At 40.5% G+C, this 72,089-nt stretch overlaps 1 long non-coding RNA gene and 1 pseudogene across 2 annotated transcripts; one reads left to right on the forward strand and one right to left on the reverse strand.

The window, feature by feature from the left end:
* The first annotated feature begins 484 nt into the window (after positions 1-484).
* Positions 485-9,488, forward strand: LOC143690555 (BAG family molecular chaperone regulator 4-like; annotated as a pseudogene).
* A 4,312-nt stretch (positions 9,489-13,800) lies between these two features.
* Positions 13,801-57,321, reverse strand: LOC143691730 (uncharacterized). 2 transcript variants are annotated; one of them, XR_013179676.1, is made up of 3 exons: positions 56,727-57,321; positions 43,525-43,659; positions 13,801-14,043 (listed from the first exon to the last, which is right to left on the reverse strand). It is a non-coding gene; the product is annotated as an uncharacterized LOC143691730 (long non-coding RNA). The 2 variants fall into 2 exon arrangements; XR_013179675.1 differs by lacking the exon at positions 13,801-14,043 and adding an exon at positions 32,275-32,628.
* Positions 57,322-72,089: the final 14,768 nt, after the last annotated feature.

Consider the following 72,089-nt stretch of genomic DNA (forward strand, 5'->3'; position numbering starts at 1 on the left):
TTTTTTTTTTGCATGGGCAGGCACGGGGAATTGAACCAGGGTCTCCAGCATGGCAGGCGAGAACTCTGCCTGCTGAGTCACTGTGGCCTGCCTGTAATATGATTCTAAGGGAAAAGTTTCTGGACCTAGATTGGCTGTGTTCAAATCCCAGTGCTGACACTTAATAATTGTATTAATCTTGGGGAAATTACTTAATTTCTCTGTGTCTAGACTTTCTCATGTGTAAATGGCAATAATAATAGTTTCTTCTACAGAGGGTTATTGTAGGAATTAGAATAGCTAGTATATAATGCACTTTTAAGAGTGCCTGGCACAAAGTAAGCTCTATTTAAGTATTAGATGTTATTTTAAGCTAAAATGCTTCATTTCTTTCCTCAGAGCACTCCATGAAATAAGTAGCAAAGTATCATTATCTCCATTTACAAATAAAGAAACTCAAGATCTCAGGCATGAAATGACCCTACTAAGGTCATAGAGTCAAGAAATGGCAGAGCCAGACTTCAGCCCAAGTCTTCTGACTTCTGGTCCTGTGTTTACACCACCATGTAAGAACCAAGCTGAGGGTTGGCCTGTGGTGCAAGGTAAGAACAAGTATTCATGCTTAGAGAGAATAAGGTATGGAGTTTGATGGCAGGCAAGAAAGTACAGAATCCCTAGGCCAGCAGGGCAGGGGTCCTGAATAAGACTGAGAAAGGGATGGGTAACAGAGTGGTTGTCAGGCTAAATCTATAGTGTGGTTGAAGAAGCCAGTGAGATTATTGCCAATAAGAAACTTTTACCAAAAAGACATTCCATCAATAATCTCCTGTTCACAGCAGAGTGAAGGGTTTTCCTAAGAGGCCTCCCATCGCACCTCAGGGTAGTTTTTCCACTGAAAGTTCATCAGAGAGTCTAGTTCCAAGAAATCAGAGGATGTGCCTTCTTCCGCTTAGGAAGTCCTCAAATCAGAGTCTCAATGGGCTGCACCCTCCTCAAGTTATTCCCACTGTTGCCACACTCCTTTCTGCTTTCTGTGACTTCTGAGCCAGTTGAAGCCCAGCTTGTGCTCAGAGCCTGAATCGGGTGCCACCAAGCCTCATCCTTTCCGAAACCCTTAGCATTAACCATTTCTACCAGGTGTTTTGTGATGAGTCTACTTCCCAATTAAGCACCATATTATATCAATTTTTATATTTGTTCCTAATTTGTTTCATATGTCCAAGGCCTGTGTTCTAGTTTGCTAGCTGCCGGAATGCAATATACCAGAAACGGAATGGCTTTTAACAAGGGGAATTTAATGAGTTGCTAGTTTACAGTTCTAAGGCCGAGAAAATGTCCCAATTAAAACAAGTCTAAAGAAATGTCCAATCAAAGGCGTCTAGGGAAAGATACCTTGGTTCAAGAAGGCCGATGAAGTTCAGGGTTTCTCTCTCATCTGGAAAGGCACATGGCGAACGCAGTCAGGGCTTCTCTCTCGGCTGGAAGGGCACATGGCAGACACGGCGTCATTTGCTAGCTTACTCTCCTGGCTTCTGGTTTCATAAAGCTCCCCGGGAGGCATTTCCCTTCTTCAAGCTCCAAAGGTCGCTGGCTGGTGGACTCTCTGCTTCGTGGTGCTGCAGCATTCTCTGCTCTCTCCGAGTCTCTCTCAGTCTCCAAAATATTTCCTCTTTTATAGGACTCCAGTAAACCAATCAAGACCCACTCAAATGGGTGGAGACATGTCATCCCCTAATCCAGTTTAACAACCATTCTTAACTAAATCACATCAACCAGGGAGATGATCTCATTACAGTTTCAAATATACAGTACTGAATAAGGATGATTCTACCTTAATAAAATGGGATTTATATTAAAACATGGCTTTCTTAGGGGGCATATATCCTTTCAAACCAGCACAGCCTGTGTTACAGTAAGGCAGATTTTGTGTAGGGCTTCACAGCATTTGACACGGGAACATAGGATTATGTAGGGAGTCAATTAATACTGGTTAACTCTGAAAGAGCTCAGCAGGCAGAGTTCTCGCCTGCTGTGCCAGAGACCCGGGTTCGATTTCCGGTGCCTGCTCATGCATGAAAAAAAAGTAAATCTCTGAAAGAAATGGTCAAGGCTGAGCAGAGCCACCTCTATGTGGGGTATGTGGCATCCCAGGCAAATTCTGTTTTGCAAGGTCCTGTTGAACCAAACACTTCATTAAAAAAATGTTTTGAAAAGTTTCTGTGTCCCTAAGAGGGATACTGATTTATCAATGAAGATTTAAGATAATGGGTGGAAAGGGGAAGAGGTACTGACATATTCATTTACTGTCCAATCAGGGCAAGTGTTTTCCCACACCATCTCTTCTTGTTTAGGTCCAGGAATCACCTTTTCAAGTTCTTTATTGTCAAATGTACCATTTCTGGCTGATTTCAAATTTTCCACCATGAAAAAAAGGTAAAATACTGTTATCATTCACAATGTCATGACACTTTGAAACCTGTTTATATTGAATCCAATACATATCTTATTGTCCTGGCAATTCCACCATTTATTTAATGTTGGTACTTTATGCATGATACTGGACCATCCATCGTCCTGCTTTTGAATACTGGTTTCCAATGACTCCTTCAAAGATTTTTACTATGTTTCATGTTTCATTGATCATGACCACAAATGCAAGTCTCACGCCCAGCAGACAGGAAAGTATGAAAATAATAATATTTCATGTCATATAAAATTTGTAGTTTAGAATTTTATATCATAAGGGTAAAATATCACATCTTTCAACTGTCTTCTCTTGAATGCTTTAAACTGAAATCACTGTTTCCCTAGGTACAATCCCCCCCTTTCTATATTGTGAAAAATAACACATACAAAAAAGCAATAAATTTCAAAGCACACCACAACAATTGCTTGTAGAACAGATTTCAGAGTTTGGTATGGGTTACAATTCTACAATTTTAGGTTTTTACTTCTAGCTGCTCTAAGACACTGGAGAGTGAAAGAAACACCAATATAATGATTCAGCGATCATACTTCTCTGTTCATTTTTAAAGTTTTATTCATACTTTATACAATCCAACCTAAGCAGAAAATTAATGATTCCTGGTATAATCGCATAGCAATGCCTCCCCACCAACACCTATATGAGGACACTTCCATTTCCTCTGCAAAGAATCCCATATCCTTTCCCTATATCCCCTGCTTATTGATAGTTTATTTGAGTATATTGCCTTTTTTACATTCAATATTACAATGTTACTGTTAATTAGATAGACCCTAGCTTGCATTGATTATATTTTTTCCTGTATACCATCCCATGGTCAACACCTTGCAATGCTGACATTCATTTGTTCTTCCTCATGCAAAAACATTCTTATATTTGCATATTTAATCACCATCATTGTCTGCTCTAGGCATTCCTAAATTATATAATCTATGACTTTATCCACTATCTTTCCTTCTGGTTTCATACATTTCCCCAGTCAGATATGATCCCTTTTAATGCTGGCCATGCGCCTACCTTCCACCAGCTGGGAGTATAGGACAGGGGCCTGCGGTCAGCGTGAGAAAGCAGTCACACCTGCAAGAAATGTCCACCCTTTGCCCCAGGAGAGCACAACCATCGTAGGTAAAAGAGTACACTGATCAAAACGGCCCACCAGCTTCTGCAGCAGTGGTCAACTTGGAGGATGACAGCCTGACACATGGCAGGAATTCTACAGAGTGGTCTGTGAACCCCTTCCCCACCCCACCTCCACCGCTAGGTGCCAGAAGTGTAGGGTACACAAATGGCCTGCTACCCCCCAGTGGCCCTTGGGTGCTATCGATGTGGGAGGCTGCAGTTGGAACAGGGACAGGTGAGAGCTGATGCATGAGCTCAAGTCCAAGGGTGGGTTCCATCCAGCTATCCCAGAGCCTTGGACAACAATTGTGTCGAACATGAGGGAGTCACCTCAAATTAGCAGGTCAGCCCCTTTTCGGGGGCCAATCTCCCACAAGCTTATGCACTAGCCAGCAGAACTAGTCAGCAAATAAGGCTGCCCTCCCTCTGTCACCCCATTGTTGAGAGCTCTTGGGGTATCTGGTACCCACATGCAGCTCAAAGATCAAAGAGTGTCCCAAGCGAGAGAAATGGTGATCAGGGCCCACAGGAGTCCCAATCTAGGTTCCAGGTGCCCCTTTCAGATGCACTGCCAGTCCTGATGGATCTAGGCACCAGAGAAAATTTCGAGGAAGACGCTGTGCTCCTGCAGAGCGGCCAGGGTAGCAGCACTGCTTGCCCAGGTCTAAGGGCCTTACTCAACCCCAGCATCTCTGTGCTCCTTGTAAATTGCAAGGCCAGCTGCTCCTAAGTGGCTGGGCATTGCCAGTGTGCTGGGCTGCCAGGTGAGAGCATTAGGTATTTTCAGGAATTAGACTGTACTCCAGTTGTGGGGGTTTTCAGCATGGAATACATTTTCTCAGTTCAATTTCAAGTCTTACCTTGTTTAATTCTTTGAAGGAAATGGTTATTATGCACTGACTCACAGGACCCCTTACCAAAAAAATAGTGTTATTGTTTGTTTGTTTGTTTCATGTTAATAAGTATTAAGCAACAGTGAGTTTTTCTTTTTTTAACCTGTGTGGCAACTTCCCATGACACTCAGCAGTGTGAGTCACACATGCAGATTTTGTAAAAACTGAAGAGGTGGAGAAGATGCTAGATGCTGAAGTGAAACAGACATTTTATAAGTTATAAAATCATGAATTCATTAAAATAACATTAAAATATCCCACTAAATTATATCACTGATAAAATCCATTTAAAATATTCCATTAAAATATCATTGAGAAGATCCATTCGCTTCTTTTTTTTTAAGTTGTTAAATCTCTTTAATCACCAATTATTCTTCTGTTGCCATCTTATTCATTGTTCAGACTAAAACCACCAGTACTGTTTCTTAGTTTCACTCCAACGAATATTCTTGAATATTTAAATTTTGGGCTACCTTGAACTCCAGTACAGCAATTGACATTTTGAAAAATGCAGATAATGGAATTAGTTTTAGCTAAAAAACAATCTCTCAAGGTCTTGAGTATCTAGTACATAGCATTTATTCATATTTGTCTTTGTTTTCCTTTCTAAATGAGCTGTGCTGAGTTTTTTTCCTCCCATTTAGACAGTTTCCAACTTTAATGGCAGTTCAGGCACGATATGCAGACATGACCATTATTGATATAATAGAAATAAATTATTATCAGCAAATGCCTACTCTGAGCCTGATATGAGATATTTCTCTCCTGTTACCTCATTTAATTAACTGAATAATTAATTCTTATTCAAGGTTTGGTATCTCTTTTAAATGCATCCCAGCTCAGTGCTATTGTTCCCAACCTTCAGTGGACATTGGAATCATCGGGAAGGGGCTTGTTACAGTGCAGATGGCTGGACACTCCCCCTCCCGGGAGATTCTGATTCAGTAGGTGCAGGGGTATGATAAGAATTTGCATTTCTTAGAATTTGCATTCTAGGCATCTAACAGATGCTGTGCTGCTGGTCCGAGGTCCACACTTTGAGAACTACTGGCTTAGTAGTTAAAAGCAGTGACTTTGACGGCACACTATGGGCTTCAGTCCTCTTTCTGTAAATTGTATAACCCTTTGCCTTCATCTCCTTATCTGTCATATGTTGTTTGGGGGATTAAATGAGATAATACATGTGCAGGGTTTAGCACAATGTCTAGTGTGAGTTAGAGCTCAGTAAGTATTAACTTTCACTACAGTTGAGTTCCTACAGTACCCATGTTGTTTTTAACAAGTATTAGAGGAGAAGTGCTTCCGGGCAGCAGAGCCCAGACTGGCCCTGGGGAATTGGGGTTACGCCCCCAGTGACTGGCTGTGGCTGTGGCCACTTCTACAGGCCTGGGGATGGAGCTGTGCCTGTGCACCCACCTGCCACCATATATCGTCCTTGCCCTGAACCTCCTCAGCCTCCCCTTTCCTGGCAGGTACGCGGGGGCAGCCCAGCTCAGACCACCTGGCCCAGAGAAGGCAGAGGAGGGATGGCTACTATTCGTGCTGGGGTGGGTGGGTGAGTGGGTGGAAAAGCTTCTGGATGGAGCCGGATGGAGCTGGAGGAAGCCACAGAAGCAGAGGCTACTCCCTAGCTGCAATTCCTAGCTACAATTCCAAGGACTGGCATTCTCCTGTCCTACTTAGGGCTCTTACCCAAGTATATATATTCTGAAAGACCAGAATTGCAAGAGTTTGAATTCATATACAAATGCCCTTAGGGCAAATGCTGCCTCATACCCTGGGGCAAGATGTGCAGCTGGAGATACACAGACCAATTACTCCACAGAACTTCCAAGCACCTGCTGTTCACCTGGCAGCCATCCAACTCCAGTTTTTCCTGGGCTCTATCCCCAGCAGGACTGCCAGAGTGAAGCACCCCCTCTTAGTGGGCAGGTTTCAGGATATCCTGCTTCACAGAACCCTGGAAGGACTCTGTCCCATTATCCTTATAGGGATGGTCATCATAGTATTTCACAATCAGGATTGGCTGTAGAACCACAGAAGGGCACAGGGGCTTCTCCTGGTGCTCATGGAATGAAAACCCACTACCCCTGGCCTTCAGCTACATCCTCAGCACCACTTGGGAATCTCTATATGACTGAAAAGCCCTTCATGACGGCCCAGCAGCAGCTCTCCTCAGTTGCCACCTTCACCGCCACCCCAGCAGTCCAAGGATTCCTCATATCCCTATCGTCAGATCAAGGCATGAACTGGCACGTCTTTCCTCATGCTGTCCATCCTACGATTCCTCGGGAACAATGAACAATGGTAACTCAATGAACAATGATAATTCAGATCTGTTGGATTCCCAAGTCCTATGCAGTGCTGAGCCCCAGCTGTATAGTAATGCCACCAGTGAAAATCCCAGCAATCAAGATCAAAGTAATCTTCCTGGAGAGTGTTTTTCTGCAGATGAAAGCACTCCTCCAAGTAGTAAAAAAAAATCATACATATGCAAGAGAAGGTCCAGCATCTTTTTTTTTCCCATGGGCAGGCACCGGGAATCTAATCTGGGTCCTCTGGCATCGCAGACAAGCAAGCATTCCTGCCTGCTGAGCCACTGTGGCCTGCCCAAGGTCCAGTATCTTGATCAAGAAGTAGAAGAGTCCGTACGAAAAAAGACAGATAAAGCATACTGGCTTCTGGAAGAAATGCTAACCAAGGAAATTTTGGAATTAAATTCTGTTGAAACTGAAGGCCAGGACTTTCCGGCAGGCCAGGAGAGAGGCTGGTTGTAAGATCCAGATCATATTGGAAAAACTGAAGAGAGTGAAAAAAAAATAAAAGGGTTATGAAAAAATTTAGAACAAAGTGGAAGCCTGTTACTAACTTGACCAAAGAACTCTTGATTTGGTTTTATTAGCCTCTTCTTGAAATGGTTGTTGATGACAAGAAGCAACACATTCCAACTTTCATTTGATTTAAAACTTTGAAGACTAACAAAGGACTTGGAAGAACATTTCAGTTATGAATTGTTTTCAGACATTTCAGTGTCTGAGTAAATGTTGTCTCTTCCCTTTGCTTCAAGTTGAATTCCAACATTTAGCATGCTACAGCATTATAATGAGATTAATCACTATGATTCTGAGGAATAATATATTGAATTCTTCGTGTTATCACAGAGGTTCATCATAATTAAGAAAAACTATAAATTAGTGTCATTTTTATTAGAAAAAATCCCTGAAAAAAGTGTCTAGGGAAAAGAGCTTAAATTGAATTAATTTATTAACATCACAAAACACTGTTGAATATCTTATCATTTTCTAGATAGCTGCTACTAGAAAATGATATTTGCAGTCAGTGAGTAAATATGTATACACGTACACAAACACCCACATCTAAACAAACAAAAAAACAGAAACCTTCATGAAAAATTGCTTAGTCTTAAGCAGTATTTTAGAAGAACTAGTATATATATTCTGGCCATAGAAAATTCCAGTAGCTTATTCAAATAAATTAGCCTGCTATTAATCTGAAAATCTCTCGACTCCCAGAGGAGGTAGAATATGTAAGTTGGAAAAATGCTCATTATCTATTAATCAAATACTGATCCACCACTGCAATTAGCTGTGTCATTCTGGGTGCCTGGAGGCTCATCTCGGGCTACTTTAATCACCTACATCTAATTCTTTTCTGATTTTATGCACTCAGAAATGTAATAGATAAGTTAATACCACAGATTTCATCCAAACTACTTAAACAAGTATGATAACATGCCATTCACATTAAAGAAATGTAGTTTTCCATGTTGGTTTTGAATGTTCCTATATTCATGAGATGAAAAATTAATAAATGTCATTTGGTTTCCTTGCTTTGAAAGCCTCTGGGGTATATAACTTGAGGCAACATTTATTACGTGGTGCCTTCTGACACTAGATAAGGGATAGGCAAACAAGGTTTCCTCTGTTTTGTTTTTAAATTTTTTTTAAACTTCTTTACTGTGGTGACAATATCTTCCATTTTAATCACTTTCATGTGTACAATTCAGTGATATTAATTACATGCACAATATTATGGTACCATCACACTATTTGTTAATAAAACTTTTTCATCCTTGCAAACAAATTCTGTGCCAGCTAAGCAATAACTCCCCATTCCTCCTTTCCCAGAGCCCCTCCCTTTTTTCTCTTTGAATTTGCTTACTATAGGTGTTTCATATAAATGAAATCATATCATATTTGTCCTTTTGTGTCTGGCTTATTTCACTTAACATGCTGTCTTCAAGTTTTATCCATAGGCCCATCTGTTTCTGTAAATAATGCCCTATTTGGGACAAGCCACACTCACCCTTTTATGTATTATTTAGGGCTCCTTTGTGCGAAGTTGAGTAGTTGCAACAGAGACTGTATGACTAAAAAACTTAATGTATTTACTGTTTGGCCCTTTACAGAAAGTTTGCCAGCCTCTGAGGTAGAGAGTTGAGATACATTTAAAAGAAATGTGGCAAGAAGAAATGCAATCTCCCTCCTAGGAATATCTCCTCAAAGAGATCATTTGCCTTCAATAAAATAGTTTTCTAGTAGAGTAAAAAGAAATTAGCATTCATTTGGCTTCCTTGCCTTGAAAACCTCTTGGGAAATCAACCTTACAGTTGGTTTCCCATTAACCTCAGACCGCAAATGTCCACCAGCCCTTCCAAATGCCCAGTGCCATTACAGTGACATGTCCACCAGCCCTGGGCAACATCCTACACTGCGCCAGAACTTGTCCTCTGTTTTGCATTGTTCTTTCCTGATTTAAAGAGCCAACCCTGATTTTATTAATGTTAATGAAGCCCAGAACCTCATCAGTGGCTAAATAATCTCTCTGTGAAAAAGATGGCGATCTCAGAAGTGACAAATCACTTGAAGTACCTGTAAGCCAATTTTATTTTATCAGTACATGGCATTGACCTGTTTTTAAAAATTAATTTCTATTTCTTTTGCAAATGTCTTTCCAAGTTCTTGAGGTACAATTTCTATGACTCTTCTAGGAAAAAAATTAACATATATTTGTTGAGTTCATGTTGAATAAACGAAAGGTATACAGCAGAGTGGGTAGAACATGCTTTCAAGGTCAGGGCCGTTTGGGTTCAACTCTTAACTCTTCCCCCAGTCTGCATGTGACAACCCTCTGAACTTCACTTTCCTTAAAATAAGAGAAAATTCTCACATCATAAGATTGTCGTAAGAAGTTTAAATAGTGCATGTTGACCAAGACTTCCTTAGCTTCCCTTTAGCTTGACTAGGCTTTCTCAGATATTCATACCTTAAGATATCTGCTATTTTGTGAATTGCTAAGACTTGGCCCTTGCAGTTATCTGGTTTCCAAAGATACTGAACACAATAAATTAGTAGTCCCAGCTGGCTTCTAGTGGCTATCTCTGCTCTATCGAAATACTCATAAGCCATCACTCAGTCACACATTCTAGAATCTTGCTAGAGGTCGATGTCAATCTCAATGGTTTGTTCTTTACAGAACTCATTTTTATCCACTCTTTGAAAAGTTGGGACAATATTTACAGTCTCTAATGTCTGAGACATTTGCTTAAGTGCTCTTAGCTCAATTCCCTTTCCTCTGTGTTCCACTCTGTCTTTTAAAAGGCTGGGATCCTGCAATTTGCATTTCCTAGGCCATCTTGCCTCCTGGGGCTTCCTTTTGGCTTCAAGCTGTATGAGGCCCTGGTGGGAACCTGGAAGGGGTGGGAGGAGGGGAGGAGTGAACCTTTCCTTCCTTGGACATCGGTTTGGGGTGTAAGCAGCAGCAGCATTGGTGACAGAGCTGCAATGGCAGCAGCTAGAGCAGCAGTGTGAATACAGCTTAGCAGTGCCTAGGGACCAACTCCTGGCTCCCGAGTTCATGCTGAGATTGGTTTGCTGGGGTTACTAATGGGTAACATGAGCAACACTACCCTCCTCCTTCCCCTCTAGGCTTTCCAACACCCTTGTAACCAATTTTTCTAATAAATCCCCTTTTCTGAAATATCTAGAATGCTTCCTTTTTTCCTAAATGGATCCTGACTGACACCATATAATTTTTTAGACCTTGAATCCACAAGCTAACTTAAAGCTGCTATGCTGTTTATTTTGAAACCTGGAGCTTTAAATGTCTCGATATAACCAGCTGCCCATTTCATAGTATCAAAGCAACAGAATGTAGGGGGAACAAATCTTATTATTTTGTCAAACTCTAATAAATTTCAAGAAAGGATTTAAATTATTGAATGTATTGAAAAATGCATTCAATGGTTCATCAGTTGTTGCTTGACAATGTATTCATTATGAAAATATTATTATCACTGTGATGGAATTTATTCTATAAACAACTTTCTTCAAGGTACTTTTTAAAATCTTAAGAATTTGCAAAGCCACCTGATAAAAATAGGCACAATAATTCCTGAAACAGTTTCAAAATCTGTTTCCCATCTGTTATTGCAAGTCTAGGCCCATACAACCAAAGCAAAATGGAAGATTGTGTAATTATCCTTTGACTCAGAGACAAATGGAATATAAGAGTAGAGACGGAACATCTGATTGAACACCAGTTGGATAGATGATTCCTTAGAACTATCTTAAAGAATAGTTACCTAAACTCTGTTTGAATACCTTCAATGATGGCGAAGTCATTACCTTTCCAGGCAGTCCATTCATTTGTTGGGCAGCTTGGATTTTCAGAAATGTATCCCTTTATTGAGCCCAAGAAATGAACTGGCATGACTGTAGCATCTACTCCTGGGTCCTAATTATTCCATTTATGTTGGACAGAATAAATAGAATTCGTATTCTACTTGAAAGCTCTTTAATGTATAGATTATCATGATCTATTTATGGAATACATGTTGGCTGTTTGCAAGAAACAATTCCAGTATCCAAGAGGCAGGCCCAATGTCATGGAAGTTTTCAGTAACCGATGAATTCTCTAACTACAAATGAAGACTCTCCCTTTCCCTGGAAATGACAACACTGAAAACAAAATAGAGTTTCCTTTCACACATCTGCACAGGCTCCTTTGGAAGTCACAGCTCCACCTCTTTTACTAAGAGGCAAACTTTCAGAATGTCTCAGCCAGAACAGAGATTGTCACCTATTCCCCAGAAAAAGGAGGACCTGGCTTTCCCCAGAAAAAAGAAGGACCCTGCACAACAAAGGAAAAGTGCTTTGAGGTTCTCACCCTCAAATATTTATGCAAAATATTTGTTTAAACTATTTCTTGTTTATCAGAGTGCTTTTTTAAATTTCAGTGGTGGGGAAGATGGAGATGAAAAGAAGGAAAAATGGCAAGAAATAAATTTCAAGATTTAGATGAGGACTAAATCTTAAGTGGCTTTGTATGTCATACCTAGAAGATTGGATGCAGCCTACAGCAAAGAGGGGCCACTGGAAAATTTTAAGCATGATTACAATTGTATTGTAAAAAATTTTCCCAGGTGGCAGAGTAGACCAAGACAAGATTGGCAGCGGGGAAAGCAGGATGAACCGACAGAGACTGCTGTAATAATTAAAGAAATGATAGACAAGTGAATAAGATGATATCAGTGGGATGCACAGGATGGGGATAGAACCAATAGGAATTAGCATTTGATTGGATGTGATGGTAAGGGAGAGGAATAATAAAACATGATTCTCAGGCTTCTGACTTCTGCAACAGGGTGTATGTGGGAATCATTCACAAAAAGAATAACATGAGAGCAGTAGAAGTTTAGGTTGAGGGAGGTGATACATTCTGTTGGGACATATTAATTTGAGTGCCTCCAGAACATGCAAGCAAAGATGACCTATAGGTTGGTGGATAACGCAGATCTGGAGTTCAAGAGAAAAGGCAGGAAGTGTAGAATCTGGAGTAGTAGAAAAGGATGAAATTCATTCTATCATTCATCTAATCATTAAATGAATATTTATTAGTTTGTACCAGTAACATTACATGAGTGGTGACTGCATATTTATGCAGTAGTGAAATTAAAGGCATTAACTCATGACCTCAGTGGAATTTATGTTCTAGTGGAAGGAGCCACACAATAAACAATGAAATATAATGCAAGTCCAGATAATATTAGTGTTCTCAAGAAAAATAAAAGCAAGTAAGGGGACAGAGGGTGATAAATGATCAGGGCCAGCTTCTCGGAAGAGGTGATTTTTTAATGTGTGCATTCTGGAGTAGGCGGAATAATGGCCTCTCGAAGTGCTCCTGTCCTAATCTGCAGAGCCTGTGAATATATTACTATAAATGGTAAAAGGGGCTTTGTAGATGTGATTAAGGCAAGGATCATGTGATGGGAAGATTATCCTGGATTATCTGGGTGGGCCTGAAATAATCATAGGGAAACTATGATTCTCAAACCATATTTGAGAAACATCAGGGAACACCTGAGAGAGTACAGGACAGGAATGAAAGCAGGCCAAGCCCAAGGATAGAAGCAAGGGGAGCACCAACTTTAAAGGATGAGCAAAGAAAGGAAACTGAGAAGGACAGGTCAGATGATAGAAGGAAGATCACAGCAGAGTTTCCTCATAGAATACAAAGAAATCAGAAAGGAGTGACTGTTCATGTCAAATATTATAGAAAGATTAATTAATCTAGGTAAGACAGAACTCTAGGTAGAAGGCTAAAAAAATGAGTTAAGGTTTTTTTTCTTGTTATTGGGGATTGAATTATGTCCCCCACAAAAGGCATGTTTAGATCCTAGTCCCTGGTCCTATGGTATGAATTGATTTGTAAATAGGACCTTTGAGGATGTTATTAATTAAGATGTGCCCAAAGTGCATGAGGGTGGGCCTTAATCCAGTATGGCCAAAGTCCTTATAAGCAAAGGAAACTGTACACAGAATGAGAAATCTTGAGAGAAGCCAGAGAAGTGAAAGTCAGTGGAACCCAGCAGAGAATGGCGAAGATACTATGATGTGAATTGTCGTGTAACAGGAAAACCAAGTTCCCAAGGATTGCCAGTTAGCCAGAAGATACCAATCTGGGGAGGAAGCAAGCCTTCTAGCCTCTGAAACTGTGAGCCAATAAATTCCTGTTGTTAAGTCAACCGTGTCTGTGGTATTTGTTTTAGCAGCCAAGAAACTAAAACAGTTGGAATACTAATTGGTGATCCTCCCCTCAAATTTCTTTCCTACAGACTAAATTTAATTTTTTTAGCCCCCTCTTTTTTGTGATGATTTCCAAATGTCATGGCAGGCTGCATAACTGAGGAGAAAGTACTTTCCTCACTGAATTGTATTGTACTGTGGTGTCCCTAATTTTGTATTCTGTGAATTTAACATCATAGTTTGATAGTCCTCTTTCCACTTACCCACCAACCCTGTTCATAATGTGTTTATGACTAAGACATGTCTACAGATTAACCTTTCCTTCACTTATCCTCAAGCCACAGAACCTTCTTCTAGTTTGGCAATCCCTTGCCTCTGGGCTTTTCATATTTTATTATCTCTTTCCAGAAGTTCTGGAGCACAGCAGGCAGAAGACTTGGGAGGAGCATCTGCTCCAATTTCTGCATTCCTTCAGGATTCCATGAAGGTGTGACTTCCCATGGGAAAATTCACCTTGATCCTAGAGACAAAGATTGGTTTTCATGTTATTCATTCCCAAGGCAATTTGTTCTCCTTTATAACTCTTGTCCCACTTGGGATTAAACACGTATTTTTTTATGTTCATCTTCCCCTCCTAGGCAGTGAACTCAATGAGAGCCGAAAACACATCCGGGTTGTTTGCTACAATATCCCTAAAGCTGTTGCAGCATCTGATACAAAGTTGGTGCTTGTTAAATGTCTCTTGAACCAATGAATGGATGGATGCATGGGTGCATGGATGGATTTTGAGTATTTTCTGTGAAATCAAAAATATGATCAGGGACGAAGCAGTCACAAAGTTGGTCAAAATTAAGTGACAGTGACTCTATTAGTATGCTAGCCTGTAGACAGACTGTACGTCTTAAGTTTGACCAGCATTTACCCTCACACTAGGACAGGAAAACCCTGCATCTCTGTGTAAGTGGAAGACACCACTTCAGTCTTTGGGATCCTCAAGGCAAAAATTCAAAACAAATAGACTATCTTTAGTTTAGATTCAGCCCATTTGATATTTGAATGTCTTGCTTTGGTTTTACATCAGTACTTTTAGCAAAAGAAAAATTAAGTTCATAACGGTTTACTAGTTTAAAAAATAAATAAGAAAATATTCGTTCTGGCTGTCACTCTATTAAAAAAAATAGAAAGGCAGTGTTTAGTTTTGGGTTGTAATCATCAAGCTGTTGTGTTTTTGTCCTAATTTTAATACAGCTTTATTTATTTTAAATGCCCTATTTTAAGGAGAAGATAATTATGGACTTCAAATTATAGATAGAGGGACCGGATGATATGTTCTGCGATAACAGTCTTTAATCTTTAATTCCCTTTCACCTTAAATACCTCTGGGATTGATCCTAAACCGCATTAGTTTTATTTAGGTTATATAAACATTATAGACATTACTTACTATCCATAGATATTCTATTAGCCTTAGCTATTCTACTAACCCTAAAACTGACTTTGGTTTTGTAACCGAGAAATCAGGATTTAAGGAATGATTTTGACTAGTGAATCGTAATATACAAATTCCTTTTTGCTTTCTGGAATGCTGGAGTAGACAGGGAAATACCTGAGATCTCTGAATTGTCGTCCAGCTGCCTTGATATCTCACATGAGTGTAAAAAGCCCTTTCCCTGTGCCTTTGTGATTGTAAGAGCTGGTCTTTCTCTCATAGAGCAAAGGCCTTAGTGCTAATGAAGTCAGCCTTTACTTCTTCCTTTTGTTTACCTTTTGGTACTGAGATGATAGCTCTGCCTCCCCTCCTTTCAGTTTATGTTCTCCTATTGAAATGACAATGATAACACTTGTCTCCTTTTCTGCTTTGAATTTACTATCTGAAATGACCTCATCTCCTCTTGCTAAAATCCTTAAAAACCTGTGATGCCCCTAAACTCAGAAGACAGATGATAGGCCATTAGGCTGTCTGCTCTCCAGCTACACGTGTAGTAATAAACTCTCTCTCTTTGAAATCCTAGTGTCTCGGGAATTGGTTATCGAGCGTGTCAGGCAGAAGAATCCATGGCCTTTGTCCAGTAACCTATAAATATATTTTTAATTTGGTGCTGATAAAAAAGAAATCACCAAGAAGATTTGATAAATAAGCCCCCTTATGGGAGCTGTGGGATTCCATCAACTGTTAAGGCTCTAACAACAGAGCTGAATCACGCTTCAGGGCTGCTGGGGACCTTGTTTCTCTCTTGTCATTGAATGCAGCCTCTTGCTTTTGGGGAGGGGTGGACAGTTCCCTGGACCACTGAAAATGAATTCTCATTTCTTGAGTCATTTCCCTGGGTTTGCCTTGCTAAAACTCACTTTTCCCAACAATGCTAAGGCAAAAATGATATCAGCTTCCAACTTTGTCAACTCAACAATTTGCTCACTCATTCGCTCATTTATCCATTTGACAAATATTTTTCAAGCACAAGCTATGTCCCAGACAGTGTTTTAGCTGCTGGCGACCCTGGAGTGAGCAGAAAAGTCTGAGTCCCTGTCCTCGTGATGCTTACATTTTAGTTGAGGACACACTGTAGCAGGCAGGCCTCCCCCTCTTTCTGATTTAGCTGTGCTCTCTGTGGAAAATCCCGAAACCCCCTCCCCTAGTCTTCAGGAACTGGTGAAAATGCACATAGGCAAGATAAGATATTCCTGGGGTGGGGGCCCCTCAACAGTCTATAAGCCCTGGGCCATTCTCAACTTAAATCCGCCAATGAATAAATCATTTGCTTCCCGAAACTGCGGTCCCTTAGTCTCAGCCTGTTCTAGTTTCTCGGAAAGTTCCTGGAGGCCTGCGGCCTCAATCCTGGTTTTCGCTACAACACAAACAAATAGGTAACAATGCCAGGTATTGTTAAGCTCTATGAAAAAATAAACCCAAGTAAGGATATAGACAATGACAAGGGTTTGCTGTTTTAGATAAGGTGTCCAGATATGCTGTTTCTGGAGAGAGGAACTTTGAATGATCTGAGGGAATAAGCCTTGTGAAAATCTGTGAGTTGAGCATTCTAGGCAGAGAGAATAGCAAGTGCAAAGACCCTAAAATGGAAACACATGGGAGGAGCTGCAAGGATGCAGTACAGGTGACCTACAGTAAACAAGGTGAAAGGTGAGACATGATTTGGAGAGATGGCCAGGGGACAGATAGGAGGCCTTGTACAGCCAGGTAAGGATTTATTGTGTGGTTACAAGTTGCTGGAGGATTTTGAGTAAGGAAGTGACCTAATTTATCTAATGGTTATAAAGGGATCCATTCATCTGCTAGTCAGAGAATAGACTGGGGGAGGGAAACAGGGAAGCCAGGACACAGATATGGGTAGGCAAGAACAATCCATGGCTTGGGCCATATGGGGGCAGAGGTGAGAAGTTGTTTAATTTGACTTGTGTTTACCAATAGATTGGATATAGAAAGTGAGAGACAGGGAGTAGTCAAGAAGGATCCCAAGGTTTTTGACCTTAAGCTATTGAGTCAAGTGGAGGAGACTTTTAATGATAAAACTAGGGAGGATCCAATTGAGGGTAGGGAGAAATTCTGGAGTTTCATTTTGGGTCTGTTGAATTTGAGATTCCTATCATAAAATGAAGTGGGCATGCCAGGTAGGTAGCTGGACCTGAAGTCTGGTGATCAGGAGGAAGTTTGGGTCTGAGGATATACATTTAAGGGTTATCAATATCTAGACCAGTAATGTCCAATAGAAATGTAAAACAAGCCAGATTTAAAAAAAAAAAAAGCAAGTCAAATATGTTTCCAATCTTCCAGTTGCCATATTAAAAAGGTAAAAAGAGACAGGAAAAATTAATTTAAATAATCCATTTTATTGACTCAGTATGTCCATATTTTTTCATTTCAATATGTAATCAGTGCAAAAAATAAAGATATTTTACTTTCTTGTTTCCATACTGTCTTTGAAATCCAGTGTGTATTTTTATTTTACCATTATAGCACATCTCAACTCAGACCAACTACATTTCAAGTGTTCAGTAGCCACAGGTGGTTAGTGGGTACCACATTGGACAACCTCAGATCTAGACTGTTCAGTAGCCACAGTTGATTAGTAGGTACCATATTGGACTCCCTTAGGTCTAGACAGTATTTAAGGCCATTGGACTGACTATTGAGAGACATAGAAATGAGGAGACACCCAAGACTCAGGGACTCAGGAACTGAGCGCCATCATTTTAAGGCCAGCAAGAAGAGGATCCCAGGAAAAGGAGAGTCAGTATGGGAATGTTCTATATTTTGGTAGGGGTTACACAGGTGAATGCACTTATCAACTCTAATTGGGCAGTACCCTTATATGTGAATCACAGCTCAATTTTTTTAAAAGTGCATTTTGAAAACAAGAGAGAGGGACAATCAACAGCAGAGGACAGTTAGGATAGTGTGGGGTTCCAGAAGCCAAGTGATCAACTTCGTCAAATACTGGTAAGAGGCCAAGTGAGATGAGGACTGAGAATTGACTATAGAATGGGCAACAGGAAGGTCCTATGTTACTGTGACAAGAACAGATTTGAGAGGATTCAAGAGAGAATGAAGAAGTTTCTGGTTACAGGTGGTAATTTAACATATGCATTACCTTTGTTTTCTCCAGAAAACTCACTCAATGACAGTAATGGGAACTTTTAATTACTATTCCTCTCCCCCAGCACACACAGTCTAGAAGCTGGAAAGCATCTATATAAATGCAGTGAACTGAGAAAATCTATCAAGGCCGCATCCCTAGCCAGTTCTAGGGAAAACCAAGAAATGATCTGAATGACACTATAGAACCCCCAAAAGCCTCAGGAATTTGTGGCACAGGTACCATGGGAACTGAAGGATAAAAGACTTGTTTAAAAAGAAATTCTAAAAAAAAAAGCTGTGCAACACCCAGGTTCTTCCACCATTTCCAACAGTTAGGCATCTATGTTTCCCAGCTGCTGAAGCAAATCCCATATAATGGGTTGGTTTAATTAATGGGAATTTATTGGCTCATGGTTTTGAGGCTAAGAGTAGTCCAAAATTGAGGCGTGAGCAAGGCACTGCTTTCTCACAGAAGACTATGGTGTTCCAGGCTGGCTGCCAGTGCTCCTCACTCCTTAGCTTTTCCTTCTCATGACAGTGCACATGTTGATGTCTTCTCCTTTCTCTTCCATCTTCCCTTGACTTCTAGCTTCTGTCTGCTCCCTGTGGCTTTTTATTTTCTGAGTCCAGTTTCCTTTGCCTATAAGGACTTCAGCTACAATGGATTAGGGCCCACTTTTACTCTGTTTGCTGCACGCCTTAACTAATAACATCTTCAATGCTTCTATTTACAAATGAGTTCACACCCACAGGACCAGTGGTTGGGACCTGAATATGCATTTTGTGGAGGATATGGTTCAATCCCTGGCACCATCATAAGATTGCAGGAGGATAAACCAGAAGGCCACTGGACTTATAGTGAGTGTAAGGACACTGGAGGGAGGTGCTGGGAGTAATAACAATCCAAATACTGAAGGATGAGACATCCACTGCATCTCATCTCATCTTCCAGAATGCTGACAGCCAGCTTGAGATGGGATGTTTTTTCTCAGAGTAATCTGACAAGTCAAGAGAAAAAAACTAAGGTTCAGTTAGTGGCCATGGTCAATAAGCCCCTCCTGTGCCCTACGACTACACACAGACCAAGATTCCAGTCATCTTTTTAGTGTCCTTCTCTCAAACCCAGTCAGAGAGCCATGAAATACTGAACAAGTGAAGAGAGCCTCTAGTATGAAAGAGAGATGAAATCAACAAACAAAAGTAATTTAGGGATTTGGATTATGCAGAGAAAAAAAACTGAAAACAAAACCTATCATTAATAAGAGAAGATATTGATTATGAAGTTAAGGAAAATCATTATGTTTTATTTTAATGGTGTTGTTCTGATTATTAAAAGACTCATCCCTAAAGTTGGCCAGTATAGGTGAGGATAGAAGCCTCAGCCAATTTTTCAGCTACGTCTCTTCCTTCACTATAACTTCTAAAGAATCTGAATTCTAAAAACTCTAAATCATAATGTGCCTAGAGATCTCATTGTCTTGGCCGTGACCACAACCTCTGCAGCAGGAAGGAAGGGGTGGTCCCTTCCTGGAGATGTTCTGCAGTGATAAGTTATGGGAGCCTCCTCAGTCAAGGTTCTTGTGATTTTAAGAAACAGAAACTAAGCTTAGACAAGGAAAGGAGATGGACAATAATGATATGGAAATGCTACTGGTCCTCAAAGGGACTTGAACCAGGGGGTAAGAAAGCTCTCAGGAATCCCTCCTTAGATGTGGTTTCTAATCTCTGCCTATCCATAAGAAGTATCTCTTTTCTCTACAAAAAAAGATCAGCTTTCTCTGCACACTTGATGGGTGAGAGATGGCTATCCCTATAGCCTTAGTTTTTTTTTTGTTTTGTTTTTTTGTTTTTTTGACATGGGCAGGCACCAGGAATCAAACCCGGGTCTCTGGCATGGCAGGCGAGAACTCTGCCTGCTGAGCCACCGTTGCCCACCCTAGCCTTAGTTTTTATCATCGCCTCCTAAACAAACATCTCAGGTTAAAAAGAATATCTGTCCCAGTCTCAAATTTCCAAAAGATGATTAGTCAAATTTAGTACAACAACCCAAAGCTGGTTCAAACAACTCTGACCTGGGAACCAGGCCATGAATACAAACATGACTTTTGGGCCATTCCCTTGAGAGGGTTCTCAGAGCTCTTTGGCCCCACCTTCTGGGAGGTCCTTTGTTTTCTATTACCTTCCTTGGTCACATCTGAGTGTTGGGGATGATGCTACATAAGTTTCGCAAAACACATCTTGGGTAGGGCCTCAGGCTTTTTAGATCAGACTTGTGGTTTCTTTAGCTGCAGTGCACAACTCTCAAAAACTGCAGTGGGCCTCCCATCTCTCTGCTTCCAGACATGTCCATGAGCCAATAACCACACCTACAATTCTCTATGGGCAACTTCTTACGTGTGCTTTATTCCTTTGATTTGTTGCCCCTAAACTTTCCCCCTGACCCTTAATGGCCTACATCTTGATTTAAATAATTTTAATTCTCTAAAGTTTTAAAAAGTCATAAAATCACACCTTTCATCTGACCTTTCCTCTGAAGCATTTTAATTAACTGACAGTGATGTCCTTGTGTGCATCTAGGATATTTTTGGTATTTTTTACTCAAAGCCTTTTAAACACCATTTTTCAGATTTGGATTAAAAAACAATTGTTTTTTTATCTTTACTCTGTTTTATCTTTGCTTGCAAACAGGCCATTTCTTTCCTAAATCTCTTTCTTCCTTTCTGTCTCTCTCATTTTGCAAAACAGTAGCAACTACGTATAATACTAAGATATTGTTCTCCAAAATCTTCCTCCTTAGCTAAAGTTGGATAGGCCAATGACCTGCCTTCCAAGGAAGGGTGTTGTTACCTTTACTTTAGCGATGTTTTCCTTCTTTCCAGCCTTCCATATCAGTTTCCTCACTGCCCACCCACCTTACTGCTAAATCAATATTGTATGTTTTAGTTTCAGCAGCATTACATTATTGGTACCAATTTGTTTTTAAGTATCTTTTTTTGTAAGTTTATTTATTTTTCTTTTTTGTGAAAAATAATGCATATACAAAAAAGCAATAAATTTCAAAGCACATTGCAACAATTAGTCGTAGAAACAGATTTTGGTATGGGTTAAAATGGCACAATTTTAGGTTTTTTTCTTCTAGCTGCTCTAAGATACTGGAGACTAAAACAAATACCAGTATGATAATTTAACAATTATACTCATTTGTTAAACCCTCCCTTCTCTGTATAATTCCACAATCACCTTTGATCTTTCTCCCATTTTTTAGGGGTATTTGGGCTATACCCATTCTAACTTTTTCATGTTGGAAGAGGCTTTTCAATACTATGGGATGGGGGATGGAGCTGGCTGATGTTCTGGAGAGGCTGGTCCTTCTGCATTTCAGGGCTTATCCGGTCTAGGGCCCATCTGGAGGTTGTAGGTTTCTGGAAAGTTACCCTAGTGCATGGAACCTTAGTAGAATCTTATATAATGCCTTAGATGTTCTCTAGGATTGGCAGGAATGGTTTTGGTTGAGATTTGACATTATGATAGGTAACAATGCCTAACTGAAGCTTGCGTGAGGGTGACCTCCAGAGTAACCTCTCAACTCTATTTGAACTATCTCAGCCACTGATACCTTGTTTGTTACAATTCTTTTCCCCCTTTTGGTCAGGATGGCATTGTTGACTCCATGGTGCCAGGGCCAGGCTCATCCCTGTGTGTCATGTCCCATATATTGGTACCGATTTTTGTATTAGTCAACATAAGTATTTCTATATTGAGTAGCAAATTACTCCCAGAATCTCAGTGGCCTTGCTACAATAAAGGTTATTCACATTCATACCAGATCTGATGTGTCAGATGAGTCTCCAGTGCTCCTCCCTTGCACGTGGGGGTATCTGTCTGTGGCTCTGTCCTCTTAGTCTTGTCCTCAGTGATTGACTGATGTAAGGGAAGAGATTACATGGAAAAGTCGCACCTGCTTTTTGAAGGTTTGTCCGAGAAGTAAGACTTATCAGTTCTCCAAATCCATGTCCAAATCCATGGTCCAGAATAAGTTTTATGACCCTGCCTAATTACAAGAAGCTGGAAATTCAGGAGAGTAAATGGATATTTGTCTCTTCTATGGTTCCTGGAGGTCTCATATTGAGAGAGAAAAGCTACAAGGTCAAAGTCACCTGGAAAATAGAGTTGTTGCAGGAAGGACAGCTGGGCTGGAGAGTTGCCGACCTGCACTGGAATTCACATGAGTAAGAAACAAACTTTTGTTGAACTAGTCCAATGAGATTTGGGATTTAACAATTATTGCAATATAATCCATCCTATCCTGATTAAAACAGGTACATAAAAGAAGACAGGAGTAAATGAAATGACATAGCTTGTATTTCTTCAAGTAATTGCAATGCCAATAAAAATACCAGTAGGATTTTTCGGAGAATCTGACAAAATGCTATAGATCACATGTATAATAATGAAGGAGGGAAGATATCCAGTATAAGTCTAAAGAGAATAATAAAGGGGAATGTTAAGAAAATATTTTATAGGTAGAGAAATTATAAGAAATACAGGAAGACATAAAGATAAATTACAGGAAATAATAAAGACGTTAGTGGAAAATATGGATCTCAAAAATAGACCAATTCTGAGAATTTGAAAAAAATATATCTATAGTGTCACTTTAAATCAGTGGGAGAATGAGAATTTTGGAAATGGCCAACAAGTCATTGGGGTGGGGTGTGCAGGACAACTATGCTGAATCTTTACCTCACTTTTTATACCAAAATAAATTCTAGATGGATCAATAACTCAAATGTAAAATATGAAACCATAACAAGAGTAGAAGAATCATTGGTAATTTCTGTTTCATAATTTTGAGTGGTGGAAGGTCAAGAGATACATAAGACAAGGTTGACAAATTTACTTACATTAGAATTAAAACTTTGGCAAGGCAAAAAATACCATAAAGAAAGTCAAAAGACAAACCTCAGAATGGAAAGAACAATAACATTTATAATTTATATAACACAAAGGGTGTTAATTTCTTTAATACACAAAGAGAGCTTACAGTGAACAAGAGAAAAATGTACAATTCGATAGAAAAACAGGCAAAAGGTTGACAGTTTGCAGTAATAACAACAAAAAAATCCAAACAGCCAATGAGCATATGAAAAGATGTATTTAACTTTTTAAATAATCAAAGAAATGTAAATTAAAATAAGATACCATGCTTCACTTAGTATATTTATAAAAATAAAATTTCGATCATACTCAAAGATGTGGGAAAATACGATCTTTCATACACTATTAATGGATATTGGACTGTAAATTGCTACAACCTCTTTGGAAAGCAATCTTTACCTAAAATGTTATTAGCAAATACCAAAAAAAAAAAAAAAGAACCAAAGTTGAGCACGCAGAATATGAGTAAACTAAGTCCCCAAACAAAATAAAAGAGTGAAGCCACTCTTGTGCAGAAAAATCCCCAGATTCAAAGAGTAGACAATTATCACACCTTTTCTAAAAATATTTTTTTCTAAAAAAGAAAGCCAATAGTGGTGGTAGTAGCTGATATTTATTGAGCAGGGCTAAGTGGGATTCTGTACTGAGCACTTTTACATGGATTATGCCACTGAAGAGTTACAAGTTCCATGCAGTAGGGACACTGTTTTCAGGTCCATTCTACCAGTGAAGAAATAAGAATTGGAGAAATTAAGAAATATCACAAGAGATCCAGGGCTTGTGTTTCAAAGCATTTGTAGTCTCTGCCTTCGCAGGAATGCAGATGCAACATTAGAATTCTTCAGCTCCAGGCAGGTAGAATTGTGGTTGACAAGATCAGCAAGTATTTAATTCCTTTAACTTAATACTCCTGCATCTGTCCCTTTCTCTTTATCCCCACCATCCCTGCTGTAATTTAGGTCCATAGCATCTCTCGCCTAGAATATTGCCAAACTGTTGGCTGACTTCCCTTCCTCTAATCTCGTTCCTGTCCAATCCATTATTTTTACTGTAGCTGAAGAATGTCGTTAAGATATAAAGTTGTTTATGCTACATGGGAATAACCTTCAGTGGCTCTCCTTCCTACTGGATAAAAGAACAAATCGCTCTGCAAGAAATAGATTTAGATTTCTTGTCCACATTATTGCATTTTCTTCCTTAAAACTCCACTACCTCTGACCTGGGCCTTCCCAGTCTCTACACTGCTGGCCATGTGAGCTTTCAAAATTCAAATCTTATGTTACTTCCTTCCTAAACCCTTCGCTGGCTTCTCCTATCCTACTGCAGAAATAACAAATTGGTTTCATTTTACATGCCCATTCTAATCAGTTAGGTAATTACTGCCTATAACACTGGGTTGAGAAGGATTCTGAGGCATGTGGGAATTTCTGCTATGGGTATTGGTGATATTTTTTATCATCATGAACCTACAAGATAAAACCAAACTCCTTAGTGTGATGTAAGGCAATGGTTAGAAGCTGGTGCTCTGGAGCTCAGGAGAAAAAGTCTGGGTTTAAATACTGACTCTATCACTTGGTCTCTGTATATCTTCAGGAACATGACTTAATATTTCCCATCAGTAAATTGAGGATAATAAGAGGACCTGCCTCACAGGGTTGTCATGGAGATTAAATGGGCTAATCCATGTGATATGCTTCTCTGTACTTGGTTCAGAGTAACGTCTCAATAAATGTTAGTTGTTGTGGTGGTGGTAAAATGCCCTTCATAATATAGTCTCTTCTTACCTGCCCGGTCTTGTCTCTTTCCATGCTTGTCCCCATCCTTGGACCCTAATGTCCAGTCCTACTAAGCTCTTTGCACTCCAAGGCTTTGGTGCCTTTGTTGTTCCCTCTGCAGAGTGTTCTTTCCTTCCTGCCATACCCTTCTTCACCTGGCTGATGCTTACTTATCCTTTAAGACTTACCTCATAACATGATCTCCTCCAGGAAGCCTTCCTTGACTGCACCTGATTAGGTTAGGGGCTCCTCCTGTCTGTTCCAGTAGCATCCAGTGTTTTCCTCTCTTATAGTATTTATCAAACTGCACTGTAACTTTCTAATTTCTCAGTCGAACTTCCCACTAATCTGTAAATTCTTGAGTGCAGAGTCTGTGTTTTCTTTATCTGGCTACCTCAAGTGCTTAGTCACAACCTGGCAATAAACCTGCTTAATTAGTGGTAACTGCAAGAATAGGCAGCTCCCATGACTATTGTCCTGGGACCTCTGTTGACACTCCCAGAAGGGCATTCCTTTCAGAAAGTGGGACATAAGTCAAGAAATATGATTTAATCATTCATTAAATTATTGTTAATAGCATCAGCATCATTTATATTATTATCATTTGCTTCTACTTTTGTTCTAGATGTTAAGGCCACCATGGGGAGTAAGACAAAATACCCTGCTGCCTGGAGGTCACAGTCTAGTTTGGGTGGAAAGAGATGGAAAAAAAAAAAATGAAAAGACTATTCCAATAGTGGTAAGTTCTGGGACAAAAATGGATCAGGGTTAGCAGTAGGGAGTAGCTGGGAGTGAGAGGCTGTTTGGACTAGGTGGTCAGGGAAGGCTCTGCAGATGGGATCTTTAAGCTGAGACCTGGAAAGAGCCAACCATGCAAAAATTCCAGGCAGAGAAAAGACAAATGGAAATTTAAAAAACAAAACAAACCATGAAGCCCATTGGACTGCAGAAACGAAACAATGAAGTGTAATATAAACCAGGACTATAGTTAATAGTACAATTATAAAATTGTCCTTTCCTGAACTGTTACAAATTAGTCTGACACACTAATATAAGGTATTGATAATAGGGTTGTATATGGGAACTCTGTATTTAATGCATGATTTTTCTGTAAATGTATAACTTCTTTAATTAAAAAAATAATAACAAAACAATTTTTTCTGTTTTTTTGAACTTTTTTATTAATTAAAAAAATTAACAAACAAAATATTAAGATATCATTCCATTCTACATATATAATCAGTAATTCTTAATATCATCACATAGTTGCATATTCATCATTTCTTAGTACATTTGCATTGATTTAGAAAAAGAAATAAAAAGACAACAGAAAAAGAAATAAAACGATAATAGAGAAAAAAAAATTATACGTACCATAGCCATCCCTTACCCCTCGCTTTCATTTACCACTAGCATTTCAAACTAAATTTTAAAATAATTTTTTTTAAAGGCAAAGAGAAAGGCCCTGGAGTGGAGGGAGGTTGCGTTCTCAAGAGGCAGGAAGAGTGGGGTTATATCACATGAGACGAGATCAGAGAGAAGTCAGGACCGGCTTCGCCAAGGCGCTCAGACCATGATCAGGTGTCTGCAGGTGGTTTCGCCCACAACAGGAAGCCACTGAAGACTTTTAAATAAGGGAGTGAGAAGATCTGACTTAAATATTTTGAAAGATTACTCTGGCCTCTGCTCGGAAGGCAAAGATCAGGTTAAGGCGGTAGCTTAGTGGGGTGACTGCCGCTTGGGGCTCGAGATGGAGAAAAGTGGATGGATTTAGGCTGCAGAGAGGGGCGATGGAAAGAATCTGGGGGCTTCATGACATTTGTTAAACTCCTGAATCAACCAACCTGGAAGCCTATTTTACCTCTAAACTTCCTGTTTTTTAGATACTAAATCTTAATTGTTTTTAAAACTGGGTTCAGTCAGAGTGTCTGTGGCTTGCATTGAAAGCATCCTAACAGGGACATTTGTTTTTCTGTATTTGCGGTGTCTTAGAAATCCTACTCCTGGACCTCCACGTCTCACCGGCGGGGCTCCCCCTCTTCCCACTAAAAGTGCCGGCTGCAGGCAGAGGAGCGGTGGCGGCTGGAGGCGGACCCCACGGCCCCTGGCCCTTCTGCAACCACAGTCTAGGGTTTACCAAGAGGCAGATACGTTTGTTTACCAACTGGACAAACTGCTATTGTAATTGTGTAAACCGAAGAAATACGAGTGGGGAGAGGCATTCTCTTTTGTATAAAACAGAATGCCTTGGACAAGCACTCAGTAAAGGCAAGTAGCTTGAAAAACAAAACCAAACCAGAAAGTCTCGGAGTATGGTGTAGTTGAGACAAATGTAAAAATAATTAGGACATTTTGTTCGATCGAGAAAAATTCGCAAGTCAGGTGGCTTCCCAACTGTCTTTAAAAGTTCTGGCTCTGCTTTAAGATGCTGAACTGGAAACCAGTGATTTTTTTTAATTTTTCAATTTTTTAAAAAATACCGACAAATACCAAACGCAAACATTCCTAACTTTTGATCATTCCATCCTACATATATAATCAGTAATTCACAATATCATCACATAGTTGCATATTCATCATCATGATCATTTCTTGGAACATTTGCATCAGAAAAAGAAATAAAAAGAAAACAGAAAAAAATTCATATCATGCCTACCCCCCTCCCCCCTCACTGATCGCCAGCATTTCAATCTAAATTTATTTTAACATTTAACAATTTTGAATTAAGGGTGTGATTTAGTTTTTTTAAGGTCCGCACAGAGCTCCAGTCAGCTGTCGCATTGCGGTAGTTAGGGTCAGGTGTCAACTTGGCCAGGTGAAGATGCCTAGTTTTGTTGCTGTGGACATGAGCCAATGGCATGTGAAGCTCATCTATCATTGATTTACCTCTGCAGTCGGCTAGGAGGTGTGCCTGCTGCAATGAATGACATTTGACTTAATTGGCTGGTGTTTAAATGAGAGAGCTCTACGTAGCATAGCCCAAGCAGCTCAGCATTACCTCGTCTCAGCACTCGCAGCTCAGCCCAGGCCTTTGGAGATCCAGAAAGGAATCACCCCAGGGAAAGTTGTTGGAACCCTGAGGCCTGGAGAGAAGGCCTGCAGAGATCGCTCTGTGCCTTCCCATGTAAGAAAGAACCTCAGCTGAAAGCTGCCTTTCCTCTGAAGAACTATACATTTTTAACTAACTAAATCCCCTCTTATTAAAAGCCAATCCATCTCTGGTGTGTTGCCTTCTGGCTGCTTTGGTAGACTAGAACACATGTACTTAGAGAAAAGGCCCTGTCGCTTTAAAATACTGTCACCCAAATCTGTATTTATTTATTTTAATAAAATATTTAAAGGGTTTTCATTTTTACTGCTTCCCTGCTTTGACTGACTAACTGCTTTACCTGATTACCTAATTAGCTGCCAAATAGAGGAGTCCACTCTCCCCTGCAGTACTTCTCGCACCAGGCAACCTACTGCCTTCAGACTCCCTTCCTTTCTTCCCCTCACCAGCACCTGCTTTTTACAAAATTATAATTACAGTAACAAGAGTGACTTTCAATTTTATGAGAGGTCTGGAAGGGCCTACGCAAAGTATTAGCTGCTCTTTCTAAATGAAGAGGTATGTTTTATTGTCATGCATCGAATAATAATAAGGTGAACTGTATTAATTTAGTAATAAGAAAATAAATTTTTTTCCTCAAGGCAAGGAATACCTTGTACTTTTATGAGAATTTTATGAAATTTTATGAGACTTTATTATGAGAATTTATAAAGAACTTTTAGTACAGTGCATCATTGGTACCTCATAATAACCCCAAGTGGGAATATTCATTCCTGCCTTGCAGATGAGAAAACTAAGGTGGAGAGAAGGGAACTCCTTTGCCGCAGGTGACAAGGCCCGTTAGAGACACTCAGGCTCCTGACGCCTGCTTCAAACAGCGTTTGCTTTCTTCTAAATCACAAGAGGTTTAATGAATAGGTTGACCATAACTAAATGTATTACATCTGCCAGAAATGATAGCGTCTTAACAATATAGATAAATACAGCTTTAAATGGTGGAAGTGTAAGTCCAAAGTGGAGCCCGAGGGGGTGGAAGCCCTCGGCACTGTCCTAACCAGGCCACACCTTTGCACAGTGTCTAGCTCCACCTTGAGACTTCAAGGTCAGCTGCACTGGCTGCAACTGGAAATTTCTGGCCGATGGGTTCACCTCTTCAGGCTTTGGCATTGTATTCTACAGAATGGGAGTGAAAATACCTACGGACAAGTCTGTTGTCAGGATTCAAAATGCTACTCTATGTAAAGCCTTTAACAGCAGCTTTTAAACTATTAGTTGTAATCACAGTACTGTTGCCACAGAAGGTAAGGGCCTTGCTGGGTGCCCCCTGGAGATGGTCAAATGACTGCGAGCCAGAGCAGCACCCTTCCAGGGATTCATTGGAATTGCCAGCTGTCTCCGCTGATCTCAGGTCTCTTCATTCTCATGCGGAGAATTTAGCCTCTTGGACTCTTTTGGCCCACCTCTTTATCACCTCCAGGAGCTGCCACCTTTACTTTGGCCCCTGAATGTTTCAACAGTTGGAAACGAGCCTTTGCAGAGGAATGACTGGTTCCTCAGGTCCTTCCCGTGGTGGTAGTTAACTCTGACTCCCTGCTGCTGTGCAGGGTTCCAGGTGACTGTCACGTTGTACAGACCCACAGAGAGAGAGACAGTGGGGCCTGCCTGCCCAGCCCCTCACGGCCCAGGACTCGCCTGCAGACGGCCCAGTGGCCTGTGCTGTGAAGCCCACTGGCCCAGCAGCCCCTGCAGCCTCGCCTCTGATTCCCCTGGCCCTTTCCTTTTTCCTATGAGAAGGTTGAGACAGTGAAAGATTAAGAGACTTGTTCAGAGTCATAGTGACAGTGACGACATCAGTGAGAGTGACATGGCCCAACGTGGCACTTAACATATATCAGAACCTATCAGTATCAGGATGAGGGAACTCAGACCTGAGTATTCTGATGCCGAGTGCAGTGCTCGCTCCACTTTCTAGCATGACTGACTACCCTGAGGGTGCACCTGCTCCACTCCATGTCAGGGCTGTTCAAAGGGGAAGGCACGATGGTCAGCTGAGGAGAGGGGAGTGGGCAAGGACAGCCATGTGGCAGGAAGGGCAGACAGGGAACAGACAGCAGGAAAGTAGGTGAGTCATTAGGAAGCTTGGTTAAGGATGAGACTGAGATTGGTATCAGTAAAACAGTCAAAAGAATAATTGCAGTCTCTCATTCTGACTACTCAGGATTATTTTTAGCAGCAAAACCAATGAGTGAGGCTGAACTGCAGTGACAGCCAAGGAACAGGCCAGAGATTTTTTTTCTCCCTGAAGACAAAGTTTGATAATGAGCAGCATAGAAAACTATCCAAGCACTTTCATCTGCTAAAGATTCAAACCAACAATGTAAATAAGCCCACGTGTCCAAACCAGAATGGACATTGCCCATGAGCCTGGAAGAAGTAGCACCTCTTCAGCCTCTCTCTCCTGGGATTTGTGTTCGGATATCATTTGAGAGTGTGTCTTTGGAGATACACAGACTGTTCATTCATGATTGGCTATGGTAAGGTGGGGAATGGGTAGGAAGATGGTAGAAAAGCAGCCTGTTGTCTTGGAAGCTGAGCCACAGATCAGGAGAAGTGAACCACTGCTTCTGTAATCAATGGTTGATTCAGTCAGGACCACCAAATACAACTGACTACATTGCCTGGAGGCAGAGGCATGTGGATTTGGAAATCTGCTCAGGTACTACTTGGCATGACTTGCTCATCACTGCACAGTTTTGTCCACTAGGAAAAGCAGAACCTTTTATTGATTTGGACAATGGAATCATATGCTGGTCACACCTTGCTTGGAAGTTCATAATGTGTATATGGGGAGGTGGGGGTGGGGTGGGAAATGGGGTGGGCCTATGTGCTGATTTGAGGGTATTGTGCACTCCAAAAAAGCCATATTCTTTTGGTCCTGGTCCAGTCTTGGGGGCCAGACCAGTTTAACTTGGGGTCTTTTGAGTAATTTGTTTCCATCGAGATTTGATCCACCCAATTGTGAGTGGGACCTTTTGATTAGTAGTTTACATGGAGATGTGTCTCTGCCCATTCAAGGTGGGTCTTAATCTACTTAGTGGAGTTTTTTAAGAGGAAATCATTTTGGAAAAATCTCAGAGCTGACACAGACAGAGATGCTTGAAGATGCAAAAAGAAAATACTCCCAGGGAATGTTTGAAACCAGAAGCCAAAGGACCAGCAGGACCAGCCATATACCTTCCCAGAGAACAGAGTGTTCCAGACCCATCAGTCTTTCTTGAGTCAAGGTGTCTTTCTCTGGATGCTTTAGTTTGGACATTTTTATGACCTTAGAACTATAAACGTATAACATAATAAATCCCCTTTATGAAAATCACCCCATTTCTGGTGTATTGCATTCTGGCAGCATTAATAAACTAAAACAGCCTATATTCTTCCAGAAAGGACATCTTTTCTTAGAACACAGAAGGGTTGTTTTAAGTGGTGGCTAGAAGTCAAACAATAGATGCTGAGATGAAAATATATATATAAAAAAAAAGACCCTGCCTTCAAAAGCTTCATAGTACCCTGGGTAGTTGGACAAATAAGCAGAATATTACAAACAGAGGTGACACCTATATGAAGTGAAAAGACATCTATGTTGGTGTCCACTCTAGATGAAACCGGGCAGGGAGAGAATCAGAGAAGACTTCTTGGGAGTGAAGTCTAAAAGATTCTTGAAAATTGGAAAAGGATTGTGGATCTGGGTGTTGTTTACATTTCCTAGGCTGTTCAAACAAATACCATGAAATTGTTCAGCTTAAACAATTTATTTGCTCATGGTTTTGAGGCTGGTAAAATGTCCAAATCAAGGCATCATCAAGGTGATGTTTTCTCCCAAAAATCTGGGGCTGACTGCTGGTGACCCTTGGTTCCTCTGACATGTGGTAGGGCACATAGCAGTGTCTCCTGGTCTCTTCCTTCTCTTCTGGCTTCCGTTTCAGTTTCTTGATTACTGAGGCTTTCTCTCTCTCTACCTGAATTTCATTTTTTTAATAATGGACTCCAGCAATAGGACTAAGTTCCCTCTTAATCAAGGTGGGCCACACCTTAACTGAGATAGCCTCATCAAAAGGTCCTATATACGATGGGTTCACATCCACAGGAATGGATTAAATTTAAGAACATGTTTTTAAGCCACCATGGCTGTGCAGAGTATAATGGTTCTGAAAGCATGCTCCTTACTTCAGGGCTATGTCCGCTAGGAAAAGCCAAGCCTTGTACTGATTTGAGCAATGGGATCAACATGATCAAAGTATCAAAGGCTGAAGAAGCACAGAGAAGACATAAAAATCCCCATGGGGGCACCAAACAATATGAGGTGGGGAATATAAGCCATTTTCAAACATGAACATTTATTCAAATATGAAAGATGAAGGTAATGCACACTCCATTTCTTTACTGGCCAAAATTGGAGGCCCTGGGAAGAAAGCCAAGCTTCCTGCATGGTGCTCGGGACATGACGTGCTTTGAGGCTGTTTTTTTTTCTCTTGCCCACTCATTTTTCATATGAAAACAGAGATAAAAGACATATCTATGTGTCTCTTTTACAACATTCAAAAAAGAAGTAATAAAAATGAAAAGTAAAGGGCAATCATGTGGCCCTTAGAAATAGACAGCCCCATGATTTGTGTTCCTACTTCTGAGCTGGCTTCTATGAGTGCACTGAAGCTGTGCCTCAGCAAGGAGCTGGCCTCCATCAGGTCGTTTACTCTGGAAGAGGAGAGGAAAAAAAAATCTCTTCAGCTGCTCCAGGAAGCAAAAGTGGCAGTTATTCCCATTATATTTAGGGGTTTTCTACTTCTCTTTGTGGATCTTCACCTCCCAGTTATGCCTAGAGAAGATTCTGCATGGAGATGTGACATTTACATAGCTCTGATTCTTATTGAATTCAGTGCTCATGGAAAGTGGCATAGTGACAACACTGCTTCCTAGCATGACATCACATAAATAAGTTTGAAGATACTGCTTAAAAAGCATCCCATAAAGATAAGGGAAATGGTAGAAAGAATTGAAGGATATTGGTTCTGCCTTGACATCTGCCCTGACATCTGCCATGAATCATTGCTCGGAGGGAAGAGGGAGAACCAAGGCACTCGGGGAGGAAGCACTGGTCCAGGGGTCCCAAGAGGGACTTTCTTAGAGGGCAGGTCTTCAATTACTCCCATAGCTTTGGTCTGACTCTGAGCAGAGAGGGAAGTAGATGGCAGGGGGGCATCTGAAGGGTGAGAAGGATGGTGAGCCTTTCCTAGAATCTTTTTTTTTTTTATCTAGTGCACTGAATAAGTCCATCAGAATGTTGTATTCACTCATGCAATTAGCCAGCACCTAGTAAATTCCTGCACAGTGGGAGAGCTCTGGAAGAAGTAGGTGTTTCTGCCACCACAAAAGAATAACCACAACCCTCCAGGGCTTCTCTTTTCATAAAAGAAATTCTTTCCTTGTACTTATCTACCCTAAAGGAAAACAAGTGCAAGATTCTTGGTTTACTCTGAGTTTCTTGGGAAGAGAAAATGCTCTTGGAAAAACAACGGCTTATTCCTTCCCTTTGAGCTTTCTTTCAGTGGCATATTATGGTCAAGCTGGCCAGAGATTTCTGATCAGGCTTTTTAAAAAAAACATGAACCTCAGACTCCAAATCCAGCATTATGAACAGATGAGGTAAATGTCCAAAGGAAAAGCCTGTTGATTATATAAATTTTCACCAAGAGCAAATCAATGGTTCTCAAGACATTTGGCAATGTCTGGAGACACTTTGGTGTGTCACAACTTGGAAAGGTGAGGGGATGGCACTAGCATCTAGTGCCGGGGTGCCACCAAATCCTACAATGCCCCGGACAGCCCCCACAATAAAGAATTATTGGGCCCCAAATGCCTATAGTGCCAAAGTTGAGAAACCAGGTGTAAATGAAGCTGAGCTGCATATAAACATGACCTCAGTTGTACACCAAACACATCAGATTTCAGAGAAATAGTACAGGGCAAAGGGCACTGGAGCAGAGGTTGCAAGACCTCGTTTCTAGTTCTGACTCGTTGGTAACTAGTTTGGCGCTTGAAGAAGTCTTTTGCCATCTCTGGGTCTCTTTTCCTTCCTGGAAGTACAACAGCTACCTAATGGGACTAGATCCTTCCTGGGTAGCACACAGGGGATGATGGGGCAGCTCTGTTTTTGCAGAGTTATATTAAGATATAATTAACACAAGCATCTCCAAGTGTTTGCGTACCATGCTTTATATTAGTAGAGAATCTGTACTTTTTTCCTTCAGGTATAAAAGTAGCCCATAATCTCTATTCGAGTTTAAGAAAATATGGAACAACTTGAAGGGCAAGAAGAAGAAATATTCTATAATCCCACTTCATAGAATATACTTTTATTCCTAGGTCCCCAGACACTGAACTCCACTATTTCTTTGAAAAGCAGTTTTATTGAGAGATATCCACATACCATGCAGTCCCTCCAAAGTGTACAATCAACTGCTTTTAGTATAATCAGAGTTGGCATTCATTACATACAATAGTTCTAGAACGTTTTCACTACTCTATTAAGAGGAAGAGGAGAAGGTGGGGTCAGTGCACTTCCTGTTTTTCTTTTGTTTCTTTTTTCTTTCACTTCTCTGCAGTGCAAATGAGATTTACCAAGTGTGTAAGCCAGAAGCTGGAATTCAAATAGTTTGAACACTGGCTACTTGACTCTATGTTGGTGTTTTAATTTCCTGCATCCTCCCTTTTTTTGTTGTAAAATAGGGAAAAGAAGAACTACCTTGCCTACTTCACAGTGAGAGTGCTAGCTCAATGGTAAAGTACCAAAGTGAGGACAGTTTATGAATAGCAGTGGTATTTCCACTAGAGCGGGAGTAGGGGCTGGGACAGGGAGAACCAGCCTGCCACGAACATCCCGGGTAGGGTTAGCGAGGCCTAGAGAGAGACAGGAAGGTTGAGGCCTGGCCCCTGACACGTGCCATGCTTTCGCTGTAGCCTCCCTCCTTGTCTTTGGTTTCTTGGTAAAGCTATTCCTCTTTTCCTCTGCCTGGAAAATTCCCATCACTTTTAAATTCCCCTTAAGCAAAGGTCCTACCCCAAAATACCTGTCCTATCTGAGAACTCGGGTACCATTTGTTTCACATGGTGCAGTAAAGTGATTCCTGCCTGAGAAACATGAAGTCAGATTAACTCCGTGTTTTAATAATTGTTACACTGTAAACTGAAGCTTTGGAAAGCAACTCTTTCAGAACTATAGGGTTATAAATGTATACTTCCAATTATAAATCCAATCCTGGTGGGTCCAGAGAGACATGTCTTTCTTTAGGAGCCTTGTTCACTTCCAGAACTCAGTTTACTTCTAGGAGACTTGGTTCAATAATTCCCCCACCCCTAATTCTTATAGGCCTTTGATCTCCCTATCCGCGAGGAAACAACAGTAACAAAAACAGTCTTCATGTTGAAGTACTTAGATTAAAAAATGCTTCCATGGGTTTCTGATTCTCACCATCTGATAAGGTAGCAGACAGGGGAAGTGGAGACTCAGAGATGCAGCCAGGACATAGAAAAATCTGAATCCTGCTTTCTGACTCCGTGCTCCTGCGAGCACTCCACCAAGCTGCCCTGTTGACAGCCTGGATAAATGACTGGGTGATAAGCTTGGGGGTCACCAAGCCATACCCAGGAGCTTCCAACTCAAAGATGTGGAGGAGAGGATAGGAATGGCCCAATTTTGGGGGGTAACTTCCAGTTCTATCTCATACCAACATAGGGAAAATAGATACAGAGAAGACATTTGCTTGGGCATATGTGCACATAAGGAGGGAAGGAAGCAAAGACATTTGAAATATGAGAAAAATAAAATAAAAACAAATAATGGCTGGTTGATTTTGGACTGGTTCTGCCAGATACATTTTGGATTAATAAGTAGGTGGCCCTACTTTAAAGAATTTCTTGTAGATTTATAATCTAGACTTTGTAAACACACATAAATTATTAGCAAAAGAGAAAAGAGGTTCTTGTTGTTTAAAATGATACATTGACCTGGTTGGAAAAAAATCCATCACCTGAAAGTAGCTTGAAGCCTAACCATTAGGAAGTGTTCAAGCTGTGAGAAAATATAATTATGGTAACATTGAAGATGTGACCTTTTAGGATCCCTCTGGAATTAAAGGAAATAAAAAAGGATTTAGTCACATTAAGATGCCGGCTGCTGTTCATTTCTGTTCTGTTCCATCCATTACAGCTAACTACCTGCATGTAGCATAAAGCCTTTGTGGCAGTTTATTAAAATATCTGCTTCTAGATGGAATATCTTCTGAGATTTCTCTCCCACAGTTTTGATACTGAAACAGTGAATTGTGTCTTCATATACACAGTGTTCCAGCCCAGCACAACCCCAAGACCAAAGAACACGCCAGACTGAAGACTAGCCGTGAGTTTTAATCAGGGGCCACCAACAGGAGAACAGTTCTTCCCAGTGGCAGCTGGTTGGGAAATGTAATTCTACTCTGCCCAGACGGAGAGAGAGGGGGAGTTCGGGGGTAGGGGTAGGGGCTTATAAGGTTACTTGATTAGGGGAGGGGAGTTTTATGTTCTTTGACTTTTAACGTCTGTCTGGGTCATGTCGGCGGCTGTGTGGCTTGGAGGAGGGGGTGGGGCCCGAGCTTTGAGTCTTTACACACAGAAGCAACCTTTTCCTGCTTTAATTGATCAAGGAGAATGGCAAGACCAGCCCTTGTGTAAAAGGGTGATGTCTGTAAATGCCTTCACCGTCAGACTAAAGGCCATCCAAATTGAAGGAAACTGAAGTGCCATGAGTTTTCCTTGAACAGGACTGAAGTATTTTCTGTTCAATATAAAGGGCCGGTTGATAAGAATTTTTCCTACTATATAGCACTATTTGTGAGTGGTCCTTGTTCACATGAAGTTACATGCTCCAGGCTATGTATTTGCTGTGGTTGTAAAGTCGCCAAGCCCTCGGAGGAGCTGCCACGTATGCAGTGGATGCTGGATCTCAACAAGGGCCATGGTGATGTCTGCAGATATTTTTGATTGTCACAACTGGGGGTTAATTCACCTAGTGGGTAGGGGCCAGGGGCATTGGTAAACAACTTACATGCACAGGACAGCCCCCACAATAACACTTATCCAGCCCAAAGTGTCAATAGTGCCAAGGGCCAGACACCCAGCTCTAAAAGACTCTTTAACTTCTCTGCCTTCCTTCTTTTGTTCTTTCTGTCCTCAATTTGACTTGAATCTCTGTGTGCCAGTTTGAAGGTTTTATGTACCCCAGAAAAGCCATGTTTTAATCCTGATCTAATCTTGTGGGAGGAGCCATTTTTAAAATCCTGATTCAGTACTGTAGGCTGGAAACTTCTGATTACATTATCTCCATGGTGATGTGACACACCCAATTGTGGGTGTGATTTCTTGATTAGATGGAGATGTGACTCCACCCATCCCAGGTGTGTCTTGATTGGTTTAGTAGAATCCTTTAAAAGAGGCAACATTTTGGAGAGAGCCAGAAACAACAGAAGCCTCGGAGCCGACAGAAACTTCATAGCAGAGTTTAACAGATGCCAAAACTTGGAGAACAGAGGCACGGATGTTTGGAGATGCTTGGAGCCCAGTAGACATTGTCATGAGATGTTAAGGAAGCCAGAACCTGGAGAGAGCCGATGGAAGCCAAGAGATGAAAGCCAGCCTTGGAGAAGCAAAGTGAGGAACCCCCACAGGAACAGAGGCTGAAGGCAATGGAGCCCAGGAGCCAGGACCAGCAGATGCCAGCCATGTGACTTCCCAGCTGACAGAGGTGTTCCTGACCCATCGGCCATTCTTGAGTGAAGGTAACCTCTTGTTGGTGCCTTAATTTGGACAATTTCACTTCCTTAGAACTGTAAACTTGTAACTTACTAAATTCCCCCTTTTTAAAAGCTGTTACAGTTCTGGTATATCACATTCCAGCAGTTTACTAACTAATATACCATGGAACAGCATTCACCTAGGAAAATCATAGAAACTTCAATTTATCATTAGGATATGATCATTGATGTTGTATCCTGATAGGCACATGGGAATAAATGTCTAGAAATATTAAAATGCTTAGGTAAAAATTTCTCTTCCACCCCCATGTAACACCAAATAGACCCTTTTTGTGCCATCTCTTCTCCTTTGCTATGGATTCCCGTAGAGGCTCCTCCCTTGGGCTGGCTTTTGTTTTGAGGCCACTTGCTGGCTATTACGCTCAAGGGACACAGCCATTGTGTATTATACCTACATAGTAAAAGAACGCGAGGGGAGGAAATATCCTTAGACAGTTTAAAATACTGTTGTCCTGAAATGCCTCAGCAATATACTGCAGTGTTAACCTGTTCCAGTTTGCTACCTGCCAGAATGCAATATACCAGAAACAGAATGGCTTTTAAAAAGGAGAATTTAATAAGTTGCAAGTTTACAGTTTTAAGGCTGAGAAAATGCCCCAATTAAAGCATGTCTATACAAATGTCCAAATTAAGGCACCAGCAACAGGTTACCTTCACTCAAGAAAGACCAGTGAAGTTCAGGGTTTCTCTCACAGCCGCACAGGCACATGCCTAACATGGTGATGTCCATTAGCCTTCTCTCCAGATTTCCCATTTCAAGAAACTCTTCCCGGGGGTGTATTCCTTCTTCATTTCCAAAGGTCTCTGGTTGCATTGGATCTGGCTTTCATCATTCTCTCGTTCTGAAGCTTTCTCCAAAATGCTTCCTCTTTTAAAGGATTCCAGTAAAGTACTTAAGAACCACCTGTAATGGGTGGAGTCACATATCCCTCTATTCAAAAGTTAATACCAAAATAAAAAACAAAACCCACAATTGGGTGAGTTACATCTCCGTGGAGATAACCTAACCAAGTTTCCAAACTACATCACCGAGTAAGGATTAAAAGAAACGGTTGCTCCCACAAAATTGATTAGGATTAAAACATGACTTTTCTAGGATGCATAAATCCTTTCGAAACAGCACAAAACCTCTGAGTTTCTTGGTTGGTCAGACTGGGGTTCCTGTCCTCATTTTAGCTGTGTGACCTTGGGAAAGCTAATTAACCTTTTTCAAATGTCTCATCATTTCCTTATTACTTAACGAAAGATAGTAAGAATATCTGCACTGCAGTTAGAGCTGCAATGAGGATTAAACTAAATAATTCATGAAGAGAGGTTAGCTTAATGACTGGCACAGAGAAAGTAGCCCCTAAACACTAGCTATTGTTATTATTACTTTAAGAGAGATGAAAACATCCCCTTGAATTTATTCTTTCACTCTAGAGGCATTGAGCACCTATTCTGGCCTATGAGCTGGGGACACAAATGTGGATAAGATGCTGACAGTCTAGTAATGAAGGGAAATAAGTAAATAATAACAGTAGTGCATCGTGAAATTGCACACCACCCACTTGAGAACACAAAGAAGGATTTGTGGGAAAATATTCAGAAAATCTTTATAGAAATCTGAAGTCATCTCCTTGATTCATCTAAATGCAATTCAGATTTCACATCAGCAGCTTTTTCAGATTGTATTATGACAAAATCATGCCCCTTCATCACCACAAGAACTGATACAGACTTTTCAAATAGTAAATGAAAAATGCAAAAGGGAAGGAGAGGAGAATAATTTTAGAAAGGTTAGTAAATAATTTGTTTCTGTGAAAAGAGAAATCAGAAAACATGTGAAGCAATGATGATTTTTTCCTAAATATTCATGGATGCATTAAGGGACTGAAAATTTTTGAAAAGGTGTTTATTTCAACAATAAATATGAAGGATGAGCTGGGAAATCCCACTCATGTTACAAATATGGTAGGAGTAAAAATATATTTTTATAATACTTTAGAAAGAAAATTGTTAGCAATAAAAGAAATTATTGGAATATAATGCCCATGAAATAGAGTTCGACTGCTTTGTACACAACTAAATCCTACGGTTTAGAATCATGGCCCCTGAAGAAATTGCAGTTCCTGAAGAAAATGTTGAATAAATTGGTTGCCTATCAGCCCAAAGATAATGTATAATAAGCCAAGGTGAATGGAAAGAAGTTTTCTTTGAAGATATTTTTTATTAAAAAAGGGGATTTGGAATGTCACATTGCAAGTACCACATGTAGAGAATTGCCTTCTGATCTTTGGAGATTCACTCAAGTCTGTAACAATTAGACTAAAGGGTGTGTAGGACTCACTAAATGTTGGGTCAGGGGTGCACAGACAAAGAAGCAGCCCTGCTTTAATGAGGAGGAGGCAGACAAGGAAACAGATGTGATATTCACAATAGATGTGATATTCACAAGGACACTGAACCTAGATTGAAGGAGTTGGGAATAAACTCCTGGAGAAATAACCCACTTATTAAAAAAATTTTTTTTCCCACATCCATTCATTCATTCAATAATCACACACTAAGCAATTAATGTACCAGGAACCAGGTTCAGGATTAGAAAAAAAGAAAAAAAAATACGGATAAAGGCATTGCTATTGCCCAAGAACCTTAAGGTCTGTCTAAGGGAGACTAACACATAAATCACAGTGCAATAAAGCGTTGGAAATGTGCAGGGGATGTTCTGGGATGGCCAGGGTAAGATGGAGAGAGCGGTTTACTGGTTGGGAAGTACTGGGCAACCCCTGTGGGACAGCCCCCAGGCTCCTCTAATACCCCAGCAGCTGGGCCCAGGATGTGAGACGAGAGAGACAAGAACAGTCCCCACCACCCTCCCAGTTCCACTGAGAACACAATGGGGTAGACCCCCCTAAAAGCCACACTCACCCAGATAAGCAGGGCAGGTTACTAAAGCACTAGCAACTAAAAGCCCAGTTTGCCAAAATGTAATTTGTCAAATCATCAATTCACCATTTGGCCAAAAAAAAAAAAGTACTGCTTCTCTTAATTATTTATAAACTTTATAGTAATTTGTCTCCAGTGGGACAGTTTTAGTAGAACTGGAGGATTTTTATGGTTTTCATTGACAAGGTTTCATTTTGTCTTCATAGTAGCATTTAAAGAAATCTTTAAGTGTTTTTAAAACGTATTAGAAATTCAGGTCATTCCATAATCAAAATGTCAGTGCTTCCCAAGAGAATTCTTCAGTTTATACTGATTTTCCTCCCATCTATTTTTGGTTTTTATGAACTTTTGTGATTATTCTGCCAATGTCTCAAGTACTTTATTAATCTAACATTTGTATTTCTAACAATTTAAAGTTCAGATTTACTGTGTGAAATGGTTGCTCCTATAGCTTCCAATTCATCTATATTTTTCAGTATTTTTAGCATTTTTAGGAATTTTTAACCATTAAATCAAAATCCTTCCTGAACAATTTTGTATGTATAGTCAGTGAACTTGCTATATATATATATATCCTCATAATACCAATTTATGGATATCCTTACTTCCTTTTTGCTGCCTTGGTTTATTTTATCCCAGTTGGTTCTCGTTAGAAATAAAAGCATCATCATTTCTTACAGAATAGTTTGGACTATTATTGAAGTTTTTCAGGTGTTTTTTTTATCTTAAATTTCACATTTTAATTTAAATACAGCCTCATCTGCTGATTCTTACCTGAAAATCCCCAGTTGAAATGGCATCCCTTTTTCTTCAGCCCTTTCCTTTTCTATCTGATTTGATTTAATATAATTTCATTTAAAGTTTTAATTGCTGGAAGTTAAAAATTAAGGTTGATATGCCACTTGAAGAACTGGTAAAAGAATACTAAGGATTGGAAGATTACAAAAATGACAAATTGTTAAAAGAAACAAGTCTTAGAGTATTAGTAAAATTTAAAAATTAGATACGTTGGTAATTTGGGAAACTGAATTGCAGTGGATTGCTGTTGAGCCCGATGAGTACTACTGCAAATCTTTGAGGTCTCCGTTCTGTTATAACCCACAGATAGTTCTTCCTGACTATCTTCTGACCATGACTGAAGGGCATGTGGTGGCTGAATAATGGTCCCCAGGATATGTCCATGTCGCAGTCCCTGGAACCAATGAATGTTGCTTTATATGGCACAAGGGACTTTGCTAAAGTGATTAAGTTAAGGATTTAGCGATGGGGGGGTTATCCTGGAAAATCAGAGTAGGTGATAGAATCAAAATGTCCTCACAAGAAGGACACAGGTGACTCTGAGTCAGAGGAAAGGACAATGCAATGACAGAAGCAGAGAGTGTAGGGACGTGCTTTGAGTACACAAGAAGGGGCCTCAGGTCAAGGGATACAGGCGGCCACCAGATTCAGAAAAAGCAAGGAAATGGATTCTCCCCTAGTGCCTCCAGAAGGAAAACAATCATGTTGACATCTTGATTTTAGCTCCATGTGAACCATTGTGGACTGTAAGATAATAAATTCGTATTAATTTAAGCCACTGAATTTGTGATTTGCTGCAACAGGGATTCTAAATGAATACTAGGGTGTTAGAACAGCCCCTTTCCCTGGGTGCATTTCCTGTTAGCACATGAGGTTATACAGGGAGACCTGTTGTTAACCTTCTCAAGAGAGAAGATCAAAAAAGTCTTGTCTGTACCTTCACGAGAAATTTTCCCCAATCCTTTTCCCAGTTCTTATATACCCATCTGGAACCAATGAGATGGACAATTTATCAGAGCCTTGTGTGCTGTTTTAATGTTGTCCTAAGAAGTGACCAAAATGCACCGGGAGGTTATCTCAGCTGAGTTTCCCCAAAGGCCACACTGTACACTACCCTCCCTCTGCTGTTTCCCATCTCCAGGAATGCCTGGTTACATTTTCCCCATAAATCTCATCAGCCAGAATGTGCACCAAATAATAGTGCTAAATGATTCAAATAGAATATGGTCAGCATTCAAAAAAACCCCAATCTGGGTGCATACCCCTACACAATTTAGCACTACAGATTTCCCCCTCTTTTCCTGAAATAGCTCTTTGTCTTTCCAGCAATCCCACGAGGAAAGCAGAGGAATCTAGCCCCAGAGGGCCAATGAGATAATGGCATCCCCAAGTCCTCATAGGCCAGAGGCTCAAACACAGGTCTCTTGACTAGCTCAGGGCTCCAGCTTTGCACCTGTAACTTGGGGCTGGGCACTCACACAGGTGGAAAAGGTAATTTCAGCAGCACTGCTACCAGAAGAAATCCATCCCCACCTGCTGGTTCTGGCTTGAAATGCCTTAGTTAAAACTTGATTGCTGTAACTTCCTGGTTTGGATCCTTCTTAAAAGGCAAATACCTCTGAGAGAAGCCTCCCAGGGCTCCCAGGCTCGCTCGGGCCCCAGCACCCATACCCTGTGGACAGGAGGCCAGTTATTTCAGGACCCAAGTGTACTGCTGGACGCTGGGAAAGCCCAGGACTGTAATGGCTGCTGTCCTGTCACCTGGGCTACAGCCAGCTCTGCATCCTGGACCAGGCAACTGTGCAGCACAGGTACCAGCTCTTTGAGGTTGGGAGAGGACAGGCTGTATCTAGATCTTGCCCAGAAGGACCTCTCTGGACATGAGATGCTAGAGAATCACAAGTCCTCGGTCTCACTGGCATTTCCAACTTCCCCAAATGCTGTCATTTCTAAATTACAAGAACACTAGGTCCTGCTTTCCCAAAGAGCTAAGAAGAGAAAGTTCCTGAGAATGACTTACCCAAGCCTTGATGTCATTAGCATTTTCTACTTCAGGTGTCAGATAATGACATTGAGACGAAGAAGGAGCCGTCTGCTTCCAAATGTGGACCCATGAATGTCTACCAAATATTTAGGGAGTTCCTTGAAAGAGGAGCTGGTTAGAAAATAGCAGAAGGGGAAAAATGCATTGCTTCCAGCGAAGCATAGATCAAGCAAGGAAAATCCCTAACAAAGAATTAAGAACAATTTTAGCATTCTTAAAAAGGACTTTATAAATATGGATCCTTAACTACTAGGAAATATCAAAATTTGGAAAAAAGTAAAAATCTTATGTATGTAGTAAATGTGGGAGATCATGCTGGAAAAATCTCACCATAAAATGCATATGAGAATACACACCTATATGCACTATGAGCATGGGAAAGTTATTATAAGACTCCAACCTTTATTCAGTATTGAAAAATATAAACTGGGGAGAAACCATTTCAGTGTAAGCACTCTGGAAAATCCCAGGGAGTTCACCTTATTTGACATCAGAAAATTCTTCCCACAGAGAAACCATTTAAATATTGTGAATGGGGAAATGGTCCTTTACAAGTTATACCTTCCTCAACACTGGGGACCAGAGGGTGAGAAGAGAACCCATTCTGTGATGAGTGTGGCAACCCTGCCCATGTGACAGCAGATCATAGCAAATAAGCAGGAAGTGTGGGAAGGCGTCTGTTACACGTGGGAGATCCGGGCTATAAACCCGTGCCCTGGCACGGACTGCAGTGGACGCCACAAAATCCCCAACAAAGAGAAACCTTTAGAAATGCAGCAGTTGTGGGAAATCTCTTGCAAGGGGTTCAAATTCTCTTACACCCCAGACTGTATTAAAGTAAGGGTCAGTGTGCGAAAAACCAAAAAAACCAGGATTCTACCAACCTTCATATAGTTTACAAAGGAGATAGCGCTCACTTGGAAAAAAAAAAAAAGGTGAAAAAAGAAAGAAAGAAAATAAAATATTTTGGGGCAGTTTTTTTTGTTTTTTTTTTTTGCTGTTGTTGTTGTTGCTGCTGTTCAAAGACCCTACCAGCAGATTCTGACAAGGGGAGAGCATCAGAGGTCATGGGCACTGGAGCCCTCTGGACCACCTCCCCCCACGTGTGGGTGTCTCTGGAAGAGAGACGACTACTATGAGCAGGCCAGCGCCGGGCCAGTCACTGGTTCCTCAGCTGTGGGCCTTTGCAGGTGTGGCCCCCCACGCTCCCACTCTCACATACACACATTGGCAGGGGGTGCTCCCCAGCAGGAGCCCAGGAGGCCCTGAAGTCCACTATAGTGACATTGTCTTATTCTAACCAGGTATGTATGGTTGGAGCCAGACATTTCTCAAGAGATGTTGGCTTCCTCAAGTCTAGTAAGGAACCTGTATATTGTTCGTGACCTTGTGCGAAAGGAGTATAACTGCTCCACATCAGCCTCTGGCAAAGTTGCCCCGGTTTCTATCCCTTTCCACTTCCATCTGCCTGCTGGAGGACGCTGGCACATGGAGCCCACTCGACACATGGATTTGGTCTCCCCTGGAGAGTCTGCTTCTTCCTCTTCCCTCCCTGCCTGCCAAAGTTGTCCTACTTCCCACCCAGCCATCCCATCTTCTCCGGATCTGATGCTCTAATAAGCTACTTCGATGAGCAAACTAGTGCTTGTGGAGGGCTGTTCTTGGCCCCCATACCTGTGTTTTAGCAAGAGCCCTCAACAAGCTGCTAAATAGTCAGACCCTGAGTAGATTAGAAAGCAAAGAGTGTCCAGACATGGAGAGAGAAATCTGAGCTCTACCACACATGTAAGGGTTCAGATTTTAACCAGTTCTCTCTGAGTCTCAGTTTCATCATTTGTTAACTGGTCAACGTGATGCCCACCTCACAAGGTTGTTAGGAACCAGAGGTGCTTTAGCTCGGTGTGTGGCACATAAGGAAGGCACTCCATAAGCAGTAAGAGCCAGACAAAGGTATGTAAATGTGTAATTTAATAATAGCCTCCCAATAATAGGATCTACAACACCAGTGACGTGTAAGGTGTTATTGATATTGGTCTCAAGCAGATGTCTTAAGCACTGAGACAGAGCAAGTAAAAGACATATTGTAGGGCCTGAAGCTTTTCCAGGGCTCAGTAGACCAAATCATCCAGGAAGGTAGAACTCAGTCCCTACATGTGAGGAAAGCCTATCCCACCTCTAACTTCAAAGAGTTCCGAAGGTTAAGAACTTACCTGTATGTTTTGTGAAAGAAAGGCAGTTGTGTTGTCTTAATTTTCAGGAATCGATTTTCTTAAGCCCTAATAGACTTGTCAATCTGTTATTTTGCTAGCAGAGTGTATAATGTTTTTTGATATGATATTACTTCACAGTGCTGCCCTGAAGCAGAGGAAATTTTAGTTTATACCAGAGAAAGTGAAATAGCCAATAGACAGAAACGGGGGAGGATCAGAGGGATTCAAGTCAGGGCAAAACCAAGAGATTGAAAGAGGAAGGTGGAGAAAGTGAGAAAATGAGCAAACAAGCTGGAAATGGTCCAAGATGCAGATTCCGGCTGTGCCTGTCCATCTGCAGAGCCTGTCATTTTATCTGTATTTCTATTTCTTCTTAAAGCAATAATGCATTTTTCATTTTGTCTTTTATTGTGGCTATGGTTTAATTATGAGAGGACTGGGAATCTATGGATTAAGGAAGAGTTATTTCTCCCCGACTGCTACATCTTCTCAAGTGGGATATAAAAGAATTAATTGTCAAAAATATCTGAGGGGGAAGGTACATATTTGTTCTTTTCAGTTTAGTCACTAAGGTATGCCAGGCCTCAAGCTAGCATCCTGTTCTTCGGTGAAAAGCAAAAACTAACCAGCAATGGGTGCCAACACCTAAACAATGAAGAGAGGGTTAATCTGAAATTATTTATTTATTTATTTTCCTATTCCAAAATACCATCACTTATACAATGCAGGAGTATAAGTGATCAAACTCCACACAAATACTAGCCCAACATTACCCCTACAACAGTTGAATTGCTAAATATTGGAATAACTATATAGATAAATGATTTAGTCCTTCTGGTGAAAAGGAAATTTATGCAACAATGTTTTGTGTTTCTAATTAAACACAATAGTGAGATTCTCTAGGAACACAGAGAGGGATTTCCTGCTCTCAAGAAAGCTCCAGGGACAACTTGTGTATATGAATTATCATAGTAAAAGTGTGATGGGCCAAAAAGTACTACTGTGTGTACTTCCTCCTTTTACAGCCAAAGAGAATTTTCCAACATCCAGCCCACTATCTTCCCACTCACCGTTTCCAGTTTCCTGCTTTCTCAAGAGAGTTTCCTCTTCCCCCATTTTTTGAGATTTTGTGATTCCAAATAAGGGAGGGATGGAGAGAAGAGAGGGACCACAGGGCAGAGGGAAAAGGGAAGGACGCGGGCCTACAGGTGGAGCTGGTGTGCACCACAAGCAAGGGCAGGTTGCAGAGGAAGAGGATGGGAAGGAACGGAAAGGGGATTTTATTCCACTTCATCCTACATCTCTCATCAAGTGACAGCAAACTCAGCAGAGTTAAAAACCATCCATGTGCCAACGATCCTCAAACTCCTAACTCAAGCTCTGGCTGCTCACCAAAGCTCCAGACCAACTCGGACTTTGTTTAAGATGCATCTCACACTTGACTCATCCAAAGCAAAACATTTGATTAATACCCCCCAAAAAACTTGTTTCTCCTGCACTCTTCCTCCAAATCAGTAAATAGTAGCCAATCAGGTTTCAAGCAAAGACCTAGAGGCATCCCTGAGTCCTCCATTTCTCTCTCCACACCTGTAACGGCTCCTTCGTGGAGTGCTGTTAGGTATAACTCCAAATATAATCAAAGTGGCACCGGGGAAAAGCCCCACTTCGGGAGTGGTGAGATGTGGCACTTAGCCTGGGTCCAAATCTGGAAGTACCTGCTTCAGCCTTTCGCGCTGCCCTCCCTGGTGGCCACTGCCTGTCTGGACCCGTATCTAGCAGCCTTTAGAAACAAATGTCTACCCTTTCTTCTTCTCCATCTCCCTCAGCCTCATGTCTACAATTTGATCTCCACAAATGTATTGTTGACTAAAAGAATCCAGACAAAGAAGAGTGAATGCTGTATGACTCCATTTATGCAAAGGAGAAAACCAGGCAAATCTACTAACATCATGCTGGGGGTAGGGGACAGGCAGAAGAGTACAGGGTCTGGAAGGAGTTGTAATGGGCTTACAGGGTGATTTTCTGTTTTTCGATCCTGATACTGTGACAACAATCTGTTCCCTTTATGAAAATTCATCAAGCTGAACACTTAGGATTTGTGCTCATTTCTGAATGCACATTATACCTCAATAAAAAAGGTTACTTAAATAAAAGTATTATCTAGGCATTTGGAAAAGATTAAGCAAGTATTTCTGGACTGTGGGTGTTTTTAAACATTAGGAACATCAAAGCATCTGTATTTTGAAAATATGTGATTTAACCCTTGGTGCTAATAGAGATTAAAAATGTGTCCTCTTTCAGGGTGGGCCACGGTGGCTCAGCAGGAGAGTTCTCACCTGCCATGCGGGAGACCTGGGTTCAACTCCCGGTGCCTGCCCTACCCATGCAAAAAAAAAGTGTCCTCTTTCAACAACAAATGAATCTTTTCCCCCATAGTACAAACTAACTCACATTTTTAATTCAACTAAAAAAATATTCAGAATCAATTACTGCTAAACTTCAGAGAATTGTAAGGACATCTGAAATATGAGGAGTGACTCTCTGGAGTAGATGTCATGATGCATGTAACAAAAGCCAGACTCAGCCCCTTGCCTTTCAAAACTACCTAGAGACTTTCACTGTATCAGTTTCTTTCTTTCTTTCTTTTTTTTTGAGAAACATATACACACACAGTCCAGCCATACTATATAACCAGTGGCTCACAGTGTCATCACGTAGTTGTGTGTTCTTCATCATGGTCATTTGTAGAACATTTGCATCACTCCAGAAAAAGATATATATATAAAAAAAAGAACTCATACATCCCATACCCATTACCCCTCCTTCTCACTGACCCACAGTATTTCAATATACCCAATTTTTTCCCTTTATCTCCCTCTATTACTTATTTATTTTTTTATCCTTTTTTTTTTAAACTCAGCTGTCTATACCCTGGATAAAAGGAGCATCAGACACAAGGTTTTCACAATCACACAGTCACACTGTGAAAGCTGTATCATTATACAATCATCTTCAAGAAACATGGCTACTGAAACAAAGCTCTACATTTTCAGGCAGTTCCCTCCAGCCTCTCCATTTCAACTTGACTAACAAGGTGATATCTATTTAATGTGTAAGACTAACCTCCAGGATAACCTCTAGACTCTGTTTGGAATCTCTCAGCCATTGACACTTAGTCTCATTTCACTCTTCCCCCTTTTGGTTGAAAATGTTTTCTCAATCCCTTGATGCTGAGTCTCAGCTCATTCTAGGGTTTTTCTCAATCCCTTGATACTGAGTCTCAGCTCATTCCAGGATTTCTGTCCCATGTTGCCAGGAAGGTCCACACCCCTGGGAGTTATGTCCCACATAGACAGGGGGAGGGCGGTGAGTTTGCTTGTTGAGTTGGCTGGAGAGAGAGGCCACATCTGAGCAACAAAAGAGATTCTCCTGGGGGTGACTCTTAGGCCCACTATTAATTAAGCTTGACCTATCCTTTGTGGGGTTAAGTTTCATATGAACAAACCCCAAGATGAGGGGCTCAGCCTATTGCTTTGGTTGTCCCCAGTGCTTGTGAGAATATCAAGAATTCAACTTGGGGAAGTTGAATTTTCCCCCTTTCTCACCATTCTCCAAAGGAGACTTTGCAAATACTTTTTTATTCACTGTTCAAATCACTCTGGGATTTATTGGGGCATCACTCTGGACAAACCAACAAAATCTCATGCCCTATTCAAGGTTCCATGTACTTATGCCACCATCCATCCTTGCCTAGACCACTGGTCTCCTTGTTTGCTCAACGAATATTTTTTACACCATTTTCCACAACTTCCAGAATAATCTTTCTTTGGATAAATATGATCATGTCACTCTCCTGAAAAATCTGGTCAAGATCTCCAAGACTCCAGCTGGTGTCTTCAGTTTCATCTCCCACCAGCCACTATATCCCTCCTACTCCCCACTCCTCAGTTCCATATTCTGTGCTTCAGCTGTTCTGAAATACTTTGTCTCTTAAAATATCCTGTTTTTCCTTTGAGGCTTTTGAATTTGCAACTGCCTCAACTTGATACATTTCCTCCTTAACCTGCCTAACTCCTGCCCATCCTTCTGGTCTCAGTTTAGATATCCATTCTTTCTGAAGGCCTCCTTTGGCCTCAAGAGTGGGGATCATAAAATTTACCACATGAAATAATTACCGCAGCCATAAAATGTATCACATGATATGAGTTCCTGTGTATGTGACAGTCTTCCTTTCTAGACCAGAAGTTTCCTGAAAAACAAAGCAATGACCTCTTCACCCATGTCTCTCCAGAACTTACCTTGGGTCTAACATAGTAAAATGTGACCAAATGTCAAACAAAAAGACATATTGTGCCATAGGTGCAGGACCTTGGAGAGAAAAAGCTTAGGACAAAGAAAGCCATTTTTAATATCTTTATTAATTATGAAATTTCATTTACACACACTACTGTGAAGAATGGAGGTACCTTCATCAAATCAGCTATTTGGGCCAGCTATGGGATTAGCTGGACTCTGGAACTGGTGCTGCCATTCCAGAGTGGGTGACCAGTGTGAGTCATTCTGCCTTTATCCATCAGTCCAAGGAGCTGCTTATCTTGCAGGACTATTGGGAGAATCCAGTAGAAGGATGTAGACTGTTGAGTTTTAGCTATAGTTACACAAGTATCTATCTCAACTCTCTAAAAATACTTCACAATCTTAGAGTTACATACATAATAATTACTTCACTTAGAAAAAATTATAACAATAATTCTTTGCTTTGGTGTTATATTTAGACTCTTCAAAGCACTTTCATGTCCATTATTTCAGTTGCTCTCGTACATGAGATAGGAAAGCAAGAAACAGCATTCTCCATATTACAGTTAGAGAAACTGGAACTCAGAGATTAAGCGATTTGTCCAAGGTCACACAGCAGCTACACTATGCTTCAAAGAAGGGACTCCAGGTCTCTATTCCTCATTGAGTTCTGCTTTTGCCATTTGTCATTATTTGAAGGTGTATGTACCTAGAAAAGCATGTTCTTTTTTTTCTCTCTTACACACCTCCTGAAGCACTCCCACCCCTCCTCTTGCTGTCAGAGATGGTCAGTTATTTCTGACTGTGGATAAAGCCATGGAGAGGGGAACTCTGTCATTGTGCCTTACATAGATGTTTAATTGGCATTATTGCCAAGTAGCTGTGTCTTGCCCACCTTTTGTTTTTTTCACCATTTCTTCTTTTTTTTAAAAAAAAATATTTTTATTATAAACAACAAACAAACATACAAGCATTCTTGATATACACACATTCTTTTTCTTTTCTTTTTTTGCATAGGCAGGCACCGGAAATCAAACCTGGGTCTCTGGCATGGCCGGCGAGAATTCTGCCACTGAGCCACCGTCACACTGCCCTAAACACATTCTTGACATACAAACATTTTTGTCATGGTTATAATCAGTGGCTCACAATATCATCACCTAGTTGTGTATTCATCACCAGGATAATTTTTTTTGAACATTTGCATCTCTCTAGCAAAAGAAAGAAAACAGAAAAAATCATACATGCCATACCCCTTACCATCCCTTTCATTGACCACCAGTATTTCAATCTCTCAATTTATTTTAACCTTTGTCCCCCTATCATTTGTTTATTTCTTATTTGTTTCTTATCCACATTTTTTACTCATCTGTCCATACTGTGGACAAAAGGAAAAGCATATTCTTAAAGTTAGTCCATTCCTGGGGGTGTAGACCTGTTATGGGTGGGACCTTTTGATTAGGTTATTTCCCTTGAGGCGCACCCCAGGTGGGTTTACTTCTTTTACTGGGGCCCTTTATAAGAGTATGAAATAAAAAGAAGGCAGAAAAAGCCCTAGAAAAGCTAAGAGATGAAACCTAGAGAAGTACGCAAAGAAGTTAAAAGAGAGGAAAAACAGAGAAATTGAGAGACAAGTCCAGGCACAGAAGCTCAGAAAGAAAGCCACAGACAGAACAGCCAGATGCTGAAAGCAATGAAACCCAGGAGGGAAAGGCAAGCAGATGCCGCCATGTGACTGGACATGCGACAGAGGAGTCCAGATATCATCTGACGATGCCTTGACTGGACAGTTGCATGGCTTTCAGAACAGTAAACTCGTAAGTTATAAAGCCCCATTGTAAAAGCCAATGCATGTCAGTGTAGTTCACTTCATCAGCTTTAATAAACTAAAATATCACATTAGACTTCTAAGGGTTTAAAATCTGAAAAACCCCATATTCCATATCTCCAAACCACACCCAAACACACAGACATCCCAACCCTTAAGTAATTATACACCCTGAACTTCACAGAAAACATACAAGAAAATACTTGTATACAGGGATTTAAAGGGAAACACACTGTAGTCGCCTCTGTTTGCACTCAAGCAGTGGAGCAAAGCATAACACTTAGTTGCATATAAAACAAAACTTCTCTTTCAGGAGCCAATGGGAAAAGAAAGTCAGCCAAAATTCTGCACTGAGATAATAAAAATATCTTTTGTTATCCCCTAAAGACAGATTGCAGATGTGCTGCTACATGTTAATTTACTGTCAATTTATTCATTTTTAAATTTAATCTCCTCCAGTCAAGGTAGATTTAATTCCATTTTCATTGTGTGTACTTCCTTTCAAGGCTTGGTAATTTCTTTTCTATTTTTATCCATTCCACTTTTGCTTCCTGTCAATTTATATATCCAAATCTGCTTCAGCTCTATTTGGCAAGGTGCGGTCATAAAAATATTCCTCATGCTTTAATGTTTAAATTTGCCATCACGCTTAACAATGCTTCTCTGTTTGTGCCAAAGGCGCAATGTCAGATTTCTCTACTGGCGTGGCTCCCAGAGCTGCAGAAGGGAAGGCAGGATCTTGAATTCTATAATGGTTCTTCGCTGTTATCTGAAATTATTTTCTTTTTTCCTTCCATTTGCTGAGCATGCGTTGAGCACCTACTGTGCGCCAGGCACTGTGTGTGTGTGCAGTGAGAATTCAAATCAGGTGGGAAGTAAAAATCTAAAAAGCAATAAGACAGCAACTGCTTAAAAGCTGATATATAATGGCAGCACAGATATTCTGAGGAGGAAGGTACCCCTGCTGTTGTGGAGGAGGTGACAGAGAGGAGGGACAATGGCTGGGACAGATAGTGATCATCAGAAACCATTGCCTTCCCCCCCCCAGGAGAGGAATGTAGAGTGAGCCTGTCCCAGAGCCAGGGCCACTGCCACTCTGCAACCTCTGGTTCATGGGGTACAGGGAATGATCTAGAAATGAGCCTCTGATGCGACTGATTAGAAGTCTGGCCCAGCAGGGAGTCCTGAGGGGGTCCAGGGGGCTCGTCACCTTCCCAGCTAGTCAGATCACCTCTCACATTGCAGAGAGAGAAGTGGGTGCAGAGCTCAGGCTTTAGAGCCAGACTGCCTGGGTTCAAACTCCAGCTCTGCTGCTCACCACTCATGCTGTGAGGTGAGCTGTTCAAGCCCTATAACTCAATCCCTGTATTAGCTAGGATTCTCCAGGGAAATAGAACCAATAAGATATCTGTAAATATTGTGAGATTTTATTAAAATACTGTAAATATTGTAAATATTGTGAGATTTTATTAAAGTGTCTCACACAACTGTGGGAATGCACCAGTACAAATTCTATAGGGCAAGCTGCAAGCTGGCAACTCTGTTGAAGGTTTTCGATGAATTCCCCAAGAGGAGTTCTCTCTTCTGACTGCTGAAGCTATCACTTTTCCTTTTAAAGCCTTCAACTGATTGGACTAAATGTGTCTTCTGGCTGAAGACACTCTCAGTTGGTTGTAGATGTAACCAGCCATAGATGCAGTCCACTCACTGATGACTTAAGTCCATGGAATGTCCTCACAGTGACAGGCCAGTGCTTGCTTGACCAGACAACTGGGCAAATTACCTGGTCAAGCGGGCACATGAACCTAACCATCACAGCTCCCTCATCTGTAAAATAGGTTCCTTATGAGAAATAGTTGTGTTATTGACACAAATAATGCTTAGAATAATGCCTGGTATAGAATAAACACTCAATGAGCATTTGTTTTTATGATGATCCCTGGTTTTGTTATTTCAGGAAGCAAAACCCACGAATATTTTTGGAAAATCAGGAGGTGCCCTGGGTCACCCTTTTTGGGATTGTCTTGTGAATATTGAGCACAGAATGTTGTGCTCGAGGTGCACAGATAGAAGGAAGCTGGGACTTTAAGCTGTTGTCACACACAATTGCACCATTTTACACCTGCATCCCATATCCCAATGACCAAGGTAGACCAGTATTACTTTTCTAGAGCTGCTGTGACAAATTATCACAAACTTAGGGACTTAAAAGAGCAGAAACTATTCTCTCAGAGTTCTAGAGGCCAGAAGTCCAAAATAAAGTGGTTGCAGGACCATATTCTCTCCGGAGGCCCTAAGGGAGAATCTGTTTCATGCTTCTTTCTTAAGTGCCGGTGGCTCCTAGCAATCTTTGGTATTCCTTGACTTGTGACAGCAGAACTCCAATCTCTGCCTGCATCTTCACATGGCTTTCTCCTTTGGTGTGTCTTCTTTCTTTCTCTTCTAAGGGCATTCGTCCTTGGATTTAGGGCCCACCCTAATCTGGAGGTCCTTAACTTAATTACACCTACAAAAACACTTTTTCCCAATAGGGCCACATTCACAGGTTCTGAGGCATGGGCATATCATTTTGAGCCACCATTCAACCCTCTATAAGGCCCTTCTCTTTTCACATTGGGAAGGGAAACAATATTTACTGAGTATGTGAGTAAGTTTTTGATTCATTTATTTACTAAGCACAGAACAGGGTACCTGCCTCATAGAAAACACTCAGGAGAAAGTCATGATGTGGTGGTGGCTGTGGTTTTAAATAATTTACTCAAGATCATATAGCTGGCAAGAGCCAGAAGAGGAATTTGCATCCAGACATGTCCAGCTTTAAATGTCTGCTCTACCTGTACTTTACCAAACTTCATGGTGCTTTTTTAAAAAATATGGTCCCAAACTCCAAGGATGGACTTAAAGTTCATTATAATCACATTGCACTTGTGTATAACACAGGGGAGAGGGGTGCAGGAATCCAGCAGTCCCTTTGTGCCCAGGTATAACAAAAAGAGGGCCACCTAATACCTTATTATTTCCTTTGTTATCATTTCCTATGCCACAGATGACCCTCTCAGGCTTGGTTATCTAAATGAGCAAGCACATTCGCTCATTCATTGGATGAAAAATTTTTAGTATGTACTGTGTGCCAGGCACTGCTTTAAACACACACTGGCGCACAACAGTAAACAACAGACAAAATCATCACCGTTAAGAGTTTGCATTGTATTGGCATGAAGAGGAAAGAGGCAGGTAATGAACCAATAAGCATAAGTGAGTACGATAATTTTAGATTATGATGAGTGCTATTAAGAAGATAAAATAGGGCCATGGGGCAGAGCAAGCCATTCTTCACTCAGCTGTTAAAGTGAGCTTTTAAAAGTGGAATGTCAGATCAGTTCATGCCCCAGCTTCAAACCTATCAATTTCATTGCAGTTTGAATAGAATTCAAAGAGCAAAAACTGTTTTTTTTTTTTTTTTCAAACTCCTTTCCTTATCTCCCAAGGCTCTACATGATCTGGCTTCGCTTCAATATCACGTCCTATCATTCACTCCCTCATTCCCCCTCCCATCACTCTGGTCTTTCTGTCTCTCAAAAATGTAAAGCTCAGTCCACTCTCCAGGCTTTGCACTTGTGGATACCTCTGTTGGGGACATTCTCCTACCCTCTTTCCCCTTCCCTGCCCCCAGCTCTTTGAATGGATGACTCATTCTCATATTTTTGCTAAAATGCCCCCTTGTCAGAGACGCATAGCTGACAACTCAGCAAGAATATAATTGATTCTCTTTCCCTTTATAGCAATATCAAACAGTATCGATGCTTTTTTTTTTGCATAGGTAGGCATTGGGAATTGAACCTAGGTCTCCAGCATGGCAGGCAAGAACTCTGCTTGCTGAGCCACCATAGCCCACCCCCTATGCATTGATTTTTCATTTGTTATTGTCTCCCTCTCCTGCTCATGCAGGCAGATTGTAAACTTCATGAGGGCATAGGCTCTGTCTTCTTCACAGCCACATCCCCAGCACCTAGGACAATGCCTGGTACAAAGTAGGGGCTCGTTCAATATTGGTTGAATGAATGAAAGTACACCTACATGGAACAGCCAAGACTTCTGACAATCAGCAAATGAGATATGCGTCAAAAGACTGCCCTTCAAACACCAAAAATATTCTATTTAACAAGCCCGGGAAACCAAAATGTGAGGAAAAGGAGAATCTGTGCAAAAGCAAAACGCAAACAGTATCTAGTCTTCAGACTCTAAAGACTCTGGAATTAATAATATGGAAAGCAATCATTTCCACATTATCCAATTAGCCATTGCTATAGGTGTCAAAATAAGCACAAAGCAACATCAAAAGCCAGGGATCATTTTTCGTAACACCATTTCTTTACATATTTTTTCCTCTTTCCTTATAATCAAACATTTAAAAGAGGCTGTGAATTTTGAGAACAGTCACAGAATTCCAGAGGTGAAAGAGACCATAGAAATCACCCCACCAGTTTTCAAAAAAAACAGATTTTCAGTAGCAGAATCCTTTGTTCAGACAATGTCTCATCCAAAATATACAAACACACACAAGGGAGATGAGAACAGAGGTGATCTACTTGAAGCCAGAGTAGCACCCACAGCATTTCCCTGGAGCCCAGGCACCAAAAAGCACAGAGTGAAACCTAGGGACCTGGCTTAATACTCTTTATTTTGCAGGCCATGAGAAGGAAAATACCTGTCCAAATCACAAGGGCAAAGAAGGAAACTTCAGAGCTGATACTCAAACCCGGGCTTTTGATGCCTATTCACCGTTTCAATTAAACCACAGCAGCCTTTCAAAAGGATCAGATAAATGACTTAAAGAGAGTTACCTTGGCTGGGCTCACCAGGATACTTCAGAGTAGAATCCCATCTCGTAAGAAAAATTTTATCTTCTTTCTGTGCTCTCATTGGTTAGTCGGCCAGCCTGGTGGGTCCTCCCAGCCAGACTTCTCCTGGGCCACACCGCCTCCACGTGCTTTCCTCTTCTAAACACTCGTGTCTTTCCACGAAGTCTGTGGCTAATGTTAGACTTCTTTTTTTTAACTGGCCTCACTGGAAATTGCTTTACAAAACTACTCCATGCTAAATAGCTCGCAGGATTCAATTAAATTGGTCCCTAAAAGTAGTGAGGAAAATACAATCCAGAGACTCATAAAGCTGAGACTAAAACAGAGAGTTTAGCTGAAGGCATTTCTTTCTCTATGTATTGACGTTTCACACTTGACACAGGAAAGATGCAGTTGAGTAGGAATTAGGGAAATCAGCATAAGGGTTGATGTTTCATGGTATCACCTTTAGCATTCCTCAGCCAATGATTGGAGTACGTTACTCTAGGGCTGCTGAAATAAAGTACCATGTAATTGGTAGCTTAAAATAACGGTAGTTTATTCTCTTGCAGTTTTGGAAGTTAAGAGTGCAAAGTCGAGGGTTTCTTGTTCCATCTAAAGATTCTAGGGAAGAATCCCTCCATCTCTTTTACCTTCTGGTGGTTGCCAGAAATCCTTGGCCTTCATGGGTTTATGGCAGATTAACTTCAGTCACTGCTTCCACTTCGCTTGAACTTCTCCCCTGTGTGTCTGGGCACCTGTGTGCAGATTTCCCTCTTCTTATACAGACACCCGCCATATTGGATTTACCCAAATTCATTATGACCTCATCTTAACTTGATGACATCTGCAAAGACCCTATTTCCAAATAAGGGTATATTCACAGGGCCCTGGCAGACATGAATTTTTTTTTTGGGTGGGGGGCAATATTCAAGCTAGTGTACTCACCATGTTCATTCCTTCATTCAGTCCTCTAATCTATACTTATGCGCTGACCCGGCCCTACATTAGTGACCCCCTAAATAAGATGGTCACTCATTGCACTTAGTGTCTGGTAATAAACGAATGATTACAGAACAAACTGATACCACCAAAAGTTGAGCATATTTCACAATGTGACTATGTGACTGTGAAAGTCTTGTGTGTCTGATGCTTCTTTTATCTACCTTATGGACAGATGAGTAAAACACATGGATTAAAAATAAATAAATAATAGGGGGAACAAATGCTAAAATAAATCTAGCTAGATTGAAATGCTAGCGATCAATGAAAGGGGGGGTAAGGGGTAGGGCATGTATGAAATTTTTTCTGTTTTCTTTTTATTTCTTTTTCTGAATTGATGCAAATGTTCTAAGCAATTACCATGATGATGAATATGCAACTGTGATTGAAAAAAAGAATGTTCATATTGCATGTTGATTGGTTTTATTAATAAAAAAATTAAAATAAAAAAAAGGTTGCGCGTAAAGAACTGTTGTAGTAGACTTTTCCTTTGGTGTCCCCCAGAGAATTATGCCTCCCACATTCACAGCCTTCTGTGGACCTGTCTGGCCTGACTTTGACCTGACCATGAGACATTAGCAAGCAGGATGCCAACAGAGGCTTGACAAGCACTGGCACGTGAAGGCCTTTCCATCATGTAAAGAAGCCCAAGTTAGCCACAAGGAGGAAGAGAGAGAGGGGAAGAAAGAGAGAAGTTGCAGCCTTCCAAGGGTCCTCACCAAAGTTCCAGACATGTAAGTGTGGCCATCTTGAGTATTTCAACCCCATTCACCACCTGATTGCAACAACCAGGGGCATGAACACCCCGAGTGAGACCAGCAGTAGAACCTGGCTGAGTCCCAATCATGGACAAAGAAAGTGATGGTGAAGTCGTCACATTGTGGAGTGGTTTGTTACACAGCAACAACAACCATATTTTCTTTTTTTTGTTGTTTTAAAGAGAACTTTTTTTAAAAATAATACCAGATTTAGGTTTTTAATTTTGATTGGTTTTTTTTTCCAGTGTAATCCCTTTTTGTATGTTTTCCAAGGGTGCCAGTTTGAATCTGTGGTGGACCCCAGAAAAGCCATGTCCTTTAGTCCTTATTTAGTATTGCTGGGTGGGAGCATTTTGATTGTTCCTATGGAGATGTGACCCACCCAATTGTGGGTGGTAACTTTTGATTAGATGATTTCCACGGAGGTGTGTCTCCACCCACTGAAGGTGGAGTTGCTTACTGGAATCCTTTAAAAACGGAAACATTTTGAAGAGAGTCCTTTTTGGTAGAGCCACGTGAAAGCCAGCAGATGCCACCATGTTCGCCACGTGCCCTTCTGGCTGAGAGAGAAATGTTGAACGTCATTGGCCTTCTTGAACCAAGGTATCTTTCTCTGGATGCCTTTGATTGGACATTTCTATAGACTTGTTTTAATTGGGACGTTTTCTCGGCCTTAGAAGTATAACCTAGCAACTTATTAAATTCCCCCTTTAAAGCCCTTCCATTTCTGGTATTTTGCATTCTGACAGCTAGCAAAGTAGAACACCAAGTAACTACTGAAATGGCCTACCATTTAGTTTGTTATATATATGAAATTTATTCATATAAGGAAGAACAGTTGAATAAACTGTTGTCGGGGAAAGAAGGCAAAAAACTATTTATAAGAAAAAGGAAGGAGGGAAAACTGAAGACAGTCTGGGGAGAGTAAATCTTGATTGCACATTTTCCGGGTAAACTGATTAGCTGGTGTCTAGGACAGAAGGTAGTCTGGGCATTCTGTTCTTAAGTAGGCTGGTGAGGAATATCAAAGGAAAGAATTTAACTGCTTGTGGATTGTTCAGGGAAGCTTACCCAACAGGCTGTCTCTGGGCAAAGCCTGACAGTGTCTTTCATTAACAGCCCCATCATGGTCAAACCAGGTCTACTCATCACAATTTTATGTCAATTTTGTGCATTTAGCCACTTTATTCCATTCTTTTAATTAATTCTTTTAGAGTTTCTCAGTGTAAAATTAGATAATATGTAAATGACCATTTTGCCTCTTCTCTTTCATTCGTCTATAATCACAAATAAACTTCAACTCACATATGATAAAAATACAAGCCATCAGTCCTCAGAGCGCATATCTAATTGGCACCGACTCCTTGTGAGCATCCCTGCTTCTGCTCACAGGCATTGGATCAGGGTGGCTGAGGCAGCTCTAATTTGGAGCCAGGGAGCTTTGGCAGATGGGCAAATTAAAGCTAATTTTCACTGTAAAAATTCTTCTGAAATCATCTAACTCCACAGGAAGCTCTGTCTTAGAATCTGGGGAGTGACAATTCTTACACAGATATTCAGCAGATGGTTAATTCATATCACAGTAACACTCCACCATCACCGAACTCAATGGGATGCTGAGTTTATTTTCTGTAAAATCAAAGTGAAACAAGCACTATTTGGCTGCAAACGGCTGTCATTAGAGCCTACAAAATAGTCTTGTCTTTTTTATTGTAGTGCTATATGACATAGGCACACATCCCACTACCTCACTCTTCTTTCTCTGTCTGACGCAGGGACACAGGCACGCACACACACCAATTACCCTCACTGCTACAACCCTGTCCAACCTACTTGTACACTGCACAGTCCTTTATGAGAATCAGATTGAGACTGTGTAAGTGTCCATACAGTAAACTAACATTAGTTCTAAAATTTGTGTGCTCAGCTAGGAGATTGGCTGTGGTGCCAGGTTAAGGGGTGGGGTGTTCTGTGGAAAAGGCTAAAAGCTGCTTTTTTTCTCAACCTGAGGAAAACTGAAGTTTATTCCATAGATCAGTGGTTAAATATTTAGGAAAGGCCCTTCAACACATATTTCCACAAGCTGGATGAGTATGAATCTTCTTCCGTTTATATCCATTTAGCTAATTGGTTGGCAAGTTATTTGGGACAGCAAAGCTGTCAACCACTTGCCTGTATGGAGCAATTCAAAAGGCCGAGAGAAACCCAGTCTTCTTGGAACATTTAATAATTGCAGCTTACATTTATACCATTCAGTTTTACAAAAAGACATGCATTTCCCATCTTGAAGACACTTATGTGATTCTGAAAGCAGTCCTTTGAGAATCCAGTTAAAACCATTGTCACATTATTTTAGATTTTAAAGAAAAGAGACAGGGGATTGATAACGTTTCCATTGGGGAGGCAGAGGCAGAGGTTGAACGCTGGTGTGGCAGTACTAGGGGACTTTGGGTACCCAGCAGTTAAACATTTAAATACATTGGGGTGCAGAGAAGTGGAAGCAGAAAGGCAAGCACAGAAAGAAGAAATGGACAACAACAAAAGGCAAACTTTAGCCCTCTTTTCAAATTTTCTGGTTCATAACTTTTATTGCTACAGTTATCTCTTATTGAGTGCTTATTATGTACCAGGCAGATGAAACACTTGGCGTTCTATCTCACTACCTCCATCAACCTCCTAATAGGGTCAACACTGACTTAGAGTGAAAGAGCAACTGAAATGTTCTTTATAGGGGTATTTGAAGATAATAGGAGCTAAAGTGCTTTTCAAGCTAAAAGCATCATACATATATAAGATGATATTTGTTTCTATGCCTTCAATCATTTCATCTCTAGAATTGTTTCTAGTGTCTGTGCACAAGGGGAATTTTCTGTTCTCATAATTCCTAGTCCCCATTTTGCAGGCTTGCTCAGTAAAAGAAGCAATGGATGTTGAAATTAACCACCATGAATAAAATTGGTCATCTGCCATTGAAAATAAAACAATATCAATACCCAGGATGAGCTTAACACATATAAGGTGGACAATCAACACTCGATTAAGCATCAAACTTAGCTTTTTTGTGTGTCTGTAAGAGGGAGAGATCTCAAGACTGGCTCAGTTGAAATCCACTCCAACCCTCTTCCAGGTTGCCTTCCTATGTGATGCAAATTATTGTTCCTCTTTTTAAAGTTCTTTCTGTTCCCTTGCTTTCCCTCTTTCTTCCGGGCCTGGTTTCTTCGTCTGGGGAGGAGTCCATCAAATGTGTGGAGTTCCTTATTTTGCTGTTCATATGTCAGAGTGCAGCAATGAAAAGCTGGTTTGGAGTCTGTATATGTGGCAAAGGTCCTGTGAATTAGTGGCATTTGCTTCAGGTTGTCAGATGGGAAATCATATTTTATGCAGGGAGACTGCCTGTGCCAGAACTTGTGAGCCTTTTCCCAAGAGACATTTGATTTCCCCTGAGAAGAAAGAAGTTCCAGCCTTCAGTGTACGGAGATACCTAGCTGCCAGCACCAGGTGTTGGGGTGAGGAGACAGCAGGGTTTGACTCTTCCATGCACATACAGTCAACACCATGCCAAGCTTCATTCCTGCCCTCTGCTATATCAGGCAGCTCCAATTCAGCACTTCTCCTGGATTTCATGGGATAAACAGGAATGGGGCATTGTCTTATGTTTCCTGTGAGCACTCCAAATCATGACTTCCTTTATCCACTTGACATCCTTCATTCACTTCATATCTTTCAGAATTTTGTTCAAATCACTCTTTAATGAACCTGTCTCCCATTCTCTTTATTGTGGATTCAATGCTCTTTTCTTCTTTACTTCTCTTTAATGGACTTTTAGAAGGGAGATGAGATACTTGTTTGTTCCATCTACCATCTTTAATCTACCATCTTTAAGTCTAGATCTAAATGGGGGTCATAGAAGATCATCTGCCCCATTTGTGGCAGCAGGAAAGGTGAGCAGGGGAGGAGTTTCTCATTAAGGAACTATCGGCAGGCTAAGGTGGATGCTCCTGCCATGGACTGGAGATAGAGAGCAAATGGGTTGAGAGCCCTGACTCCAGAAAGTTTTCAGTGGTGGGGAATGAGCTTACCCCCATGCCACATGGGAGCCTGCAAGGAGCTAGGCCTGGAACCTGATGGTCCCAACCACAAACACTGCCAGGGGCCAAGGAAGGGAATTTGTTAGTCCCCAGCATTCAGTAAAGGTTTGTTAAAATCCTTCTCTGAATTTATGTTTTGGGAACGTTAAGAGAGGGGACTCTATGGATACTTGGAATGAAAAGTTAAAACAGCCTTGAGGAGCAATTTCAGAGAAGAGGTGAGGAGAGCAGGAGAGTCCAGAAGAAAGTTGAGAGACTTTACGAACTACATATTACTTGGGATAGGGAATCCTAGGAGAAAGATGGGTCTTCTTGTCAATTTGGGGGTATTATTTCATTATTATGCCAACAATGAAATTTATGTCTACATCAAATTAAGTAAGATCTTATCTTGTGCTTCAAAGGGGCAGTATAAAACATTAGGTGAAAATATTTAAAATCTATGTTCTTACTTTATTACAGGTCATTCATTATATTTTTGCTCCAATGCTCTAGTGTATGTTTTAACATGAAGGACAATCTTTAACCAACTTTCAGTAAAAAATTCAAAGCTAAAAGGGAGAAGAGGAACTATTTAGATCCAGAGGACTGTGTTTGGATTTGCTTTGCCCTTCCCAGTGACATCTCTAGGGTTGTTGATCAGTATCGTGGAGGCGCACGTCACTCTGGTACCCTCTTCTATGCTGGTGCATGAGAAAGACTGTGATGCTGCTAGTCCCTGACCTCTCCCTTTGACTGAAAATGAAAACCAGTGGGGTGGGGTAGCTATAGAAACCGCGAGGGAAGAACTTTCTTTCTTCTTCTTCTTTTTTTTAATGCAGATGAAGTAGAATTAAATGACTGGCATCTCTTTTTTATCTTTCCATCCGTGACATAAGTTTGTGTTTCTACCTTCACTTAGAGTAAATTATGGGACACAATGAAGACACGTTAGTCTCACAATGGTATTTCCTCTTTCCATCCTTCTGCAGATTAATTTTAGTCACTTGAAAAATGATAGAATTAACTGTATAAGTAGGTGTTTTTGTAGAGAGGAGCTTTTCTAAGGAGCCTGTTTCAACTCCATGGACGTCAGGGAACATCGCTTTCAAGACAAGGCACCTCCCTCAAAGGCCCCTTGGTCCCCACCCAGGTGTGATTTCTCAGTATCACCTTCGTCTCCATGAATAAAATTTGCCCATGGACAGAATTTGAGATTTTTATGAAGCTTCCTGTCCTTGATCTGTTTCTTTTTATATATTGGCTCTTTGGCCTCAATTGGAAATATGCATTGTATGAGTTTCTGACATTTATAATGTACCCATTTCAGCTGAAATTTTTGGCCTTTTATCCTTTTGTGGCTAGCACATTAGATCTCAGATTTTTATTTTTTAAGTGGTTTAATTTTTAGTTGGCTTCAGGCCACAATAGTTCTGCCTTGATTCTGAGCCTCCCATCAGCTGCTGCCACTCTGTGCCCACTTGTTCTATTCAAGTACCGTCAGGAAGGCACACAATTGATCCAGGGTAAAGAATCCTGCTCCAGCAGCAAATGAATCATCCATGGTGGTGTGTCTGCTAAAAAAGAAACTCCATACAGCATATTCATTTTCTTGATTATTTTTGATATGTGCTACCATAAGGAGACACTGTTATTGATTCTGTTCTCCCCAGAGATGTCCCAAATCCATTTCAAAGACTATAGCCATAATTATTTTAGATATCCTTACACTCACTTTTTCCCCCTTGGCTCTACCTTCGCAATCAGAACCTGTTGTTGTACTCTTTTCTCTGTCAATATTCACACTAGTGATGGAACACCTTGGCCATGAGTGGAGTCCCTCAGACACCTGTGGATGAAATAAAAAGAGCTCCTGAGGCAGGGCAAGAACTTCCTGTCCCATATACAGACCCAGGAGGCTGCCTCTTACCCCTTTAAATACAAAGAGCAACTTTTCCCCTCATGTCTTTGGATCTCATGCAGCTGGGAATTGAGGTTTTACTCCCCACAAAATATGAATAATTTAGTTCTAGGTAGGTGACTGCAGGAAACCAGTTTAATTTGAGGGAGCATTTGGAAATACAATTTTGTAGAAAGAGCAAGCCCCATTTAATTAATGTTCTCAGGTAAGGCTGTGGCACATATACAGAACTACAAATAATAGTATATGGAATAAGTCAATAATTGAATTAATTAATCTTTTATTCCTTTACCTATAAAGCACTATTGAGAAGGGAATGCAGCAGGGGCAGTGGCCAAAGTTACAGGCATGGGAGTCAAATATATCTGGGCTTCGTCTGGGCTTAAACAGGCACTAGCTAGTGGACACTGGGCAAGCTACCTAACTTTCTACCTCTCACCTGTATCAACTTTTTTTTCTTTTTCATTTTTAAATAGTTTTATTCACATATCATACAATCCAGCCTAAGTATATAGACATGCATTTACCATCATACTCTATTTGAAGATATTGTTCTTCTCCTACCCCTTTCCCAATTCCCCCGCCTGTTGGCATTTAGTTTTGGCATAATACCTTTGTTGCATTCAGTGGAAGTATATTACAATGATATTATTGACTATAGACTCTAGCTTACATTGATTATACTTTTTCCCATATACCATCTATTTTCAATACCCTGCAGTACTGACATTCCTTGGTTCTTCATCATGCAAAAAAATTTTTAATTTGTATATTTAATTATCATCATTGCATACTCTAGGCATTCCTAAATTATACCATCTCAGTCTTTATCTTCTATCTTTCCTTCTGGTTTCATATTGCCCCCATCCCTTCTCCTTCTAGCATACTCACATTCAGCTTCATTCAATGTACTTATATTATTGTTCTACAATCAGATAGTATTATGCTATTCATTTCTGAATTTTTACAATCAGTCCTGTTGCACAATCTGTATTCCTTTAGGATCAGTCATCCAGTCTATACCCTATTTCTATTTCCTGATAACCTGTGTTCTTAATTTAAATTCCCCAAGTTCACTCATTAAAGTAAGTTCATATCAATGAGACCATGTAGTATTTGTCCTTTTGTTTCTGGCTAATTTCACTCAACATAATGTCCTCAGGGTCCATCCATGTTGTTACATGCTTCATGATTTTATTCTATCTTAAAGCTGCATAATATTCCATTGCTTATTTAGCAATGATGTTTAATATACCACAGCTTGTCTAGCCACTCATCCATTGATGGGTTTTTGGGCTGTTTCCATCTCTTGGTAATTGTAAATGATGATGCTATAAATATTGGTATGCAGATGTCCATTTGTGTCCTTACTCTCATGTCCTCTGAATAGATACTTAGCAATGGGATTGCTGGATCATATGGCAATTCTATACTTAGCTTCCTGAGGAAATGCCAAACTGCCTTCCACAGCAGTCATACCATTTTACATTCCCACCAAAAATGGATGTGTGCCTCTTTCTCCGCATCTTCTCCAGCACTTGTCATTTTCTGTTTTTATTCATGATGGCCAATCTAGTGGGTGTGAAATGATACCTCATTGTGGTTTTGATTAGCATTTCCCTAATAGCCAGTGAAGTTGCGCATCTTTTCATATGCCTGTTAGCCATTTGTATTTCCTCTTCTGAGAAATGTCTGTTCATGTCTTTTGCCCATTCTTAAATTAGGTTGTTTGTCTTTTTGTTGTTGAATTGAAGAATATCTTTATATATTCAAGATACTAAACTCTCATCTGATATGTGGTTTCCAAATATTGTCTCCCATTGCATAGGCTTTCACTTTCTTAACAAAATTCTTTGATGCACAAAAGTGTTTAATTTGAGGTGTTTCCATTTATCTATTTCTTTCTTCAATGCTTATGCTTTGGGTGTAAGATCTAGGAAACTGCCCCTTATTAAAAGTTTTATAGGATATTTCCCTACATTTTCTTCTATAAATTCTATGCTCATAGCTCTAATGTTTAGGTCTTTGATCCATTTTGAATTAATTTTTGTATAAGGTATGAGATATGGATCTTATTTCATTCTTTTGCACGTGAATATCCAATTCTCCAAGCACCATTTGTTGAAGAGGCTATTCTATCCCAGATGAGTTGGCTTGACTGCCTTAACAAGGACCTATAGATGAGAGGGTCTATATCTGAACACTCTGTTTGATTCCATTCTCAGTATATCATATCTATGTTTATGCCGATATCATGATATTTTGACCACTGTAGCTTCATATGTTTTAAAGTCAGGTAGCATGAGACCTCCCACTTCATTTTTCTTTCTCAAGATATTTTTAGCTATTCAGGGCACCCTGCCTTTCCAAATAAGTTTGGTTATTTGTTTTTCTATTTCTGGAAGTAAGTTTTTGGGATTTTAATTGGTATTGCATTGAATGTATAAATCAATTAGGGTAGAATTGACATCTTAACTATATTTAGTCTTCCAATCCATGAATGTGGCATGCTTTTCCATTTATTTAGGTCTTCTGTGATTTCTTTCAGCATTTTTGTAGGTTTTTTGTGTATAGGTCTTTTGTATCCTTAGTTAAATTTATTCCTAAATATTTTATTATTTTGGCTGCAATTGTAAATGTTTTTTTTTTGAAATTTCCTCCTCAGATTGCTCATTACTAGTGTATAGAAACACTACTGATTTTGGAGTGTTGATCTTGCACCCTGTCAGTTTTCTGTATTCATTTATTAGCTCTAGTAGCTTTGCCATGGATTTTTCTGGATTTCAACATATAGTATCATGTCATCTGCAAACAGTGAGAGTTTTACTTCTTTCTTTACAATTGGGTTGCCTTATATTTCTTTTTCTTGTCGAATTGCTCTGGCTAGAACTTTCAACACAATGCTGAATAACAATGGTGACAGTGGACATCCTTGTCTAATTCCTGATCTGAGAGGGAAAACTTTTAGTCTTTCCCCATTGAGGATGATGTTAGCTGTTGGGTTTTCATATGTTCCCTTTATCATGTTGAGGAAGTTCCCTTCTATTCCTATCCTTTGAAGTGTTTTCAACAAGAAAGGATGTTGAATTTTGTCAAATGCCTTTTCTGCATCAATCAAGATGATCATGTGTTTTTTCTGCTTTGATTTGTTGATATGGTATATTACATTAATTGATTTTCTCATGTTGAACCATCCTTGCATACCTGGAATAAATCCCACTTACTGATGGTATATATCTTTTAATATGCTGATGGATTCAATCTACAAGAATTTTGCTGAGGATTTTTGCATCTATATGCATTAGAAAGCTAGGTCTGTAGTTTTCTTTTTCTTGTAATATCTTTGTCTGGCTTTGGTATGAGGGTGATGTTGGGCTGCATAGAATGAGTTAGGTTGCCTGCCCTCCTCTTCAATTTTTTTGAAGAGTTTGAGCAGGATTGTACTAATTCTTTCTTGGACACTTGGTAGAATTCATAAGTGAAGCCATCTGGTCCAGGACTTTTCTTTCTGGGGAGCTTCTTGATGACTAATTCAATCTCTTTACTTGTGATTAATTTGTTGAGGTCATCTATTTCTTTTCAAGTCAATGTTGGTTGTTCATGCTTTCTGTTTTGTTAAAATATTATTACCTTGAAAATACCACTGTGACAACACTGCTGTTTACCTCCTGAACAGAGATTTACCATGAGGCCAATGAGACTAAGTTGCATGGCCCCTCACTAAGTTGCATGGCCCCACACTACTTTCACAGGGTAGAATACTTTCGTGAAACTTGCTAGTATAAAGATGGAACCGTCTTTCTATTGGCCTCTCAAACTGTATAAAATTCAGGCCCCACAAAACCTGGCTCTATCATTGTTCTCAATAACAGAACCTTGATTTTCTGGTTCTGTTATGTGACCAGTCTTGGCCGATGACATGTAAGCCAACATGTTGTTTAAGGCTTCTAGGAATTCTGCTTAAAAGAGAGAAGGGGACATACTGTTCTTCCTCATTTTCTCCATCCAGCTACTTGGAATATGGATGTAATAGATGGAGCTTGTGCGGCCATCTTTGATCATGAGAATGCTGGACCCATATCAGGAATGGTGGAATGAAGAGCTGGTGGGAACCTGGATCCTTAACATCCATTGCACTGACATATCAACCCCAATGATGACATCTATACGTATTTATAACACCATCCAGCAATTGTACTCCTGGGCATTTATCTCAGAGAAATGAAAATTATGTCTGCACAAAAAAACTGTACATGTTGGTCATAGCAGCTTTATATGTAACAGCCCTGTGATGGTTAGGTTCTGGTAACAACTTGGCCAGGTGATGGTGCCCAGTTGTCTGATCAGGCAAGCACTGGCCTAACCATTACTGCAAGGATACTTCCAGCTGATTTGTTAAATCATCAGCAAGTTGATTGCAGCTGTGGCTTGTTACATCTAATGTCAACTAAGGGTGTGCTCCCATAAATGAGATAATCCAATAAGTTGGGTTTGATTCAGTTGGTTGAAGACTTTAAGGGAGAAGAGAGAATTTTCACTATTTCTTCAGCCAGTAGGACTCTCCTGTGAGTTTGTCAATACCCTTCATTGGAGTTGCCAACTTCACAGCCTGCCCTACAAATTTTGGACTCTTGAATTCCCACAATTGTATGAGACACTTTTATAAATCTCACAGTTAGAGATATCTCATGTTTTTTTCTGCTTCTCTAGAGAATACTGATTAATGAAAGTCCTAAACTGGAAACAAACAAAATGTCCTTCAATAGATGAAAGGTTAACAAATGATGGTACCGCTATACTATGGAATATTACTCAGCAATAAAAATTTTAAAAAAAAACTCCTGTCTGATTGTATCTCTTCTCACCCTCAAACCTTTAATGATTTTCCATGATCCCAAAGGGCAAAGATGTAAACCTGTAATGTGGTTTAAAAGTCAAGCATGTTTTAGCCCACCTGTCCAGACTCATCTAAAATTGATCCCTCCTTGGCACTCTAACTCCTAGCCACAGGGAACCATTTCCAGTTCTTTATACATGACTTACTCTCTCCTGCCTCTGAGCTGTTGCCCATGCCGTTGCCTCTTCCAGGAATTCTCTTCTTATCTCTATCTCCCATTCCCATATGTTATTGGCTCCAATTCATACTGTAAGACTCAACTTAATGTAAATTGCTAAGGGAGCCTTTTTTGCATGCTCTACCCCTACCACTAGCCCTTTCAGGGCCAGCTAAATCTGCACATAATACTCTCTCCTTCTTACCACTTTCTTTGTTCACTGAGAATTGTTTAATTAGTTATCTAAAATAATTTATTTGGAGTCTGTTTTCATCACTAGGCAAGCTTTATTTTAGTCATCAATCTAATTCCAGTACCCAAGCTGGTTGTATCAGTTTGTTTTTCTTACATAGAAGAAATCTAGCAGAAACCTAGGACAGATACGTCAGTGTATTGGTTGTTAGGGACCCAGGCTCCCACCAGCTCTTCATTCCAGCATTCCTGGTATGGGTCCAACATTTCATGGTCAAAGATGGCCACACAGCTCTAGCTACTACATCCATATTCCAAGTAGCTGGATGGAGAAAATGAGGAAGAACAGTATGTCCCTTTCTCTCTTTTAAGCAGAATTCCTGGAAGTCTTAAACAACATGCTGGCTTACATGTCATCAGCCAAGACTGGTCACATGGCTACCTCTCCCTGCAAGGAAGGCTGAGAAATGTAGTCTTTGGTTTGGTGGCAATGTGCCCAGCTGAAAATCGAGGTTCTGTTATTGAGAACAATGATAGAGCCAGGTTTTGTGGGGCCTGAATTTTATACAGTTTGAGAGGTCAATAGAAAGACAGTTCCATCTTTATGCTAGCAAGTTTCACAAAAATATCCTACCCTGTGAAAATAGTGTGGGGGCTCCTCCCAGCTGGGACCCATGCAAGTGAGAGGCCGTGCAACTTAGTCTCAGTGGCCTCATGGTAAATCTCTGTTCAGGAGGTAAACAGCAATATTGTCACAGTGGTATTTTCAAGGTAATAACATTTTTTAAATTTAAATTTAAATTTTTTTTGCATGGGCAGGCTCCAGGAATCAAACCTAGGTCTCCAGCACAGCAGGCAAGAATTCTGCCACTGAGCCACCATTGCACTGCTCAAGGTAATAACATTTTAACAAAATAAAATTTCCTCTACATTTCATTACTTCTCCTTTGTTAAATCAGAAACTCCAAATTGAAGGCATTAACCAATAGCGAACAGGTTCTCTGAGGCTCAATTTTTCCCACCTGAAAAATAGGGACTAATAATACCTATGTAGCTAGATTCACATGAAATTGCTTTATATGTCATAAAGCACTACATAAATGTAAGGACGAATGTAAGGAAAAATCATTATCAATGACCAAAAGCTCATCCCATGAAAATGCACGGCAGGAAGTGGGGAATTAAGAACAAAGGGGGTGGGGGTGCAAGTGGTAGAATTTTTAACTGCCAATTGGGAGACGTGGGTTCGATTCCTGGCCCATGCACTTCCCAAACAAGCAAGCAAACAAACAAATGAAAAAACAAACAAAAATTCAACAAATGGTGCTGCAATAAGGGGATACTCACATGGAAAAAGAATGAAACGTGACCCCCGCCATACGGCATACAGAGAAAAAAAAAAAGAAGAACAAAGGGGGTGTGTTTGGAAACAACTAGAGTATCCCCCACCTAAATTATGGAAAAGGAGGAGAGAAGGAAAGATTTTGAGCACCTACTATATGCTAGTTTCAATAAAAGCACCTACTACATGCTTTTACTTTAGTCTGGCACTCTCTCAATGTATTAAATGAATCACATTTAATCATAAGAACAGGACTTTTAAGCTTGAAATAGTGAAGATTTGCTCGACTTTGCAGAGATGTCAATGGAAATGGATCACTCTGAGCATCCCAAGTGATGGCATATTTATCATCTTTGTTTTTTCAGAGTTCCGTCAACTGCCATAACTTCTGAGGATTTCACATCTAGTTTAAAGCAAAGATGAACCATCAGCCCTTCAACAGTTTACATTGCTTTGTACACAAGGAGCTCATCCACTGTAAAGCATTGCTGCAAAAGCGCCAGATTATTGGTCTCCTACAAAATCACTTTATTCAATAAATTAATCTATCAAGTGTTTATTGATTACTTATTTTTTACAAGGTGCTGTACGTACTCCCTGCTGGGAGACAAGGAGGTAGCCACCAAGGAATGGAATGAGGCAAAGAAAAAAAGAAAAGTAAAACATAATCCCTGTCTCAAACACATTCCAACCTACTTGACGAAGTAGTGTATAAAGTCAAATGTTAAGTAATCACACCAGAAGTAAATGCTAGTCAATGAACACCTAATTGACTGATGAGTATTGATGAGACCAAAGATGCACTTGGAATTTAGAGAATGGAAACAGTGGGGTGGTCTGTAAAATATTTATTAAAAAGGAGATACTTGAGCTAGGCCTTAAAACAGTCTAAGACAATCTCAGAATCAGACGGGAGGAAAAAAGAAAAAGAGACAAGATAGACTAGATGGCAACAGTATAAGGATGATCAGAAATGTAAGATATGAATAAAAGACATGCCACACACTGATTAGGTTGTTAACAAGGATTG

Source organism: Tamandua tetradactyla, chromosome 7, assembly GCF_023851605.1.
Source record: "Tamandua tetradactyla isolate mTamTet1 chromosome 7, mTamTet1.pri, whole genome shotgun sequence".
Classification (NCBI taxonomy): Eukaryota; Metazoa; Chordata; class Mammalia; order Pilosa; family Myrmecophagidae; genus Tamandua; species Tamandua tetradactyla.